The following is a 72,089-nucleotide window of genomic DNA, read 5'->3' as shown; positions in this document are numbered from 1 at the left end:
GTTGCTTGCTAAAACTAGTAAGGAGATCGAAGGATAGATACTGTGTGTGTGAGAGAGACAGAGACAGAGGGAGAGAGAGAGGTCTCAGAACAAGTAGAAACTTAGCTGTTTCCTCCGCATGGTTAGCATCACTCAGGACTTTAGAGAAGTAGAAGGTCATTACAACACATTTCATGTCAAGAAGATTCTGAGTCAGGTGTTACTACTCACTACTTACAAATATAACTCCATGCAGTCAAACCTAATATACACTTTCTGAGCTTCATTCATTAATACACTATTACTTTAGGAATTACTTACTGCACATCTATATGTACTCCCTAGGGATGTGGAGGTATATGGAGCTAATAGGTTGGTGACCAGTGGCATTGGCCTTGGACTCCGATACTGTAAAAGGATTCTGCAGGCATGGTGGCCTAGGGACTACAGACAGGCAGAGAATAGGCTCCAAAACCTCAATCTGTCCCATCATCCCCCCAATCTGAGGCATAGGCTGCAAGTGGGAGGGAAAGAGGAAGAGGCGTTAGGGAAATGGTAGCATGTTTACTCCAGCCTTGAAATGTCCTCAGCCCGAGAAGCTGTGAATGGGTAAGTGGCCGTCTCTTCCAGAGTAGGTCCCTGGGGGGAGTTGACTGGCATGATCATCAGCCTACGCACCTACAGACGCCACCTTCAAGGCGATGTGAGCTCACGGAGGCATAGTAGCCACTGTGAGGTTTCTTTCCAGAGCAGGACTAGCTCGGGCAATCCTTGCCCCTTACTGACCCTGCCTGCTGGGAAAGACAAGCCTTCGTCTCACCATCCTCCTCTTCAAAATATTCGCTCTTACCTGCCTAGACTTCCTCGGGGTCTGTGAGTCTCCAATAGGCACAAAGGATTCTTGGAGCCTCTTCTGACTAAATGTGAGACCAGAGTCTAGCTGGTCACTCAGTTTACAAGCAGAACGAAGGGAGCTTGAATTCCGGTTCTACTGCTTGCTGGCAATTGGAAGGCTCCTTCACTAGTCTGGGCTTTGGTTTTGGCTTTGGTTTTCCATCATCTGCAAAATTGCTTGGCGGGGTTTGGGGGTGGAGGAGGATAATAGCCGTCCTGTATTGTGAGGATCAAGTGGGAGAAAGATCTAGCTGCAAACGAAAGGCTGAATTCAGATTAAATTGTCACTTATCAGACAAAGGGTACTGTGCTGGAAACATTTCCACCTACATTATCCTAATAATCAGTTGACATCACAGTCGCCTTCTGTGCATTTGAAGAAATGGAGCTCATAGAGATGATTTTGCTTGCTGGAGGCTGCCCAGCTATTAAGCCTATGCTGGTTTCAGATGTCTAGTTTTGCAGAGATTAGAGACTGCCTGGGCCTTAGATGGGACAAGATAGTGCTTACCTAGCAGGTAGTGAGACTAGACGCTGTCTTAACTCCCTGCTGACACCGAGGTTCTGTGATGTGACGTGGTGAGGACCCCTGCTGGCCAAATTTTGCGGGGCTGGTGTGAACTCACTGAGGCTGGAGGTCGGGAGGAAGACAGAAGATCTGAGTGTCACTATTTGTTTAGTCTCTCATCGGGTGTACTGGGTGCTCCTGGGTTCATGCCACTACTTTGCTAATGTCCTTTGCTCAAAGATCATGATGCTGTCAGATGGCGCCTGGCGTGTCTCTCCCGCCTGCTATAGCCTCAACTCGCCCAGGCCCTGCTCCCTTGGGCTTTCACACCAGCAGCTCCCTCTGGCTTTTGCGAGTGCTGCTTCTTCTGCCTGGAGCTCTCTCCGTGTGGATCATGTGTCACCTCTTCATTCTTTAGCTCTCAGCCAAGCATCTTTTTCTCAAGGCTGGCTCTTCTGCTGCCCTGGGACCAGCTCAGCGTCTTTCGTGAATCACTAATACAGTCCTGTCTTCCTTTCCTTTAGAGCACCTCACTCGCTCTGCCGCTATACATTTTCTAATGGATTAACTTATTAATATTTGTCTTTCCTTCTAGTCTGCAAGTTCCATAAGCAGGGACAGTCTGACATGGCTGGTGCAGACGTTTCTAATCACAGACCACCTGCTGTAAATATTCTCTAAGTCCCAGTCTCCACAAACTCTGAAGCTAGTGTATGGTAGGTGTTAAATAAATATTTGTGGTTCATTCTCAAAATACTGTCTTCCACTCCTTCGGAACACTAACTCAGTTCATAGCTAATCATTCTTTAATGGCTCAAACGACGAGTAACGAAGGAATGGGGGAAGGAAGGAAGAATGGGTGTCACTGGTACCTGTGTGCAAGGCTTGCGGCATCAGTGAGTACCTGTCATTATTTTGTGGGGTTTCAACCTCTGGAGGAGAAGTTGAGGTCTGGTCTGCCTCTCTAACCAGGAGCTAAGGCTCATAGTAAAAGCAAGTCTTTATGTAATGTGGGGCGGGGACAGAGACTTTGGAACCAGACTGCCTGGATCTAAAGCCTGACTCCACCACTAATTAGCTCCATGAATTTAAGTGAGTTACTTAACCTGCCTTCGACTCAGTTTTGCTACCTATAAAGTGGGGGTAATAATAGTTCTTATGTTGTGGGGTTGTCATGAGGACCGAGTACTTTAAGATTAGTTTTGTGAAGTTTTTAGGGCCGCACCTGAAATAAAGTACATGCTATGTATGTGCTTGCTATTGTTTTATCTGTTTAGGAGGTAGGTCGTGTTCTGCCTCCGCGGATGACAGCATCTCTAATTGGTTCGTTCCTACTTCTTCCTCCCTTCTGACCAGAAGTGCTAAAATCTGACCATTTCCTGAGCCTGATTGATTATGACAATCTTTTCTTTTCCTTGTGATTTCCATTGAAAAGGAAAATTTCCTTTCAATTTTGATCTCAATTTCAAAATCAGAATTTCAATTTCAAATTCAATTTCAATCTCGGTGTGATTTTCATTGAGATTTCTCCACTGGTAGAAAATAGACCTGTTGTCTCACTCCAACCTGAGCTCTGCCCCAAGAAAATTTGGTTCAACAGGTTTAATCAGCCATAAGGAGCAGTGTTGGGAGGTGAGAAGAAACGTGAGAAGAATGGCTTTGCCAACGTGGATGGATGTCATTCAGCCCATGATGCTAAGTGGGGCCGCGAAAGTGCCAGGGTTTAGTATTTATATGCTTTACTGCCCCTCTTTCTCACCTCTTACTGGACTCCTGGCCAGCCAGCAATGTTAAAAGGAACATTCATGAAATGCCTCTGTGAGACGGTCTGTGAGGGCAATTTAAATACAGAAGTAGTTATTCTGGTTCACTGAAGTTATAGAAGGTTGAAACTCTAAAGTCTGATTGGGCTAAGGCAGAAAACATGGTCTGTGGGGAGGACAAAACCAAGAGTCCAGAGATATGACTTGAACCCAGGCTCCACCACTTAATGGCTTTAGTGACCTTAGGCAAGTCCCTTCCTGCCTCTCGGCCTCCTCGTCTGTTAAATGACACACTTCAGTCCTCCGGTGTTTTAGAGCCTGTTGAACTAGATGAGCTTTTAGATGCTTTATAGCTGAACCATCAATCAAGTCCATCTTTGAAACCTCAAAAACGGTGAACTCAGGGGTGAGAGTGTGATGGACCGTGTTGTTGTTGTTTTTAAATATTTATTCATGTTTGAGAGACAGAGAGAGACAGAACGTGAGCAGGGGAGGGGCAGAGAGAGAAGGAGACACAGAATCTGAAGCAGGCTCCAGGCTCTCAGCTGTCAGCACAGAGCCTGATGCGGGGCTCAAACTCACAAACCATGAGATCATGACCTGAATCGAAGTCGGGCGCTTAACCAGCTGAGCCACCCAGGTGCCCCGTGTTGTTTTAATTAATACATAGCATCTGGGCAGCATGTAACAGTCACTTTGGTCATTTTTGGTGCTCTTTTTAAAGATTCACCTTGGGGCGCCTGGGTGGCTCAGTCGGTTAAGTGTCTGACTTCGGCTCAGGTCATAATCTTGTGGTTTGTGAGTTTGAGCCCTGGTCAGGCTCTGTACTAACAGCTCAGAGCCTGGAACCTGCTTCAGATCCTGTCTGCCTCTCCCCCGCTCATGCTCTGTCTCTCGATAATAAACAACTGTTAAAAAAAGAAGAAAAAGATCCACCTTTCGGCTTTCTTACTCCCTGTGATGTTTGCTTACTATTTCACTGATTTAGATTTCATATATCCTAACTCCTTCCCTCTATTTACTTTGGGTTTATTTTGCTGTTCCTCTAGCCTTTTATAGTGGAAACATGAGTCACTCATTTTTACCTCTTTTTTGGGGAGGGTCTGCATCTAAGTATTTAAAGTTGTAAGGTTTCCTCTATCACAGCCTTCGATGCTTCCTAAAATTATTGACACGGTGCTTCTTCATTATGATTGTTAGAAATAGTTCAGTGTCCTTTGTGACTTCAAATGTTTGCATGTTTTTGTTGTATTTTTTAGTTGTTGAATTGCTAATTTATTTCCTTTGTACTCACTCAGAGACAGTCTAGAAGCACTGTGGTATTTCCTTTCCGCTATAGAAGAAACTCTCCCTACATATATATGATCCAGCCCTGGGCCAGGAATCCATTTCCCCATTCAGCATTCTGGAAACTCCTGTCTGCACAGTGCCCTTCTCTTTGGGTCACTGCCCTGCAAATTCCAGTGGCTTTAGGAGCCCTCGACCCTGATCGCTGCCTCCTCAGCTTAGCAAGAGGACCATTCTCTCCTTGGGCTCTTTTTCCTGGTGACATTTGGGAACCTTGAAAGTCTCCAAAGCAGAAAGTTGAGAAAACATTGAGCTTACCACATGTATCTGCTTTTTTGCTAGCACGAAGCTGTGCACTGACACCACTCCCTTCCTCTCCCATTTCTCCTTCAGAAATGCTTCACTTATTTTGTCCACTTTTATATTGTTTACAGTAGTGGGGATGGGGGCAGTCTAGAACCCATACTCTGTCATGGCCACATCCAAAGTATTCCTTTTGAATTGAATCCTATTTAAGTTATTAAGAGTAAAACTAAGGAAAGTGGTTTTGGAAATTTAGGTTCTAGAATGCATGCTTTTAAATTTTAAAACAATGTACGTATTTTTTTTTAATGCTTTTTATTTATTTTTAGAGAGAGAGAATGAGAGAGAAAATCCCAAGCAGGCTCTGCGCTGTCAGTACAGAGCCTGATGCAGGGCTCAATCTCATAAGATCATGACTTGAGCCGAGATCAAGAGTCAGATGCTTAACCAACTGAGCCACCCAGGCGCCCACACAATGTACTTGTTTTTATCAGCAGTTTCAACCTAATCTTTGTTTGTATTTCTAATAGCAATTTCTGTTTATGAGCTTCAAAGAGAAAATTTACAGAGTCATTTTTATCTCTATCTCTGAGCTTCCATCACTCAGTAACTCAATTGAGCCTCAAACGGCTGTATAAAACCAGTTTCTAACAATACCTAAACAGGGCTTTTTATTTGATGCTTTTAAAAGATAGCACAAAGAGTGAGTCAAGAATGACTAATATAATACACAAGATCAACGGTGGCTCACTGAAGCAGAGCGTTAACTGTCTCACAGCACAGATGACATCCTGATGTAGTGATAACATAACTGGCTGACACCACCGTCTCCTGCCTTAGGTGATGGTGAGTCCTTTAGTCACATGTTAAGTCATGTTGCTCTCACGCTCCTGTCTGGGTGTTCATACTGATTCATGTCGAATTCTATCTGTTTTGCAGACTCTCTTCTGTGTTTCATACTTATCTGTGCCAGATTCGCCAAATTATTCTGTTTCATAAAAGTCATTACTTTATGCCTGGATGAAAAGTCTAGCTCCAGGGGTGCCTGGGTGGCTCAGCTGGTTAAGCTTCCGACTTCAGCCCAGGTCATGATTTTATGGTTCGTGAGTTCGAGCCCCCCGTTGGGCTCTGTGCTGACAACTCAGTTTCTGCATATCTCTCTCACTCTGCTCTTCTGCTGCTCGGGCTCTGTCTCTCTCTGTCTCTCAAAAATAAATAAGAAAAAAAAATTAAAACAAAGAAAAGTCTGGCTCCAGAGAATTTAAGTGCTTTATCTGTAATTCCCTGTAGTATACCCATTATGGACAGAATCTTCATTTATTGCATTTCTTTTAGCCATTCTTGTTCCTACTGCCTCCTGCACATATCCATGAAAATGAGGAAAAATAGGTTTTGGGTTTGTTTTTTTTTTTTCCGTCCAGAGTACATTTGGCAAAATTGCGGTACTAAAACTCCTTGTCATCCGGGAATAGTGTCTCCTCAGTATAGCAAGGAGAGACATTCAGGCTGGTTGGCTTTTGATGAAGAGGAACAAAAAATTCCAATGTCATGCCATCTGGAAAAAAAATCTGAGTCAAAGGTTATTTACCCTATTCTAATTCCTGTGTCATATTGTGAAAATAATTCCTAGCTATAACAATCTGAGGATTTTCCCCTTTGTTACTTTATGCTCGTTTAGGATGGTACAAATGAACTTAATAATACCCATTTTGGATGTTTGAAAGCTTTTCTTTTTCTTATGGTTCTTTCACATGCTTCAAAAAGATAAGACTATGGGAGCAGTGAGTTCTGGGTAGATGAGATATTATTCTGTCCTCCACTCATTTGTATGGAGTCATTAAGCAGTTACAGTTTAAAATCACAAATACCACAAGTTTGGGGAAAAGAATTATGCTTTATACTCTGGAGAACACAAAATAAGCTAACTCCCTGTCTTCAAGTTATTCAAAGCATATATGGAAAGCCCAGGCACAGTTACATGCAAAATTAAATGACAAGTCAAAATTTGAGAAATGCAAAAAATACAGGAACATGTGTGAAAAGCAAATGGTTGGGAAGGTAATATGGATGGGAATGGGCTGAGAAATCTTTTCTGGAAACATTGTAGAGCCAAGGAAAGTTTGTCCAATGTCCAGTTATTGTAGTCTTAAAAACTCTCCATACTTAAAATTTGTGTTTTTATGAGAGGTTTGTTTGTTTGTTTGTTTGTTTGTTTAACATTTGTTCACTTTTAAGAGAAGAGTGCAAGCAGGGGTAGAGAAAGAGGGAGACAGGGAATCCAAAGCACACTCCAAGTTCCAGGCTGTCAGCACAGAGCCCAACATAGGGCTCAAATTCAGGAACTATGAGATCACGACCTGAGCTGGAGTTGGACGCTTAACCTCCTGAGCCACCCAGGCGCCCCTCCATGCAGAGGTTTAGAAAATATTTTGCTCTTTAAAGTGCAATAGGCTGTGCTGTCTAATTTGATATCCAGTCTCCTTATTTATTTATTTTTTTTTAAATGTTTATTTATTTCTAGGAGACAGAGAGACAGCGTGAGCAGGGGAGGGTCAGAGAGAGAGGGAGTCACAGACTGAAACAGGCTCCAGGCTCTGAGCTGGCAGTCAGCACAGAGCCCGACGCGGGGCTCGAACCCACGAACCGTGAGATCATGACCTAAGTGAAAGTCGGACGCTTAACCGACTAAGCCACCCAGGCACCCCTCCAGTCTCCTTATTTAAAATGTAACTCACCTTCCTCGCGCTTGGCTCTTTTTTTCTCTGTAAAGAGCCTCATCTGCTTTCTAGAACCCTGATTGTCCACTTGCATTATTGCTTCCTCACCTGGGATGCAAGCAGTAATGGGACTCGCTTCCCGTTCTGATTCTGAGCAGGGTTATAGGCCCATATGGACTTCTCTGCCCAGATTGTAAGTGAATGAGGAGCAATGGACGGGGGAGAGTATCTCTAAACACACCCGAAACTGTCATTGGATTATACATGGGCTCCTGGAAGAAAATAGTTGCAGACACAGCTCTGCATGTTATTGGCTTGAGACCAGACCAGAGCATCTTTCCTCCAGCCATGCCCGCAGGGACAGCTGTATGGAGATTTTAAAGAAAAACAACAGTGGAAGACTTGCAGCCATATTGAAGAAGTTGTCCTCGTCTTTAGCTGGAGGCAGCATGTTCTAATTGTATCCTTTTCCTGCCTTGTATATAATATATTCCCCTTTCTCTTGGAAAATGACACTGTAGCAATTGCAAGGGGAGCCAACCCATGTGGTTTTCAAGGAGGTAAATAAACCAGGCACAAGGGTTAAAATGTAATTATGTAATCGTGAGTCGGGGGACAATGTGTGTGTATCCCTGGGTGGCTGCTTCTCTAGACAGAAGCTGAGCACTGGAGCNATGAACTGAGCCGAAGTCAGACGCTCAACCGACTGAGCCACCCAGGCGCCCCATCTTTGGGAACACTCTTTACCCTTGTTTGAAAGCATGGACTGAGAAGTAAAACTTAAGCTCCTTTGACAAAATCCTATTTAATCAGGCCTCTTGCTTATCTGCAGGCATAAGCCAGCCTCCCCAGAGCTGAAACTTACTTTGTTTGTTGGGCAATAGAAATTTATTCCATCCTTCTTGCCAATTCCCAGGAACATGGTCCAGGAACTTAAGCTTGAACTGGACCTTCATGGGTGGATAGGATTAATGTCACTTTCAGAAATAGCTTGTTGGGGCACCTGGAGGGCATAGTCGGTGAAGTGTCCGACTTCAGTTCAGGTCATGATCTCATGGTTTGTGAGTCTGAGCCCTGTGTTGGGCTCTGTGCTGACAGCTCTGCCCCTCCCCTGCTTGTGCTCTGTCTCTCTCTCTCTCTTTCAAAAGTAAATAAACATTAAAAAAAAAAAAAGAAATAGCTTGTCTATCATAAGGTTAAATAACTATTCACCTTATATTTTTTCTTTTACTTCTGTTTACTTCTGTTTATAATTGAATCTTTTTGTATAAAATACAAATGGATCCCTTGCGATCCATTAGTCAACTGGTCCACTCACATTTATTGAATACTTTAGCAAATGAGAGAGACATTTTTATTATATGTCATGCTTTTATGTAGAGTCGAGACAGTACTTGGACTTTCCGGCCTCTTCCATTATCTGTCGATTATACCTCATACTGGCACCACATACTTCAAGCCTAGTTTCTTAACCTTAGCACTATCGGCCTATTGGGCCGGATGACCCTGTATTATGGAGTGAGGTCCTGTGCATTGTGGGATGTTGGGCATCACCTGAGTCTTTGCCCTACCAAATGCCAGTGGCAATCTGTGCTCCTGCCCCAACTCAGCTGCAGCAAGAAAACTGTCTCAAAACCATTAACAAATATCCTCTGGGACCCAAGATTGCCCACGGTTGTGAATTACTATTTTAGCCTAATGATGCCTTTTATATATTAGATAAGGCAAACCAACTCCTTAGCAATGCTTGGGTGAAATTCTGAAGTATTGACATCTCATTCATTGTAATCGGGCTCTGGGACTTTATTTACAGGAGCAGCAGTGTGTAATAACAAGATGACTGAGGTGCTCACAAGCTGAAACTCATTATGATCATAGGATCATTTTTTTCTCCCTCTTTCTCTCTCTGTCTAGAACCTAGGAGTGGAGGAATCACTGGGAATGTGAAATCATGTGCCTGGAGATCATTTTGACAAAAGTTCACTTCATTGATGCATGATCACTAGGAAGAAACATTTCTTTTTCTTTTGCCTCAGGATGTGTCTGTGAGGAATTTAAGTCGCTTGTGTAGGATGTGAAAGACTAAGAGGTGTCAGAAGCAGCCGTGTGCCTGCCCAGTGAGGCCAATCAAGCTCGGGTGGCCAGATCAGCTGGGCAAGAGGAAAGACCATCAAGATCAAAGAGCAATACAGTATCTGAGAACACGTAATAGAACATGGCAATGTAAGTTAGCAGGGGTATGCTACAAGAAAATGATTGAAAATCCAGTGACTAACAGCACCAGAGAAAACAGTTCACAGATAACCAGGCTCCAGTTTCGGAGCTAAGTTCAAGAGCAGAGAGGGAAAGAAATCAGGGAAGACTAAGAAAAATATGACGATACTAATAAGAATTTTACAGAAACCACATGATGGAAACGAGAAGCTAGCTCAAGCAACATGTCAGAGACTCAATTATCTGGGGTAGAGACTAAGATCCTAGAAGATCAGTAGCGAATATTTCTTTATTCTGTATCTTTGTGCATTAGATGGATATGCTTTCATCACATCACATGTGAGACTTTATCCTCTAAATTGACAAATACTTTTTGAGCACCTGAAACATTTGTGCTGGGTGATAGAAATTTAGTAGCCAAAATAGAAAAGCATCCTGCTGTCATACAGTTTATGTTCTGATGGAAGAGGAGAGGACATAAATATCATAGAGAGATAAATATATAGTATGTTTGAAGGGAATAAGTGATAAGAAAAAGTGGTGCAGGGTAAAAAAGGATTGAGAGTGCTAAGTGTCAACTTAAATTAAATACGGACTTTGATAAAGACAGACTTCATTTAAAAAAGCTATTCCAATAGGCAGAATGCTCTGATCCTAGAAATCTGCAAATATCTCAAAATTAAACAGAAATAAAAGGCCGTTTGGGTCCCTGGGTGTCTTAACCAGCTAGGTGTCTTACTTCAGCTCAGGTCATGGTCTCATGGTTCATGAATTCGAGCCCCACATTGGGCTCTCTGCAAAGCACAGAGCCCACTTTGGATCCTCTCTCCCCAACCTCTCTGCCCCTCCCTCACACATTATTTCACACTCAAATACTTAAAAATGTATTTTTAAGAAGAAATAAAAAGCTTTTATTTTATAGGGTGGGGTGGGAAGAGCTAGCAGGAAGTCTGTGGGGGAGGAGGGCAAGTGGGTGGGGTGGGCAGGTGGCACCTTTGGGCTGTTTTCACAGCAAAATGTTTTTCTTTATGGTTAGCAGATTCTCAGAATGAGGTGTGTTAGGGGCGGATGTTTTGCACCATAGTGGTTTAATGCTTGTCTAAACTTGAGGGCAAGCCAATATTTAGGGGCCCGTGTGGAGGCGAAGAGCCTGCCTAAAGTTTGGTCAAGCAGAGCTTAATGGGCGTGTCATGGGCGACTGTGTGCACTTGGTCCTGGGGAAGAGCATTTATTTGCAGTGTTACGTACGGCGGTCAAGGGTGGGCTCATTGGCATATTGTCAGAGTGAAGTAGGTGAATAAGCAAAGACTTCAGAGCAATAGGAGAATGAGAGGCTGATACTGAGAGAAAAGCACTGCTGGCAGAGGGAAGGCTAGCATGAGGCGTGGAGGTGGGAGTGTAGCTCTTGTGTTTGAAAAATAGCACAACGGAATTATATTTTCCAAAGATTGCCTCAATAATGTCTCCAGCCCCATATGCTTTCCCTGCAGAGCCATCTTGCCACCTTCCCATGAACAAGGACACTTTGTTCCTCCAAGTCCTTAGATCCTGCCAGGCTCTGTGACACCAATAAAATATAGCAGAAGTGTTGCTCGGCCAGTTGTACATGTGGCCCTCACTTAGCTGGCAGAAAACTTCTGCTTCCTGGTTGTTGGAATGGTTGTTCTTGGGGCGCTCTCTCCCAGAACACCAACTCCTCAGTCTACACTGTGAGAATCCCCAAGGGTGCACAGAGAGGTCACACGGAGGCGCTCTGGTCTGCAGCCTCAGCTGAGATCCAAGCATCAACTGTGAGTCATGTGAGTGAGACATCTTGGATGCCCAACTTTTTGAGTCAGTAGATGACTTCAGCTCTGGTTGACAGTGGTCTGCCACCACACAACAAACCAAACAAGAATGCCCAGCCAACATCAGTCAACCTTCTGAGCCACAGAGTGATAACAAATTGTATTAAGCCACTTAATGTGGGGGAAGTTTGTTATGGAGGAATAGATTACTGGGATAAATAGCAAGGAGGACATTGTAGGTAGAGGGGAGCGGGCCACAGGGAAACTAGTCTCCAGGCGCGTGAAGTCGGAAAGGTACACGGGAAGTCCGGTTGGATGTTGCCTCATAAAAACATTTTTTTTTTGCCTCATAAAAACTTTGGAGTTTTGCTCTGAGTAAAGTGGAGGTCTGGTGCAGGGTCATGGAAGCATAGTGACATGAACTGAGCTACATTCTGAAAGGATCTCCCTGGCTGCCATATGGTAAATCAACTGCGGCCACTGTTGTAACAACCCGATGAGCAATGATGGCAGCTCAGATCACATTATAGACAGATGGGAGGTGAGAAGTTGTTGGCGTCTGCATGTGTTTTGGCGTAGAGCCCAAAAGTGTTTCCTGATGGATTGTGATGTGAGAGAACGAGGTAGTCAAGAATGCCCGTGATGCTGGAAGAACAATGTTCCCATTCTTAACTGAGGTGAGGAACAGTGCTGGAGGACCAGGTGCAGGGAGGGAGGCTGAGGGCTCGGCTCAGGGTGCATTCCATCTGGAACATGGTTAGATGTCCCAGTGGGAATATCAAGCAAGTATCAGAACATTATAGGTTTGGAGTTGGTGATGGTGTCAGGGCTGGAGTTGTAAATATGGGAGTTCTCAGCACATGGGTGTTTTGAAGCCATGAATGAATGAGGTCACCTATGGAGTGAGGGTTAGAGAAAGGAAGATAAGGGAAGAGTAAAGGAGAGGGAAAGGCAGGGGAAGGGAGAGGAGAGGAAAGAATGGACCAGGGACTGAGCCCTGATCCATTGCAAGGGAAGAGTCTGGGAGAAGACAAAGGGACAGCAAGCCAGACTGAAAAGAAGCAGGCAGTGACCAAGGAGGGAGCTGAGAAAGTGGATGTCCTAAAATCTGCTGAAGGAGGTGTCTTCAGTAGGAAGGAGCCAGAAGCTGGGTCAGTGCCGCTGCTAAGTCAAGTAAGGAGAGAACTGAGAACTGACCTCTGTATGTGGTCTCAGCAAATGATCTCAGTCTCTGTTTCTCCCCAAACACAATACAATAGTTATTGAGCATTTTCTACATGTCAAGTACTTCCTAGGCCTTGGGGATAGTAAGATAAGTTAAATGTTCCCTTAAGGAGTTTACAACCATCCAATCGATTAAACAATATTTACTGCATAATTACTCTGTGGGAAGGCACGGTGCTAAATACTATGAAGGATATAAATGTTGTATGGGATACATGTTTAACCTAATTGGAAATTTAGATAGAAACACACAACTGATGTATTACAGTGCAGGTAAAGCCCACAAGAAATGTCACAACGAAGTGTAAGATTTCAGTAAGTGGAGGTGCATGTTATACGAAGAAAGGATAGGTTGCCTGAGTTGGAAAAAATCTGGAAAAGCTTTATGAAAGCAAACAAATAGAAAAATACAAGTGTGGGGAGCATGTGGTGTGGGCATTGGAGGTCAGTTAATAGGCCACTATGGAGAAGTCAGATAATGAATATAGAAACCAAGTGTGATACCATAGAGGATTCTAAGTGAAATAAGCCCGTCACATAAAGACAAATACTATGTGATTCCACTTAAAGGAGGAATCAGAAATAGTCAAACTCATAGAAGAATGGTGGCTGCCCGAGACTGGGGGAAAGGGGAAAATGGGGAGTTGCTATTTAATGGGCATCAAGTTTCCATTACACAAGATGAGTTAAGTTCTAGATGCCTGCTGCACAACATTGTGCCTACTGTTAACACTACTGAATTATTCACTTAAAAATTTGTTCAAAGAGTAAATTTCATGCTGAATGGTCTACAATTTAAAAAAATCTCAAAAAATAATTATAAAATGAAAAAAGTAAGCGAAGATACCTCAAGAATGGATGGGGCCATTGTTCATGACTTGGCTTTTGACCTTTTTCTGTGCTATGGCAGGATTGGGGTCTGGTGGATGAGGACATTTTGGACCAGTGGATGCATCATAAATTTCTGTTTTAGGATCATTGATCTGGTGGCGAAAGCTAAGAGGGGGTATAGTTGGGGAGATGGTAGGACTCAGAAATAATATCACTGAGATGGACTAGTAATTAACACAATACAGGTATTTTAAAGTCTTTTCAACCTTGTGGAGACTTTCTCTTCATCGATGTGTGTGTTCTTGTCCATTTAGGGTGGCGTGTGTGTGTGCGTGCGTGTGTGTGTGTGTGTGTGTGTGTGTGTTGGATGAACACCTATTTCTTAATGGATTCCTTCCTAAGTGCTCAGTTTTTGTTACCAGGAACAGGCTTCATTTATTTCTTATTCTAGCTACCACTAGTGCTTAAGAATTCAATTGTAATGCTTGATGTTTCCTTCCATCCTATAGCAAAAGGAGCTTAATTTGTCTTTTGGTTTTACTTTTCTCTTGTTTTCTTGTTGTGCAATCATTTCACCCACAGACATTGATATTTCAATGTCTTCTGTTTTGATTCTCACACCTCCCTTTTTTAAAATGTAAAGTCTGAGCCTGGTTCCTGGCATGTATTATCTCCTCCAAATTAATTGTGAGTTCATTTTCATCCTCCATTTTTCTTTCTTTCTTTTTTTTTTTTTCCAGATGTGTGGAAACATTGTCCAGTAAATTTGTCAGACTCAGGAGCTTTTCTTTTTAAGTTATTATTCACCTTTTATGTTGTTTTAAATCTCTTGGTCTTGTCCTGTGTCTTAAAAAAAAATCACTCTTTTCCCTATTTTTATTCACTTAAAAACATTTACCAGGGGCGCCTTGGTGGCTCAGTCGGTTAAGCATCCAACTTCCCCTCAGGTCATCATCTCATGGTTCATGGGTTCGAGCCCCATGTCGGGCTCTGTGTTGACAGCTAGCTCAAAGCCTGGAGCCTGCTTCACATTCTGTATCCCCCTCTCTCTCTGGCCCTCCCCTACTCATGCTGTCTCTCTGTCCCTCAGAAATAAATTTTAAAAAACATTTAAAAAATTTAAAGAAAAACAAAAATATTTACCAAACATTAGTTATAGGGAAACCAGAATCTGAACATAACCTACCAACCATTGTCATGAAGGTCTCAATCTGTAAGAGAGTCAGTCAGACAGACACTCAATTAAATCACTATAGACACAATAAAATAATTGATATTATATAGGTACAAGTAAATGACTACATTTCTCATTTCTTCTTCCAAATTTTGTTGTTATACTTTACAATTTTTAAAACAGTGCTTAAATTCATATATATAAACTCTGTGATTTTTTTTTCCCCAAGCATTATTAATATTGCTATCATATTCTCATATAAATTTTATTTTATCTTTTCATTGTTTGATTGATGATTTTGTGTTGTCCTACTTCTTTTCCCTTTTTGTGGCTTTTAAATATTTATTTGTTTAACACATATTTGAGGTAGGTCTTGTATTGGTTAGTGATAGTAATAACATGACTTACTACATTCTTGCTGGTTAATTACTCTTTTGGCACTACTACCTATAGTTTGAATGCATGTTTTCATTTTGTTATATTAAACATATCTTTGTAGGTTCATGAGCCAAGGGCAGTCCACCCAAAAATGTGCCATTTTGGAATATTGATTATTTTATGTACAAGTTAAGAGACAGCCTGTGCAGGAAGGACACTCTGCCCCCCCAAAGCAGGAGCTACATTTCCCCTGTGAAAGGTGTCCTACTGTACGAGGAAGTAAAGAGGCATCCTATCCCCAGAGATGAGATATTTAGAGCAGGGAAGGCTGTATAAACAACTTTGGTTACTTTTTTTATGAAGTTACCACCTCAGCCCAAATTCTGTTTGCAACTCCTCACTAATTGGAGTTCCTAAAGTTAGGTTTTCTTCATCCCATTAATTCCTTACAGATTTGTCTGTTTTCCTAAAAAGTATGAAAAATGCTGCCTCTGGTTATTTCTTTAGGTCTCAATTTCTATAATGGGTCTCTATGGATACCTAAGAAAACTTTTGGGTTCTTGCTCCCATTAATCTGTCTCGTGTCAATTTCATTTTTAGTCTGGCTGGAAGACCTTGAAGGACAGAGGAAGGAATTTTCTTCTCTACAAGGGCTACAACTAAGTATATTTTATTTTGAAAATTAGAAGAGGTGGTTTTTAATAGAAACCACCAGGATGTTCACAATAAAAGGTACGCTGGACACATTTTGGATCGCCTCTTTCATCCTACAAGTTTACTGTTCCCAGAGTTTTCTTTTCATGTATTTATATTGTGCAAGAGATGCATTTACATTCTTTCTTTCTCGGGGCTCCTGGGCGGCTCAGTCGGTTGAGCATCCGACTTCGGCTCAGGTCGTGATCTCACAGTTTGCGGGTTCGAGCCCCGTGCTGGGCTCTGTGCTGACAGCTCAGAGCCTGGAGCTACTTCAGATTCTGTGTCTCCCTCTCTCTCCACCCCTCCCCAGTTCGTGCTGTCTCTCTTTCTGTCAAAAATAAACATTAAAAAAATTAAACCCTTTCTCTTTTAAACCCATTTGGAAGATAACAGTAGCTCATCCTTCTATTTTAGAATATTAACACAAGTTTTTGGAACTCTTCTTTCCCTCGTATGTTTTACTGTCTTTAAATTCGCAGACAACTTCTCTACTGTCTGAGGCAGCCTTCTGGCCTAAACCTCTGTCAGTAGATGATGTCAATTTCAACACAACGGGCTACGGTGTCCTTGGGGGCTTCGAACTGTCACGATGGGATGGACGTGGGGTCTACAAATCACTGGCAGGTAGGGGTCAGCCAGTGAGCTTTGAAACTCTTATAGTTGTCCTATCTAACACCCGGAGGACACGCTAGGATCACTTCTCTTCCAAGAGTCCTCTTCAACATCAGCATCGTCTGCAGCATTGAACTCAACATTAGGGCGTACATTCCAGCTCCCGGACAGCAGGCACATGAAGGAATTTTGCAGAAAACACTGCCTGGCAACAGAGGGGGACTATATTGTGACACAAATCTCTTGTTGAAGGATATGGAGGTGAGAAAAGAAGAGGCTTTATTTGCTACCAGGAGGAGGGTCAATCGAGAAGTGAAATGGCCCTGACATCTGGCAATTAGCAGAGACCTGGTGTGTTATAGGTCCTGTGAGTCCTGAGACCAGCAGACCAGGCAGTAGGAATATGGGAGGGGGGAGGCAGATGCTCTCAAAGGCCAATGAACTGTTAGTAATTTTCCGAGAAGTGAACTTGAGAGTTAACCCTCATCTCTTCTCAAAAAATCTGACATAAAAGGAAACAAATCTGAGAAAGTACCTTTGGTACTTTTTTGTGGTTTGGAGCTAGGCAGCACATACAGGGGTGTGTGTGTAACCTTGAGGCTTATGGCTCCTGTCTTTGCAGAAAGATCTTAGCTCTGGGCACTTCCTGAGCTCTTCGAGTACATGCACAGGCCACTGGGAGTCCGCTCAGCCTTCCACAGACCGCAGACCACATCCATATAATACATGTCACCAAAACAAGGGAGTGAATCAGGGACTCCTCTTTAACCCCCTCAAAGCCAGACACTGTCCCCGTATATTCAATGCCCATTAGCCTAGGAGTTCAAAGGCGAGGTTATCTTGTGGTGTGATTGAATGAAGTCTAGGGCAGAGTTGTGAAGAACTATGTGTTGAGGCAAGAACAATAACTTTAGGACAATTGGTATAAACAGGCAAGCGGGGGGGTGCCTAGCGCCACCTGCAGAATTCACCTTGTTTACAATTCTAGCTGCCACTTTCCCTTTTCCCTCAGCCTACTCAGCTCCTCTCACCTCTCTTACAGTGCGAGGGAACAATTACAGTTCCTGCAAAGGTAAAAGCAGGGATTTGTACAGCCACAGTGAGAGGAATCCATAGCACCCCCTGATCAAATGTAACTTTATTACACGCTTCTCAAGCTACCCTTGGAAAAGGGACAGTTTTATATTTTACATTTCTAATCCATCACAGTCTGTTTCTTTTATAAAATATCAGCACCTGGGTGGCTCAGTCAGTTGAGAGTCTGACTCTGGCTCAGGTCATGATCTCACATTCGCTGAGTTCGAGCCCCACGTCGGGCTCTGTGTTGACAGCTTAGAGCCTGGAGCCTGCTTCAGATTCTATCTCCCTCTCTCTCTGCCCCTCCCCAACTCGCACTCTGCATCTCTCCCTCTCTCTCTCTCTCTCAAAAAAAAAATAATTTTTAAAAAATACCATAAAAATGAATTATTGGAACAATTAAAAGGCATAATTAGATTCAACCGGCATGAGCTTTCTCTGTTAGACTGATATAAGTTTCTGAAGACTTACTCTCAATATCAGTGCTCATCAGAGGTGGGTGATGAACAGTTTGCAGACTTGCTCTGGTCTGTGGACAGCCTGGGAGTATCAATTTCCAAAGTTAAGCATTCCGAGAGAATACCGTAACTAACCTTTTTAAACATACATTTATTGAAATCTCTCCACATCGTTCTTTTTCTTTTTTTTTAATTTTTTAATGTTTATTTTTGAAAGAGAGAGAGTGAGTGGGGGAGGGATAGAGAGACGGAGACACAGAATCTGAAGCAGGCTCCAGGATCCAAGCTGTCAGAACAGAGCCTGACGTGGGGCTCAAACCGTGAGATCATGACCTGAGCTGAAGTCGGATGCTTAACCAACTGAGCCACTCAGTTGCCCCTCTCTATTTCTTTCTCTATCTATCTATCTATCTATCTATCTATCTATCTATCTATCTATCATCTATCTATCATCTATCTTTACCTTATATATTATTGTTCCCATAGTTTCAAACTGTATGCTTGAATTTTGTTTCAGTTCTATTCCATTCCATTCCATCCTGTTATGTTCTATTCTGTTCTATTCTATTCTATTCTGCACTGCATTCACTCCATTTCATCCTATTCTGAATTTGTTTAACTTGTGGCCACAAGAGCATCTCTTCCTAGTGGATCTCAAAACAATGGCTGGAAGGCTGGGAAGGAGGGGTGTACATATGGTTTTGGTAATGCCGGTAACACTGAGCTGCAGTGTGTCAAGAATGTGTGGGGAAGGAGTCACTTGGAGGCTGGGTGAAATGTCCATTTTATATTTCCTGATGCAGATTTTTAAGTCAATGATAAAAGTCACCTTAAAAAGGGAATCTGCTTCTATATTAGGCTTGGACTCAGCTGTTTCTTTCTTTCTTTTTTTAATGTTTTATTTATTTCTGAGAGAGAGAGAGACAGAGAGACAGAGACAGCATGAGCAGGGGAGGGTCAGAGAGAGAGGGAGATACAGAATCTGAAGACAGACTCCAGGCTCTGAGCTGTCAGCACAGAGCCCGACACGGGGCTCAAACCGTGAGATCATGACCTGAACTGAAGTCAGACACTTAACCGACTGAGCCACCCAGGCGCCCCTGTTTCTTGATATAAATCTTTGGGGGGGGTGTTTTGACTGTCAGAAATTGTTGGGGAGATTCTTTGGTTATACTTTGAGATTTTCAGAATTAAATATCTAATTGACTTGTTTTCTTCAGATACTTTATTGCTTCCTTTAAAAAACAATGAACTGTTTTTTTTAAATGGGATTTCACTTAGGCTTATTCTTTGACCATTTATTACTTCTCTTTCTTTAGGGAATTAGCAATCATTTTTAACCCCCAATGAATTTTGTGTTTTCTGTGTCCTGCTAGGCAAAGTTAGCATATCTGAGACCTAATGCTGATGGTGATTGTTTCATTTATCTTAGATTAGTGTTAATTTTCCTTGAAACCCTGGATTTCTCATAGTCTGAGAGGCAAAATCTATAGTCATTCAGATTCTTGTAGCTCTTATGTTACTTACATTCCTCCTGGACCTGTGCGAGATTATGACTTTGCATTTGTAGGGGAGGAAGAAATTATTGATCTTTCTACCCTTCTAGGTTTTCAGCTGGGGCCTGAGGGGAGAAAAGGGAACAGAGACCAGACTTCGCTGTGGCTCATAGTGTCCAGGCAGGATTCTCGAGACGTGGGTTGTAACTAACACTCCTATTGTTACTTCAAGGACTTCCTGTCATGTTTTACCACCAGACCTTTGTTCTGGTTAGTGTTCCTTCCCTCTGATAACCATATACATCCCCTCCACCCCATGTATATTAGCAATCATCCTTCAAACATATGGCCCCCTGGTACACATCGGAAGGGTCTCATGACTAATGTTTTACTAGATGGTAGTAAATAACCTTATCTTGACAGCAGCTAGCCCCTCAGGTCCTGGAAACCTAGCTTCCAAGGAGACTGAATGCTATTCCTGACCCCCACTAACCAAAAAGTACATAATCAGTTACTCCTCACAGTCCCAGTTATGGTCTTTCTGCCCATGGGTGCTTTTTACAACAGAGAAGGCTAAGGAATTCTTTCTTGGCTGTTCAGTCTCCACCCCCCCATCAGGGTTCTGTAACAAAAGGCAGATCCACAAGAGGAAAACAAAGAGAAGTTTTATGAACATGTTTATGTTATGCATACATAGGAGAAACCCGGGATGAGTAACTGAAAGTTTTGGTTAGAACCTGGTTTTAGCAAGGAAAGGGATTTTTAGGGAAGAGACAAGATAAAGGGAAAGGACTGTGGGTCCCCAGGCCAGCAAATTGTGTGAAAAACAACTCGAAGGGAAACTAATGGCAGACATACAGGCTAGCCACCAAATGGTTCAGTATGTGGATTTTTCTTGTACCACCTCCAGGCTGAGAAGGGACTAAAATTGTCTTTGGTGATTAACTTCTGTCCTTTTTGGTAGAGAGGGAAAGGGAGACACTTTTATAATTTTATGTCTTGCTTTTAGGCAAAGAGAAGAAAAGAAGAGAGCAGGGTATGTGGATCTGTTTGTTTGTTTGTTTATTTTTTGGAGGGCTGGTCCTTAACTGGCTTCAGTCTGAAATAATCCATAGGCGGAAGTGGCATATTTTGGGTTGACCAAATTTTGCTACCCTTCACAGCTAAGGCTATAAAGCTTGGAAATTAGACAAAGACCTTTTTTCTTTCAATGTTGCTCTTAAGAAGGATCAGTGAGAAACTACTATTAATGCATATATGAGATTTAATATCTGTGATTTGTATTTTTTTAATTAAAAAATTTTTAAAGTGTATTTATTTATTTTGAGAGAGAGAGAGCGAGCGAGCAGGGGAGGGGCAGAGAGAGAGAGGGAGAGAGAGAGAATCCCAGGCAGGTTCCACACCATCAGCAAGGAGCCCGACATGAGACTCGAACCCACGAAACATGAGATTAGGACCTGAGCCGAAACCAAGAATTGGGCGTTTAGCCGACTGAGCCACCCAGATGCTCCAACATCTGAGATTTTTCAGAGTGCAATGAAAATCACATCTCTGATTACACAAAAGTAAAACCAGATCACAGAGTAAAAACAAGAGTGAAAGAGTCAAGAGAAAGGGGAGATGAAAACAGTTTAAAAACCTACTCAGAACTAGGCATGAATTTAAAAAGAAAAGTAAACTACTTTCTTGTATACCATAGTAATTAAGAGCATGAGTTCTAAGCCAGACGATTCATCTGACATCATTTCATCCGACATTTTTACGATAAGCATCTTTGGGGTCCACTAACCTTCTTTAAAAAATTGTTTTTAATGTTTATTTATTTTTGAGAGAGAGAGAGAGACAGAATACGATCAGGGGAGGGGCAGAGAGAGAGGGAGACACAGAATCCAAAGCAGGTTCCAGGCTCTGAGCTGTCAGCACAGAGTCTGATGTGGGGCTCAAACTCAAGAAACACAAGATCACGACCTGAGCTGAAGTCAGACACTTAACAGACTGAGCCACCCAGGCTTCCCCAGGGTCCAGTAACCTTCTTAAGTGTGAAATAAGTAGGAATAAAAATAAAACCTTCCTTATAGTATTTTAAGGATTAAATGAGTCAATTTAAGTATATTTAATAGTGGCCTAGGAACTATACACATGAATATGAGCATCACATACTTTCTGCTCTTTGAGAGCACCCAGTGACTCAGGAAAGAAATATAAAGCAGTGAAAGTTAAATGTTCTAAGGCAGACAAATGGGTGGGTGGATAGATGTGAATAACAGTCCAGGGTTCTAGTCAGTAAGTGAAGAAACAGAAGCCTAAAGTGTTTGTGGTTTACTTTTGGTCCCTTGATTAGCAAGACTGGGACTCAGAATATACCTCAGTGAGTCCTCTCCAAGTCAAGTACTGGGGCTCTTTGTCTTCTGCAGTGTTATTTCAGCCTCTATACTTACTAGCTGTGTGAGTTTTGGGAAGTGACTCAGCCTCTCTGAGCCTTGATTTCTGTATCTATAAAACAGAGCTAATCACAGTACCTGTCTCTGGAACTTGCTGTGAGTATTGACTGAGATTATGTGTAGAATGTGCTTTACAGAGTGTCTGGCCCACAGCAAGCATTCGATATACCTGACCTTTTATTACTTGTCATATAAGTATTTTATTTCATTCCAGTACTGCTTGTGGAGAGTAGATGATACACTTGGAGCCACAAAGTCAAGGTTTGTTCTATTTTTGTATACATTTTCTGTTTCTGGGTAGAGTATACAAGACAGAAACAATTAGAAATAATAAATATAGAGAGATAAATATTGCAATTTACAAGGCAGAGCCTTCCCAGAAGAAGTAATTAATTGCAAAATGACGTGACTTGTGTTTTTACCTCTCTCTTTGAGCTTCCACGAGAGGCTATGCCATGCTTCAAAACACTGCAACATATCAGCTTCAGAAAGGAGAAGAGGGAAAAAAGAAAACAAGATTTCTGGACAATCTGGTCTATATAAAATACCTAAGGCAATTCCTGGCACCAAAGAGGTGTTCAGTGTTAAGTTAAATGGATCTTTCATGTGATTATTGAAAATGTCTTCTATGCCTTCCTCACAAATACTCACTTTCCCCAAACAAACTGGGTTTGTCAACACCAAGGTCGAAACAATGCCACAAGAGAGGAAATTTCTCTGTGTGGGGGAAATTTATGCTCCGTCTGTGTGTCATTTGTAATAAAATGTCTAAAAATATATGCCTTGAAATGTGCAAGAGTTACATTTATCAAAACAATCTTTCTTTGTTCTTGTTTGAAAGATGATTGTGGACTGAGTGGCAGTGTCGCTAAAAACCAAATAAATTAAGGAACTCTGGGAAGGAAGACTTCCGATGAGAAAATCATGATCCTGGAGCGCCTGGATGGTTCAGTCAGTTAAGCGTCCGACTTCGGCTCAGCTCATGATCCCATGGTTCATGGGTTCGAGCCCCTCGTCGGAGTCTGTGCTGACAGCTCAGAGCCTGGAGCCTGCTTGGGATCCTGTGTCTCTCTCTCTGCCCCTCCCCTGCTCACATTCTGTCTCTTTCTTTCTCAAGAGTAAGTAAACATTAAACAATATTTTTTTAAAAAGAGAGAAAAATCACGATCCAGTCTGAGAGTACTGAGGTAGCATCTGGTGAGGTGTTCCGCTGCTGACTCAGCATGTGTTCACTAAGCCCTTCGGATGCACGCAGCCTGTTCGGGGCCCTCGAGGTAGCCAGTAAACACTGTTCAGGTTCCCACTGGAAAGACAAGGCATGCACTCAGCAGTCAGCCAAATGATACTGTCCAAAGTCAGTAAGACTCCTGTAATGAAGAATCACAGTGTAGCATATGATTCAGGCCAAATTGAGACCTGAGGTAAGTTCTGTGAGTTCTGAGAAGAAGAAAGCTCTGAGGTCTGCAAGCATCTGGAAGGCTTCATGGAAGAGGTGAGATCTTGGGCTGAAACTTGGCAGGAGAGGTGTGAAAGAAAGAAGTTGCAGGGGCATAATCAGAGGTTGCTGGTGTATAGGGGGGTCAGGCAGGGTTGTGTCGGGCACTCAGGAAACCCAGTGGGGCATCTCGAGATACTCCTGTGCTCTGGTCTCAAAACATGACAGCCGGGGGCCCAGACTCCTCAGAGATGAGGCAAGAAGCACCCACCGAAGCTTAAGGGGACTCTACAAGAGAGACTGAGAAAGGAGAGGGTAGGGACCACCCGTGGCCTTAGGACCAAAGGCCTTAGCAGGAGATCAGTTTATTCCACTAACGCTCTTGTAAATTTCCCCCGGAAACTGACTGTCCAGGAAATGCAAGAATCTGACAGAGAAGTGAACTTAAGGTGCCCCCGCCAGAGCACCTCCGATCCCTTTCACTGGCTCCTGGCCTCTTCCTGTTCGCTGGAGAGGACCGTGCCTGGGCCCTGGGGCCTCACGCTCCTTCAGGGCAGCCTGTTGCTAATCCGGGGTGACCGTAACACTCCTTTTTTGTCTTAAGACAAAACCACCACCAGTGTGCGCCTTATACTTATATCTCGCTCTCTGCGAGATCTGGCAGGAGACTGGGGCTTCAGGGAGGCCCGCCCCTGGCTTGGATTCCTCCTCTTCCCTCCTCTGCCTCCTTTCCTCCCCTCCTGGCTTCTTGTGGGAGTCCTTCCTTAATACATCCCTTGCACTGGACTGCTCACTGCAGGGTCTGCTTCCGAAAGGGTGGATTGGATCAGGGTTTCGAGGCGTGGATAAGCAGGCTTAATTGGCCTGTGGGAACTGGACTCTCTTGGGTGCGAAAGGAGGGCATAAGAATTTGGAGACGAGTATCGAAATCCAGGTCCTGCATGGCACCTTGCAGAAATTTAGTGAAGCTAAAGAAACTCATGATTCCTCTTTGCTGTGTATCAGCCGAGACAGCCTGTTACAGGCGCAGTTGGCCACGTTCAGCTGAAACACGACGGAGTCTAAGTTCTGTGAATGCATCTTGCAATTCAGAACCTGACCGTACCAAGTGTAGGTTACGGACACTGCCCGCGTTCCTCACCCATGTCTCCTGAGGACTCAGTGATGTGGGGAACTGCTTCGGGTTGCGAGAACTTGTGGTGTCCTAAGGGCTTCCTCCGGCCAGCTAACATGCTTGGCCTGATGTCGACTGGGCCGTAAATGCTGCGGCATTAATATCCTCAGAGCAGTTCCCGTGAGAATTGGTGCATGAAATATCCCAGATTTCTCAGTTCTCCCAGTCTTTGACAAGTGTGCTACACTGCCCCCTGGAGGCTGAGGTCCGGGTTAGGATCTGCTTCTGGGGGAACCCAAATTAAGATAGGCAGTTTCAACCTCAGAACATTCATATCCCCGTGAATATCTTCTGTTGGCATGCAGTTTCTTTAAAAAGGCAATTGACCTGTGGTGCCGCGCTGCAGTTTTGGAGCCCTCTCCTTTGGAAAACGTTTCAGACTCTGCAACTCATGTTTGTGAATATGGTTAGTCAGGATAAAGATTTCTTTTTCCCTTTTGACTCTGGTCTGAATAATCATGAGTGGTATTGCAAGCAGAATGTTTCAGCGGAAGAAAATCAAGGAAATTAAGAAAATCACAATCATTCCCGAAGTGGTGGGGAGCTTTTCTGCCAGTCACTGAATCAGCAAGTAGTTATCAAGTTGTGTTTATGTGCAGGGCACTGTGTGGTGCCAAGATCGTTGTACTTGTAAATTTGATTTGGGGGAATGTATCCCATAGTCATGAAAGCCAGGAGGATATTCATGTCGCTTAACTAAAAAGGAACGAAATGGATTTCGGAATGCAGCTTGCTCAGATACTGTTTCTGGAATCAGTATCTAAGGAGGAATCCCTTCCTGTCTTTGAGTGAAGAAAGGCAGTTCCCAAATACGTCCATATCCAGACTCCTAAGGTGGCTGGTTGCTGGGCACGAGCATTGATTAGGTTTTGTGAAATGGGACACATTTTTTATTTTGTTTTACTTTATTTTATTTTTTAATGTTCATTTATTTTGAGAGAGAGAGGAAGAGTGTACACGAGTAGAGGAGGGGCAGAGAGAGGGAGACACAGAATCAGAAGCAGGCTCCAGGCTTCTGGGCTGTCAGCACTGAGCCTGATGTGAGGCTCCAACTCATGAACTGCGAGATCATGACCTGAGCTGAAGTTGGACGCTCATCAACCGACTGAGCCACCCAGGCACCCCAATGTGACACATTTTTTAAAAATTAAATCATTCTATTTCATGTTCTGTCTCAGATATTCTTCAGCTTTTTAAAACTTGCTTTACATAAGCTTGTTTCATTTCCACAACACGATTGTGAGACGCGTTGTGTCATCCCACCATCTTGTACAATTATAATGGTGCATGGTCAGTTCACCCCCTTAATAATTTCACAAGTGTTCACTGCATGTTTGTGGTGCGCCACAAACTGCCTTCTGGGAACTGGTGCCCGCTCAGTACCGCAGCTCCCCTATCTGCCCTCGCCATTAAAAATCAATAAAGAACATAGTCTCAACTTTCAGGGAGTTTCTTGTTTATTTGCAGGGACGGGCAAAGAGGAATTTTCCAAATGGTACAGTAAGTGCTATGAAAGAAGAGAGTATGGAATGGAGGGATTCCATCCCATTCAGATTTGGGGAGGCTGAGAGAACAGGTAGGGCCAGGGTGAACCCAGAGTATGTGTCATCTAAACTTTGTGTATACACGCATTAAGGACTTTGCTAGATGGAGAGAGGGCATTAGGTGCAGAAAGAAAAACACACACAAGCATGTGGGCATGGAGAAGAGCATGGGGTGTTTGGGAACTTCAAATGTTCAGTAGAGCCAGGGAGTAGAGTATGCTCAAGGCCGGCAAAAAGAAGGAGGGGAGTCAGAACGTGAAGGGCTGGCACATTCTGCTATGCAGTGTAGACCATTTGGAAAGATAAAAGGGAGAGATTGAAAACTTTTGAACAGAGTAGTAAAAAAATCAATTTTCACTTTAGTTCGCTTTGACTGCTTGGTGGAAACTGAATTGTGGGAGAAAAGTAGGGAAGGCAGGAGACCACTTAGGGGGTAGTGCAGTAGTTTTGAAGCAGTCAGGTGATTCGGCTGGCATCAGTGGAAATGGAGAGATGTGGGTAGAATTGTTAAGAGGGGAAGAGAGGCTACATGTAAAGAGTGCATGTGTGGTGGGGTGGGGGGCATGGAGAGTAAGTATATTCCATGTAGAAGAGCCCACTGGGCTGAGGAAGGAGACATGACTTAGCCTAGCTGCAGGGGTGACTAGAAGTTTCATTTCCTTTGTCGTTACTTCCGCTTGAAACCCTTAGCTACAGGATCTTTGATCACGTGTTGTTACTTCCGCTTGAAACTCTTGGCTACAAGATCTTTGATCACGTGGGACAAAACCCAGCACACTTCCTCGCCTTGGTCTGAATGTGCTGACAAGGCAAAACAGACACTTTCACATCCTGTTCTTTAGCTCATGGTTGATTAACAGAGATTAAAGCTCTCTGCTCTCCGAAGGTAGCGAGCTGGCCATATTTGGGAAAAACATTTCTTGTTTTGAAACATAAGGCTCACTTCTGCAGCTTGCAAAGCCACGGTGTAAAACCACCTCATTTGCAAACGTCTATAAAAGTAGAGGTGCTCCAAAGATACTTAGACTGGGGTTGATGCTGCCATTGTGAGAGTCTCCATCCTATCAGTCTCCTAACTTGTCTGGTTTTTGTCTTTGACAGTCTGACCCAGGACGGCACCTTGCCTTCAGATTCCCATCTGCTCTAGCCAGGTAATCAGGCCATTTGGAGGCTTTTCTGCTCCATTCCTGGCTGGCAACCCAGGGATCTAAAGGTGAGTCCTGATCCTGGTCCTGTGTCCCAGACTTTTGTCTGTTGGAAGCATGGTAAGAATTTGACTTTGATTTTTTTTGAGTCTTTAGTTAATTTCTGGTGACAAATTTTTTTTTTTTTTTTTGGTTTTGTAGTTAGACGAATTGGCTATCTCTGTAAGTGAATTAAATGGTTTATAGGTATTTTGTCTCCATTGAATGAGAGATGACAGAAAATCATGTTTGTTACTCTTTTCTGTTTGTTTATCCATTTTCCCCAATTTTGAATCAAATTGACTAAGAATTTGTACCCAGTTGGAAGATAAGAGCTCTTTTTACATGAAAAATGAGTTTTGCATTTCTTGGTTTGCCCTTGATGTATGGGCTAAAATATTGGAATAGAAGCTATAAGTTTTCCAGATCTATATGCATGTTTATGTATCTATAGATATGTAGTATTTTCCTACGTCCAGATGGTATTACTAAATTACATTATAAAAAAAAGTTTTAAGGGTTTTATTCTAATCAACTTAGAGCTATCTAAGGGCATATGGGACTATTCTTGAAAATTCCAAGATACTGAAAAAATTAAATTTCTAATACTTTCAGTGTGCTCAAAATACATTCTTACAGGCAATAATTCAAATGTTCTAAGAATTTAAGTTTACATAATTTAGGTAACTTTAGCAAATGAGACTAATTTAATAGTATTGGTTTAATAAAAACAGCTAGATCTTCCGAGTTGTCAGCATTAAATATAATACAAACATATATTTTTATTTTATGCAGGCAGGTTTTTCCTCAATTTATGAAGTTTGGCTGATTTAATGTACTATCATTTCAGTTACTATATTTTAAGATTATAAAAAACGTACATTTGTATTAGTCAAATTAAATCATTATTTGGACAAACTTTACTTCAATGTAATTATATTTTGTAGTATGTCAGCTTGAAGACAGTGTCCAAAATCAATTGGTAGCTTAAGACCTTGGACCGATGCCCAATTGAGTTAATTCATGAATATTCATTAGATACCTAAATCATATCTAAGTGAGATAAAATATTGAAGCATTAATTGCTACGTACAATTTCATTTTATATACTTTTGGCCTTTTACTTTTATATAATACAGAGAGGCTATCTATTTGGGTCTGTTAATGGACATGTTCATTTTTGCCACATTGAGTAGTTACAGTATAAGGGACATTTATGACTATAAAAATTATGAGACGTTGAGATGTACATTTATAAACTCTGCTAGTCTGCTAGAAAATACTGGTATATGAAAGACAGTTTGTAGTTATTTGCTAGCAAATTCTCCTTCTTTGAGCAAACTTTAGTGAGGCTCCTGTGAGCCTTCTTCTAGACTAGGCTTGACCTTGGCCTGCTAAGCCCCATTTTAGCAATGAATCCTAAGCCAGTTAATTGACAAGTGCCCCTCCTTTATATCTGATCATCTTTGATATCCGATGATCTTTGATATCTGATCAAGCTCCTCGTGCCCTGCTAGATATCTAAGTCCTTGGCACCTGCTTTTAGTAAGAATCCTGTTAAGCCAATTTAGCAAGAACCCCCCTACTTTGGTATCTGACCAAGTTCCTCTCAGTAATTTTCTATCCACTCGCCCCCTCCCTCGGCTCTTGGCTGAGATCTCCAGCTGTCGGTACTGCATGGGAATAAGACTGAGGTCTATACCAAAGCCTCTCTTCTCTACGGCAGCAGTTCTAGTAAGATCTGCCTCGCTGTTTTAATACATTCCCTGGGAATAACTCTTCTCTTACTCCATCTCCTAGTTTTCTTTATGCAACAGAAGTGGCTGTAGTGAAAACTTAGAATCAATATACATGAATGAGACTCTAACAGGAGTAGTAGCAGCAGAAAACTTTGCATGCAAAGCATGCAGGGGGTATTTTGTTAAGGAAAACAAGAGTAGCTTTGTTTTCAAGTAAAATGACTAGTTCCAAAATGAGAGACAAGTGTATGACAAGACTTGTCTGGATAGAGAAAGTTACAGATGGTTCATGGAAAGGGAATTGTATTTCTTATAGTCAATGCCAGCTAAGGTTTATGAGCTTATTTATAAGATTTTTAATAAGATCGCTAGTACCAAATATGCTGTTTCAAAACTAGCATTTGGTTTTCTCTCTATTAAAATGACATTTCTTCCTGGATTCTGGTTTTCTCTTAATAAGTGCTTGTAAAATATATTTTTCTTTATCTTTAGAATAATCTGCCTAGAAACAACTATTCAGGGTCTTATTAGACTTGTTTCCTATACTTTGTATTGACTTTGTCATATCTTTAATTACTTGAGAGAACAAAGTCTTTTCACTTAAAAAGAACTGAAGTTCTTTATAGTCACGTAACTTCTAGATCTACTTTTAAATTTATATTGTCATTTTAGTGAACTAGATAACCAGCTATTATTTTTCAGTAATCCACGATCCTATTTAATCAAGTGTTTAAAACTTCTGACTACTTTTTGTATTTTACTTTCCAAAAATAAAATCCTAAATGATATCTTTTGCCAAAGAAACTGTCAAGGAAAAAAAAAAGAATTAAATCTGGACCCGAGTAAGAAAAGATATTATTGCAGAGAGACTATGGCAGAGAGAGCCTCAAAGCCTAAGCCAGAGCAGTGTCAGGCAAGGGGAAGGCAAGTGAAGCTTCTGGAAGCAGAGACTCTGGGATAGGTGCCCAGGGAAAGCAGAAGAAGGATGCCATTCTAACAGCTGGTGTGTGGAATTTGCCTCAAAACTTAATGAACTGCCTCAAATATGGTACTCATGGAAAAGTTGAGGCAGGAAAGTTGGTTTGTGCTCGGGCACAAAAACTTGGGATTCTGGGTCTCAGATGAAGTAAACAAGCAAAAGTGCAGAAAATTTGCAGAGCTGGGACCTAGCGGTTCTCAGCAAAGCAGCCTAAACTTGTGTGAGAAGCACAAAGTTTCCTCAGCCTTGTCAGTTCCTCTCTTTGTTCAAGGTGGGCTCTGAGAAACTCCCCATGAACAATTCAAGGAGAAGGAATAACCCAATCAGCAGATGTCTGAGTGAACTAGACCTCAGGGCCACCATATTCTCAGTGAAGTCCCTAGAAGACTAGTTGAATCATTTGTTTGGAGTGCAGGCAGAGGTCAGTTGTCTCAATGTTCTTAAATGGGATGCCTAAAATTAAAAACAAAAAGATAAATGTTAGCATAAATGAATGTATTAAAGAGACAGAAGTCAAACCCTAAGAGTATCCAACCTAGTCAAATTCAGGAGGTCAGTGGATGAAATAGTTTCATTGTGCAGCACTGCTCTCTGAGTCATATCATGGTCTCAACTGTGTTGCCCAGAGCCCGGTAATCTCTCTAGGAGGGCACGGATAACCTGAGCATTTCACCAGACTTTCTTAGTGACCCAGACATCAGCTTGTCTGGGAGCAGTCAGGTTCAAGCATGGACTGCTGCAGTGTTCCTTCAGATCCTGGGGGAAAAGCCCAGTGACAAAGGAACCTAGAGTCCAAATAGGGATCTGGGCAATCATGTTTTAGTTCTCAGTGACTTGAAGTCAGGAAGTAGGGAGAAAAGTTGTACAGATTAATTTGAAAGGTTGTAGCCAGATACTGAAGGAACCTGGAAGAATTGAAAATTTGGTAAGGGCTGACAATCTCTCTAAAGTAAAAGATCCAGATCTGATTTCTAAGCAGGTATCAATGCTAGTTTGCCCAAAGTGGGAAAGGAAGCTAATTAAGTGTCTATAAGACAAGATAGAGTTTGCATATCGATCAGCTACCTGCAATTTACAGAGGTGCAAAATAGCTCAAAGGCAATGAATAGGGTCAGAGTCGGAAAATCCAAAAGAGCATGCTACAGTTTCCCATTGAAACACAAAATGCTCTCTAGAGTCCCTTTCTCCCTCTCAATCAAAGACGATCTCAAAGGAAGATTCTTCTTCTTCACAAAATAAGGTCGGCCTCCTTGGCTGTGGCCTGGGTATTTACATAGATGCAGCAAGAATGCCATAGTACCACCTAGGTCTTATATTGGCTTCACTGGACGTTTTCATAAAGAGTCTCGGGTTGGACTTTCCAAGGCCTCTTGAGGCTAGGAAGCCAAGCCAAAACTTCACCATCATCTTCCACCTGCAGTACCTAGTGATTTGGTGAGCATTCCTCTCTTCCCTGAGGTCCTCCAAATATCCTAAGCCTCTTGAGTCTGCCAGCAAGTGACCTTCCTTGCTCACCTATCAGGCTGGGGACCCTAGAGAGCCGGTGGCCGGGCCAGCTTTCCCCAGAGGGACTTTGTAAGCATTGGCCCATAAAGGCAACCTTAACTCCTGAAAAGGGTCTGGTCACAAGCGATGAAATGAGCATCCTTCGCAACTGTGACATTACAGGCAGAGCCAGCCTTCATTAACCAATGCTTCCAGTTATGTCCTATGAACCAGGTGGCCAGGCTCTTACTGAATCTATGCAAATAACTACAGTGCCACAAAAACAGGAATACTCCATGAGAGTCCCCAGGATTTGGAAGGGTGAGTCAGGGCAGAGAAGAGAAATGTTTCCTTTCTGTTTTACAAGAGCACAGTCTACTAAATTGTTAGGAGTGATAGATAGCTTGAGAGGAAAGAGAAAGCGCTTCCTTACATCCAGAAAACAGAACCCGAGAGCACCAGCACTGTTGCAAACAAAGCCCGTAATCGTGAATTATCAGCGCAGTCGGTCCTGTGTAATTAATTCCTGTTCCACTTGATCTTGGGTTAGTAGTCTCATAAATCTGTATTCTCCCCTAGAGTTCTAGAAATCCTGACATAGTCTACCAGGGTGGCCCCAAAGTTATTTAAGCAGTGCCATCAAGAGCCTTACCCAAGAGTACCTGACATAGTAGGCCTCCATAGGTCTCTACGATAATCCTTTCTCATTGAAGACAGAGCACTCAGCCAGTGGGTGATTTGCAAGGGCTCTTCCAGAAGCATCGGACTAAAACATAAAACCACCTGGGGATGACAGAAAACAAAATAGCCATGGTTAGTGCATTTTTGATAGTTGTCAAAGGTGAAAGGTCTGAGCAGAGTTCACTATAAAAATAATACAATAGATAAGGAAATTTGATGGGACACTGAAAAAGTCAGTTCAATAAGTTTTAGACAAAACATGCTAATGTTTAATTAGCATGATTAATCCTGTTTTCAAAGAAGACTGGTTATTATATGTAATTTTTGAAAATGGATGAGCATAAGGATCATAAATAATGGATTTACAAAGGAAAAGATGACAGATACACTATCATAATTCTCAGACATGATATGCCATGAACATAGATCAAGCATGTTGTTAAAATATACCAACAGTCTATCTAGATTATCAAGCAAAAAGTAAACTTATCCTGAATGAGTTTAGGAAGCACACACCTGAGTAAAATAAAAATGTGTTCTGGCAAGGCTGATAACTCAAAAGGCATAACTGTAGTTATTAAACCAACAACATTTTAACTAGTCCCATTTGCCAGATTTACCTACGTCATGTGAGCCTGAATTTTAGAAGCATTTTGCTAAGTTTTTATGAGAATATTTTCCCCCTACATCGAACATATTAGAGATTTAATTGTCTTAATTTCTGGGAATTTCAGAAATATTTAAAATTATCAAACTCTTATTTTTATTTCTTAGCCATTCCATAAGGAGCTCCTTTAAGGGACTTTAGAATACGATGTGGTCATACCATTTGGAAGTAGGAAAATATTACACGTGCATAAAGCAACATACATACACACACATACCGATAGACACAAATAAAGAGCTTATAGCTTTAAATTTTAATTTCAACAGATAGAGTAGTTCAGATAGAAACATAAAGACTCAAAGCTCACTGGTTCATGTAAAAGAGCTGACTCTAATCCCTGCCTCACTTTTACATTTTTAAGGATTGTGTTTCTGGCAGATGGGGTAAATTAAAGTAACTTGCTCAGTTTAAGAGCTGAAGCAGTTTCCCCAGTATTTGTGGCAGAGCCCCTCAAGATGTACTTTGTCCTGATATGTATCGAATGGAGGCTGTGGACTACGTTTTGGGAGAGCGATGGGGGAGAAACCAGGTGGCCATCTGGTGTCTCCAAAGTCCATCTGAGTGGAGAAAACATGCAGCGTATTTCCAATTAGCTTTTTCAGCTGCAGGCTTTTGTTCTTGGGGTCGCTGAGCTCCTCACAGCCCCGACAGTGGTGAGGGACTTAAATATCAGATGTCTACAGGGAGCTGAGGAGCCCGAGTGAGAAAGGGAAGGGCTGGCAAGGTGGATAGCCAGAAGAGGAGGTAGCGGTGTTGAAGAGGGGAGGACAAAGGATTCTAGGGAGCCGAAGAGAAAGTTGAGGATGGAAGAAAGGAGGCAGAAGTTAGGGGAGGATGATGGGAAGGGATGCGTCTTAGAAAACACTGAGGAAGGGAAATGGCCTTTGAAGGAAGCAATGGTCTCTGAAAATGTTTGTGGAAGAGACATTGTTCTGTTTCTTTGTACCAAACAATAAAAGCAGTTCCATTGTTTGGATGAAATCTTGGTGTCATTGGATTCTAGAGCCCTGCTCAGAATAAGTCAGTTGAAAAGATCCTAAGTTACCCAAAGAGGCCACTGGAATTCTGAGGATCTTATTTTAGTGAAGTGTTGTCATTTTGAAGAAATTGGGTGAAGTCACTGTGTATAATGTCCGAATACATCCCCAGAGGGAAGGGGTCTGTGGAACAATGATTAGATTGACAATTTCCCATGATAATGAAAAGAATACCAGCAGGTAGAGTGCTAAGGACTCTACCCAAGGTGTGCTATCCCAGGAGAGAGTCAGGGGCTCTAACTATACTCAGAAAAACCGGAAGAAGGCAGAGAAATAGAAGGGAAAAAAAAGACAAAAGTGAAGAATAAAGCCAAGTCTTTACCATGCGACAACAGACACGTGTTTGAAACACTGCACCAGGATTTAGACTCACCGCTGTGGATCCCGACTTCCCCAGCCGGGAAAGGAGCCTGCACCTGATCAGATGGCCTTGACGCCTGGGTGAAGAAAGCAAAGTCCTGTCAGAGTTACAGCATCATCCTTGTGAAATAAAAAAATCCAATGGATGTTAGTATGAAGGCTTACATTGAGGGGGTTATTGCAATAGGAGAAGAGGAGTGTCATAGTAAGAAGAGGCTCAAAGACTAAGTCAGAAATGTCTCTGGGGAGGGGTGGGCGGGCAGAGCTTTTAAATGCAGAGATGCCTGGGATAGGTAGCTGTGGAGAGTAGGAGGTGGGGGGGGGATGAAAACTGGTATGGGAGGGGGTTCTTGAAACAGCCTTCATCAAATGTTGTACTAACAAGGAAGTTAAGGCAGGAAGCTTTGGTTTGTGGCTAAGCACATGGGGTTGCACTTGAGAGAAGCAAACAAATTTAAGTGCAGAAAATTTACATGGGGTTGAGGGCTTTGTGATCCTGAAGTTGTGTCAAGCTCAAAGTTTGATTAACCTTGTCAGCACCTAAAATTGTTTTTTGAGATTTTGCAAAAGGTTCCCCCCAAATCACAAAGATTTGTTCTTTCACCTTGTGAAAAGAGAAATGTTGGGAACAATTAGGGTTATTGATATGTTACTAATGATGTGTTAAATGGGAAATATTCTCAGATCAGAAGAAATGCTTAGACTTCCCTGGGTTAAATTTGTATGGGTAAAACATTACTAACGTAAATATTTAAACAATTGTATCCTGTGTGGGAAGGTTCTAGAAAATGATCAGTGTTTTTGCTGACCATGATATGTTTCTGTGTATCAGAGTGTTAGTGTTGCTTTGCCTATAAAACAAAAGCAGTATTATATTAGCATTCATAATTTTAGTTATTTTTAAAAACATAATTTGGTTGCAACTTTACTTCTTTAATGTGAATTTAGTGTATTTCCTGGCAGTAGTTTTCTACTGGGAATTCACATCATTTATCTATAAAGTTTTATTAATCTACTACTGATGTTTAGAGCCTACTTTAGATGTATTAAATCTATTTACTTGATGATCTTGACATATTCTTGGTATATTCTAACTTTGTGCTCGGTTTATACGGCATCTAATGTTTCAGGATTTTTATGTTATACCTGAAAATGTTTTCTCTGTGAAGATTATGTCTATCTGTTGTCATAAATTAGATGTAATCTTTTCTTCAAAAATAAGCATACATCTTTGTGTTTAAACCTAGTTTGTCAAAAACTTTTTTGGATTGACTTTATTTTGTTTTGTGTGCCATGGACACAACCAGATATGCTTGTCAATTGCATGATTCTTATAATGAACTCTTCAGATCGTTCTCTTTTGAAAATATCAGTAGGAAGTAACCACAAGACATTTCTAGTCTTTTGTCATTGACAGACAGTTTGTATGGTTTATTTTACTCCTGATGCTTCCATGAAGACCTGGAATCGGCTATAAGGCAGAATGTTCCATCTTCAACAAAGGATTGTCAAAGAGCCTGCTGAAGATTATGCCAGATACTCTTGGGTTCAGGCTTCTGATCGTATTGTTTAAATAACTATGAGATCATACCAGTGGACTGAGTCAGGAGTTCCAGACGTCCAGTCAAGAAGCAGACGTGTTCATGAGATCAAGTGGAACAGGAATTAATTACACAGGACCGACTGCGCTGATAATTCACGATTACGGGCTTTGTTTGCAACAGTGCTGGTGCTCTCGGGTTCTGTTTTCTGGATGTAAGGAAGCGCTTTCTCTTTCCTCTCAAGCTATCTATCACTCCTAACAATTTAGTAGACTGTGCTCTTGTAAAACAGAAAGGAAACATTTCTCTTCTCTGCCCTGACTCACCCTTCCAAATCCTGGGGACTCTCATGGAGTATTCCTGTTTTTGCGGCACGGTAGTTATTTGCATAGATTCAGTAAGAGCCTGGCCACCTGGTTCATAGGACATAACTGGAAGCATTGGTTAATGAAGGCTGGCTCTGCCTGTAATGTCACAGTTGCAAAGGATGCTCATTTCATCGCTTGTGACCAGACCCTTTTCAGGAGTTAAGGTTGCCTTTATGGGCCAATGCTTACAAAGTCCCTCTGGGGAAAGCTGGCCCGGCCACCGGCTCTCTAGGGTCCCCAGCCTGATAGGTGAGCAAGGAAGGTCACTTGCTGGCAGACTCAGGAGGCTTAGGATATTTGGAGGACCTCAGGGAAGAGAGGAATGCTCACCAAATCACTAGGTACTGCAGGTGGAAGATGATGGTGAAGTTTTGGCTTGGCTTCCTAGCCTCAAGAGGCCTTGAAAAGTCCAACCTGAGACTGTTTATGAAAACGTCCAGCGAAGCCAATATAAGACCTAGGTGGTACTATGGCATTCTTGCTGCATCTATGTAAATACCCAGGCCACAGCCAAGGAGGCCGACCTTATTTTGTGAAGAAGAAGAATCTTCCTTTGAGATCGTCTTTGATTGAGAGGGAGAAAGGGACTCTAGAGAGCATTTTGTGTTTCAATGGGAAACTGTAGCATGCTCTTTTGGATTTTCCTGACTCTGACCCTATTCATTGCCTTTGAGCTATTTTGCACCTCTGTAAATTGCAGGTAGCTGATCGATATGCAAACTTTGTTTTGTCTGGTACCAAGCTTTCTGGTTCCCTGTGCAAAAACCAGTTTGATGTTTACTTGTATCTTGGACCACATTATCTCACCTTGCACAACTTGTCAACCCTTAACCAAATTTTCAATTCTTCCAGTTTCCTTCAATATTTGGCTATGAACTAATCTTAGCCTCTAAACAAACCTTCCCATTTTTATGCCTCCTTCTTTACTTGGAGTCACTGAGAACTACAGATTGCCAAGTTTTTACTGGGACTCTAAAATTGCCTTCCCTGATCTTTGCCTCCAAGATCTGAAGAGTCACTGCAAGCTCAAGCCTAAGGACTTTTTATAAGATTAGAAGGATTCATCATCCCATCTGACCATTCATAGTCCACATCTTTCCCTGCATAAGCTGCTGTTTGGACTACCAAGCAAGTGTGGTGACATTCCCAGGTCATTCATCCTTACTGGAGAACAACCAATGCTGTGGACACCACCAGCAATATAACTGACCTCTCATCTTCAAAAGCTTAATGAGAGGTAAGAGACTGAAAATATAAACAATGACCAGACCATATACAAAAATAGAGCTCTGACCCACAGCCTTTATAGCAATTAGTCTAAGAAGTCAAATGCAAATTATTCAAGAGCAGTCCCAATCCAGAACCTGGTCAGTAATTAACAGCTTCTCTCATTTTTGTCCTCTAACTTATATGTCGAATGAATATATTCTAATAAATCATATAGGATGGACCACTTCTAGTTAGTCCTCTAGCTTCTACAACACAACTGCCTCCACTTCGGGTTCACCTAAGCCTTCCCATTTTCCACTCCAGAGCTTTCCATGACTCTACCTGCATTTGAGTTCCTCCCCAACTCCAGTGATGGTAGTAACTCTGTTGCTATAGCAAGCTCTGAATGAACAGCATTTGTTTGTTTTCATCTGAGTGATCTTCATTTCTTACCACAGTGTTCTTGGAAGTTGTAACAAGATACAGTTGGTACTGATCATCACCATGGCTTCCGGTCTTAGACCAGAACCTGTTGTGTCTCACTGCTCACTGCTTGTCAAGTCTACAAGGAGGTGGTAAGTCAGCCACAAGCCTGAACTCCACTCTTTGTGTTGAGTTACTTGGTCATTTCTTCTGAGTTTTGTACCCGGGTTTTGTTATTGGTGCCCATTGGTTTGGCATCATTGGTGGAATCAAGCCATTTTTTTCATCCCTTTTTGTTTGCATTTGTGTTACTGCTCTGTGGGGTGCTGTCTAAAGGTGCTATATGTCATAAGGAGAATCATATGCTAGAACACAGGCATATGCCTTCTGAGCCTAGTTTTCATGGCGGCCTCACACACTGATGAGTTTGCCATTCTTACCAGAACTGTCCCTTTGGACAAACTTTGTTGTAAGTCGCCCAGTAAAACTGGATGAAGTTCTTTCCATCTCAAGTTTTTGTCCTTAAGGCTTTTTTTTCCCATATGATTCAGAGAGAGCCTTCTCTCTGATATTCCGCATGCCAGAGAGTATATATTGTCGAGTCTGTGTTTGAAGGTGACCAATCATGAATTTGGGTTTTGAGATATGAGTTGCAGAAACATTTCATTTCTACCAGCATTGGCAGCTCTTATGGGAACATCTAAATCTGAATCGTCTTCTCTTCTGGGAAAACTCTTGTTTCGTATATCCACTCTCGTGACAGTCCTTACTCTTGTACTTATTTTTCCAAATGTCATAATATTCCCAAGTATGACTTAAGCCTTTAGTGAGTACTTGGGGTGCATTCAACTTCAACAAATTTGTTCATTTAAAAAGTTCCTTAGAAAAGAAAGAAATATGATTTCTCAGTACATATGGGCAGCATTTTCTGATTGGTAGGCAGAGGCCTCCAAACAAAGTTTAAATAAAAAATTACTTCACTGGAAGTTTCTTTGGCTGAAGCTATGAGGAAATTGACACACTTAAGTAACAACAAACAACAACAAACTTTCTCTAGTAAATCCTCTTCTTTCTTGTCCTTCCGCTGCTTCCCTGTATCCTGTTCTCTCTTCTCCCTCTTTTCCTTTCAATCTCTTTCTTTTTTCATCCTTTCCATCTGTTTCCCCTTGTCCAGGCCCTTTCCCCATCTCTCCTAAAACCACCAAAGCCAGTTGCCTCTAAAAATCCATGCTTCCCATGTGTTAGGTCTGCAGGGACCTATAGAATCTAACTTGGCATTCAAGCTCTAATTCTTTTTTTTTTTTAATTTTAATGTTTTATTTATTTCTGAGAGAGAGAGAGAGAGAGGACAGGGGAGAGTCAGAGAGAGAGGGAGACACAGAATCGGAAGCAGGCTCCAGGCTCTGGGCTGGCTGTCAGCACGGAGCCCGATGCGGGGCTCGAACCCACGAACAGTGAGATCATGACCTGAGCCAAAGTTGGACACTTAACCGACTGAGCCACCCAGGTGCCCCAAGCTCTAATTCTTAATTAGAGTTATAAAGATTTCTCTAAACTTAGATAAGACCAGAAAATACTCATAAAACCTTTTTATTTTTTATTTTTATTTTTTTTTACAAATAGTTTATTGTCAAATTAGTTTCCACATAACACCCAGTGCTCATCCCCACAAGTGCCCTCCTCCATGCCCATCCCTCCCCCCCTCCCCCCCACATCCATCAGTCCTCAGTTTGTTCTCAGCATTCCAAAAAATAGAAGTCGAAGGAAAACTCCCGGACTCATTTTATGAAGCCAGACACAAAGGAAGAGCTCAAACCTAGCTTTAAAAACCTTATATTCAAAGATATTCCGGGGCTCCTGGGTGGCTCAGTCAGTTGCGCAGCTGACTTTGGCTCAGGTCATGATCTCACGGCTCGTGAGTTTGAGCCCCATGTCAGGTTCTGTGCTGACAGCTCAGAGCCTGGAGCCTGCTTCAGATTCTGTGTCTCCCTTTCTCGTTGCCCCTCCCCCACTCATGCGCACGCTCTCTCTCTCTCTCTCTCTCTCTCTCTCTCTCTCTCTCTCAAAAATAAATTTAAAATTTAAGAAAAAGAAAAAGATCTTCTCATAGTCTATAGTAGCCCTTGTAACACTTTCATCCTGCCAAAAAAAGAAACCAAATGTATGAAGATATAAATTGTTCAAGACTTCAAGACCATCAACAAAACTGTTCTTTTGTTTCCGTGTAGTACACAGTTCTAATACCATCTAATCTGCCTACTGCCTTTGGCTTCACTGTAATGGATCTTTGCTTTGCCTTTTTCAGCATGCGTCCAGACCATGCCTTCCACTGAGGAGGACCACGATATCTCTGGGCAGTCATGCCTCAGGGGTGCACTGAAGCCATCTACTACTTTTACCCAGGTCTTTAATCAAGATTTCTAAGATCCAAATTTCCCTNTAATATAAATCTCTTACTTTGTTCAGAGAACAAGGAAGCCTGTGAAAAGGATCATTTACTTACTCTCAGCCTTAGCAGAAAAGGAACATGATGCTTCAAAAGAAAAATTACAAATGTTCTGCAATATAGTCCATTATTTAGGAAATGACCTCTCTAAGAAAGGGAAACACTCTCTTGATAAATTAAAGACTGTCCACTGTCCAAATTTATTCTAGACTTATTTCAAGGTAACAACTGGGAGGATTTCTAGATTTAGCTGGAAATTGCAGGCAGTAGATACCAAACTTTTCTGTGATTGCGACACTTTATGAATTGTCTAAATCGTCAGTGAGAGACTCTGATCTGGGAGCCCAAATACAAATAGGTCTTGTGTACCTAAAGAAGGCCCTTCAATAGCCTCCTTCTTTAGGTATTCCTAACTAGAAAGCTATTTCACTGAATTGTGCATGAACAATTTGAACAAGCCCTTAGAGCTCCAATTCAATTTCATGGGAGTCATAAAAAACCAGTTGCTTAATATTATCTCACCCTTGACCCTATTGTAAAGGCTTTTTCCCTCTTGACTTAAGGTAATCGGTGCCATCACAAAACTTGTCAGTGCTTCTGCTGAACTACTCCTAGGCTCTCTACTTAACCTTATGGTTCCTGGTGCACAGACATTGCTATTGGCTGAGAACACACAACACTTTTCAGCCCGCTGATTAACCTCTTAAGATACTCTGTTACTCTCTCCTCTTTACACATTACTCTTCACCCTTGAAACAAGCTGAATTCTGCCACTCTCCTGCTCCTGAAAGAATGGCAACAACATGATTATCTTACTTCAGTGAGGGAGCTATCTGTACCTTGCAGATGCGCAATGCATCAAAGATCCATTGAGAAATCTGACCTAGTGGTATTTGCTGAGGGATCATGCCTCAACTGAAACTGGAGACTATCAAACCTATTAAAATTCAGATAGATCATACCAAATTACCAGCAGTAATTTAAGAAGATGGTTCTTTAGAATAGAGTCCTCTACCTGAAGTAAAATCAGCACAGGTGGCAAAACTTACTGCCCTTCCTAGAGCTTTTCAACTAGCTATCAGTCTCACAGATAATTCTTGTGAGAAAATTCTGTAAGATGTTTCGTATATATAGATACCAACAGCAGAGCTGCTTTTGGAGTAGTACAAGACTCTGGGATGCCTTCCTCATAACAAAGGGGTTCTCAGCTCTCCTGGTATCCTCCAAAAAATGGACAAGAAGTTATGGAATTTTTAGATGCACTCCTACTTCCTAGAGGGATGCCCACTATAAAGATTGAGGCCCATATAAAAAGAGATAATACAGAAGTTAAAGAAAATGCTGTAGCAGATCATTATGCTAAAATTTCTGCCTTACCCAAAGTTGTGAGCCTACCTAAACCCTCAAAGGATATATCTCTGGAAGGAGTCAAAGAGGCCATTAAAAATATCAACATAGAGCATCCGATTTTGAAAAGGAAGGATCTGGTTGTATCTTTCACTCAGATAATACCTGGAATGCTCAAGATGGCTGAGTGGTTAAACCAGATAAATTCGAATGGATATTAACTAAATATCTTCATGAAACTACTCATCACAGAACAGACAAATTGATTATTATCTTAACCTTGGTGAGGAAATGTTGAAAGGACAGCTGAGGTTATTTTCAGGTCATGTGTCACCTGTCAACAGCTTAATCCTGGACAATCTATAAAGGGGAGACACAGCAAGGACCTCAATGGGACTTTGAACACCTTCAGATGGATTTTAACTGGCTTCAACTTCTATGAGATTTGGATATGTTTTAGTTACTGTACAATTATATTCAGGATGGACTTCGACATTTCTTTGCTGAAAAGCTACAGTCTTATGGTCACTAAAAAGCTGTTTGATTTTGTGTTTTCCACTTGAGGCATCTTGACTTTTATATCAAGTGATCAAGTGATCAAGTGATCAAGACGCACACTTAACAGACACTCTTGTGAGAAATTTCTGTAAGATGTTTCCCTTACTTATAAACTATACTGTTCTTATCACCCACAATCATCTGAAAGGGTTGAAAAGACTGATGGAAATCCTTAAATTTAAATTAACAAAACTTTCAGAAATCCTTGAGTTCTCTTGGCCAAGGGCACTCTCACTAGCTCTCATGGCTACACAGTTCACTTCCTCAAGGACACATCAATTATCCCCTATGAATTGGTAACTGCAAGATCCACACATTTGGGAATTTAATCTCTGATATTATACTCCACCCTACTGCATGATGTAATGGCAAAAAATTTACAAGGGGCTTTTGTATTACACCTAGTACTATCACCAGTGGTTCAGGGTACTTTCCCCCAAGCATTTTTTTGAATCACCTCTTTATGATCTTCAACTAGGATATTTGGTCTATTGGAAGAAACATCAGAGGAAATCTGCTGGCTTTGATCTCAATGGAAGGAACTTCATCAGGTACTATTAGCAACAAATACAACAGTGAAATGCCAGGGAGACACTGCTTGGTTTCATGTTTAACAACTAAGGAAGAAATTCAGAATTCCACACAATTACAAGGCTACTCTAATGGGGGAATTTAAATTGAGGATACTCAGAGATCTTGTAGACACAAATGATCTTTGGAAGGAAACAGCTCACCTAATACCTTTGGATCAAGCAGATGGTTTCAGACAATGAATAGTTTCTGCCCAGGGTATTGGACCAAGACCTCTGTCTGATTCCTGTTTTCTCTATCTGCTAGTAATAATTATGCTTATTTTCTATAGACCTTTGGTTGTTATTCACATATAAAGGCTTTTTGTCTCCTTCCCACCCTCCCCCATCCTTATATAATGATTAGGCCAGAGCATATTCATTCTAATGCCGTCATTAGACTATCTCAAACAATAGTTACCGCCTTCAGTCTTATTGACAGCTGGATATGCCATCTATCACTGTATCCCATTATAAAACCTCTGAGCAATTCCAGTCTCACCAAATGAGACTACAAGGAATGGTCTAATGAGACTATAAGGAAGGATGTTTCTATTTGCACTTGTGTGGAAAAATGACCTTAAACAAATAAACCTGTGACTTTATCAGTGTCCATGTATGCAAAAGAACCAATTATTACAATCTATCAGTCAGATCCTGTATAATTTTAAACTTTACCTCTCACAGCCTTCTCAGGGCAATGGTCCAAATGTATGCCATCTGGAAGAAATTAACAGGAATCCAAATATGTACCCCAACTGATATAAGGCCTTAGTTTTGACCTTATGCTACGTATAACTCATTATTTCCTAGATCTCATGTGTTCCTACCAAATACCACTTTCTTTGTAACCAGGATTCCTGATTCTGTTTGTTTCAGACTAATACCTTTAAGAACAGTAGTCCAATGCTTGTCGTGGGCAGAAACCCTAATTCTATAAATCACTGTGGCTAGAAATTCCCTAATTCTGTAAATCACCGTGGCTAGAAATTCCAACTCAGACATAAGTTCCAAAATGAGGCCACTCTTGATTATTCAGGACACTATCTGTAGGAATTACTGATTCATTGTTCATGATAATATTCCCATCAGTGGGAATCATACAAGTAGGAAAAGGTGTGAGAAGCTTCACTAATTTGCATAACTTACTAATGATACCATCGCTTGCTTAGATGGAATACAGATCGTTGTCAACTCATTGGCATGAGTGGCGTGTCCACTCATTGGTGGACTATTGCATTGCTGTGAAGTTCTTTTAGGATAGTCTTGGTGGCATTTGTGCTATTGCTAATAATTCTTACTGTACTTAGATTAACAACATAGTCAGGGTGGAACAGGCTATGCCTTGCTTTAAGGAGAAAGCTATTTGGCTTTCTAAAGTTAGCCCTCATGGCCTATGATATTTTTTCTCTTGACTTGGGTTGGGCATCTGGGATTTGTTTTGAAGAATTTTATAGGGACTGTTCATTGTTTTTGTTTTTTGTCATGTGGCCATTATGGTGAACTGATGCATTCTATCCAGAGTCTCAAATGTTCTCCCACAGGTGCTCTCTCATCAGATGATCCCAATGATGACAAAACGACTGAAAGATCAGGAAGATCTTGCATACAATTGACTATGGAGATGACTAACAATCTCTGAGCAGCGAAGATCTGGATCATTAGCTTTCTCTGTATTGGTCAGCTTCTTGCCAGTGAGTTAATGATGGAAATGAGGAACAGGGAGACTGACTATAACAGGGAATGACCAGACTATAAGACTATAAAAATAGAGTTCTGACCCACAACCTCAGTAGCAGTGAGCCTGGCAGGCCAAATCATCATTTCTGCAGGAACTGCCCCAAATGGTCAGGTTTTGGTTAATAACTGCCTGATTCCCTAAATTTTGTCCCTCACTTCCAATTTAAGACCAGCTATAAAAAGCCAAAATGTTCCCCTAATTATATAAGAGAACTAATAGCATGCCCTAACTCTGGTTAGTCTCATTCCAATTTCTTCATTGCCAACAGCGTCCTATCAGAGCATACCTAGTCTTTTCTTCCTTTGCATTTCACTATACAGCTGGCCCACTAAGCTCCCTGCCTTGAGTCTCTGCCAAATGTAAGTGATGGTGGCTGACTTCCTTATGGTAGCCAGCTCTGAATAAACAGTCTTTGCTTGTTCTCATTTGGGCAACCTTCGTTTATCTCCACAGGAGTGCTGTTTAATCAAGACTTTCTTCCACCAGCCTGTTGGAATCCACTAAACCTGTGACTCCCAAGGTTGACTCCTAGTTCTTTGCTTTAGTTTCATCTTTTTAAAAAAATATTTTATGTTTATTTATTTTTGAGAGTGAGAGAGACAGAGCACAAGTGGGGGAGGGGCAGAGAGAGAGGAAGACGCAGAATCTGAAGCAGCCTTCAGGTCTGAGCTGTCAACACAGAGCCTGGCATGGGGCTCAAACCCCAAGGACTACAAGATCATGACCTGAGCCAAAGTCGGAGGCCCAACCGACTGAGCCACCCAGGCACCTCATAATTCTATCTTAAAAAAAAAAAAAGTTTATTTATTTATTTTGAGAGAAAGAGAGTGTGTGCCCTGAAGGGGCAGAGAGAGAGGGAGAGAGAGAGAATCACTAGCAGTTTCCACACCATCAGTGTGGAACCTGATGTGGGGCTTGAACTCATGAACTGTGACATCATGACCTAAGCTGAAATTGAGAGTCAGACACTTACCGACTGAGCCACCCAGTTGCCCTCCATCTTTTTTTTAAATGTTTGGTTTTTTTGATGTTTCAACACATGATTTCTTTTTTTTTTGCATTTCCTTTTATTTTTTATTTATTTTTTAATAGTTTATTGTCAAGTTGGTTTCTATATAACACCCAGTGCTCATCCCCACAAGTGCCCTCCTCCATGGGGAGGCAAACCATGAGAGACTCTTGAATGCTGAGAACAAACTGAGGACTGTTGGGGGTGAGGGGAGGGGAAGGGGGTGATGTTTGCACGTATAGGAGAATTAGGAGGAACTTAACGAAGGACCATGGGGGAGAAAAAGGGGGGGGAATAAATGTTTATTTATTTTGAGAGAGAGGGAAAGAAAGAATGCTAAGCAGGCTCCGCGCTGGCAGCACAAAGACCAAGTTGGGGCTCGAACTCACAAACCAAGAGATCATGACCTGATCCAAAATCAAGAGTCAGACACCTAACTGACTGAGCCATCCAGGTGCCCCAATTCCATCTTTTATATTAATATTTTTTTTTATTTTTCATTTTGTTTCAGATGTCTGGACCTCAAGATTCTAAAACAACTGACCTTCGCTATACCTTCTCAACAGATGGTTCAGCTTATTTTACAGGAACTGCACCAACAAAAGTCCTAGACAGATCCTGCTAGGTTGATTCTGGCCTTTTAGTTGTTTAGTTTGGTTTATTATATCCATTCTTATTGAACAAAAGGAGGGGTTGACAATTTCGGACTTTATCTGAGCTCTGTATTCCTGGAAAACATTGATGGTTAATAAATCCCCTATCTTTTGTGTTCAGTTTCTTATTGAAAAGAGTCACCACCCTTCTTTACAGAAGACTCCTGCCCATTCTTTCTCATGACTCCAAGAAGAGTTGTGCGTCTAGCCGTCTACAGAAAATCGATTTTTGACAAAGATGCCGGCACATACAAAGGGAAAAGAATAATGCTTTCAACAAATGATTCTGAGACAACTGGATATAGTCACATGCAGGAGAATGAAGTTGGATTTTTACCTCACATTATATAAAAAAATAACTCAAAATGGATCAAAAATCTAAGTGTAAGAGCTAAAACTATGGAATTCTTAGAAGAGAACATAGAGGTAAATGTTCATGACATCAGACGTGGCAATGGATTTTTAGATATGACTCCAAACACAAGCAACAAGGCAAAAAACAGATAAACTGAGATTCATTAGAATAAAAATTTTGTGGAGTGCCTGTGTGGCTCAGTCAGTTAAGCATGAGATTTTGGTTCAAGTCGTGATCTCACATTTCATGGATTCGAGCACCATGTCGGGCTCTGCGCTGACAGCTTAGAACCTGCAGCCGGCTTCAGATTTTTCTCCACCTCTCTCTGCCCCTCCCCCACTCATGTTCTGTCTATCAAAAATGAGTAAAAACGTCGCCTGGGTGGCTTAGTCGGTTAAGCGTCCGACTTTCGCTTAGGTCATGATCTCGCAGTTCGTGGGTTCGAGCCCCACGTCGGGCTCTGTGCTGACTGTCAGCTCGGAGCCTGGAGCCTATTTCAGAGTCTGTGTCTCCCTCTCTCTCTGACCCTCCCCTGCTCACACTGTCTCTCTCTCTCTCCTAGAAATAAATAAAAATATTTTTAAAAAATGAGTAAAAACGTTAAATAATTAAAAAGTATTAAAAATGTTGTGCTTCAAAAAATACTATCAAGAAAGCCATAAGACCACCTGGAGACTATAGATATATTTGAAAATTGTATATCTGATAAGGAACTTGTATCTAGAATATATAGAATTCTTACATTTCAGTAATAAAAATGACAAATAACCTAATTTAAAAAGGCAAAGGATTTCTCCAAGGAAGACATACAAATGACCGATAAGCATATGAAAATATGCCATAAATCATTAGTCATCAAGTAAATGCAAGTCAAGACCACAATGAAATACTACTTCAAACCCATTAGGCTAAATCAAAATGTTAAGTTAATATCAAGTGTTGACAAGGATGTGGAGAAACCGAAACCCCTCTAGATTGCTAGTGGGAAGGCAAAGTCACTACTACTTCAGAAAACAATCTCACACTTTCTTCAAATGATTAAATGTAGATTTACCACATGATCCAGACATTTCATTCCTAGAGATATAGCCAACAGAAATGAAAACATATGTCTGCACAAAATCTTGTACACAAATGTTTACAGCAGCCATATTCATAGTATCCAAAAGGTAGAATCAACCCAATGTCCACCAATTGGATATGGATAAACAAAATATGATATATCCATACAATGAAATATTATTTGGCCATGAAAAGGAAAGAAGTACTGACATATGTTATAACATGGGCAAATCTTGAGCACATTATGCTAAGTAAAAGATTCCAGTGACAAAAGACCACATATTGTATTATCTGTTTATATGAAATGTCCAGAATAATAAAATGTAAATAGATAGAAAATAGGTTAATTGTTGCTTAGGGCTGGAAAGGTTGGTGGTGGGGAAGGGATGGGAGATGATAGCTAAATCCTATGTGTTTTTTTTTTACTTGAGATGACAAAAATATTCTAAAATTGATTATAGCCATGGTTTCAAATCTATAAATAAAAATAATTGTATTGTACCTTTTAAATGAATGAATTTTATGGTATGTGAATTAAGTCTCAAGAGAGCTGTTAAAACACAAGAAGATAAATGGTCCGTGTTTGCAGAGGTTTAGTAGCCTGTTTCCTGAATATAGGAAGTTGGGAGCCCATTTTGAACTACCTTTGTCCCTTCGGATTCACAGAGCCAGGATTTTCACTAATACAATTCTCTTAAAAATTCTGTGGGTTTTTACGGGGTTGAGGAGAAGTTCACTCTATGCCATGAAATGGCATCCATAATTATATTTGAGTCAGGTCTTCTAATTCTGACTGCCTAAGAGAATGCAGAGGGTCAGCACTTTTATCTTTCTGAGAGCATCTACTAGGCCCACCCTCAGTACTTAAAGACCTTAACAAAGGTGTTCCAGTCACTCATTGCTATACAGAAAACCATCCCAAAACCTAGTGAATTAACACGATCATGATTTTTAATATGTCTGATCATTTTGTGGGTCAGCCTGGAGATTCCCAAGCTGATTCTGCCTGCATTCACATATGTGTTGTTTCAGCTCAAGATGTGGCTCGACTGGAAGGTGCAAAATGACCTCAGTCACGCGTTTGACCATTGGTTCTGGCTTTTGGCTGAGAATCTTCAGTTTTTTCTCTACGTGGCCTCTCATCTGCCAGGAGGCTAGTTCAACAGCCTTAACAGAAGCAGAAGGTGCAAGGCCTTTTAAAACTCCACCCCAGAAGTTGCATTTAATCATTTCCACTACATTCCATTGGTCAGAGTAAGTTGTAGGCAGGTCTAGACTCAAGAGGATGAAGAAACAGCTTCCGTAATGAGATGGGGGGCAAAGGGAAAGTCACACTGCAACATATCTGTGTGTTACTGAGTTAGGAACATTAAAAAATTTCTGCAGTCCTTACAAGGATTTTGGACTTGATCTTTTCGTCCTTGGAGCATCTCTGAAATGTACAAGTAACAAAATCATATGATCAGTTTGTGTTTTAGAAATATGGCTCTGAGAGCAGTGTGCAAGATGAACTGAAGAGAGGAAAGACGGAAGTTAGGCACGGTATATTTAGAAAAATAATGAAATTGTCCACTTGGAGATGAGAAGGGCCTGAAGAGAGATGGAATGAGGAGATAGTTTATGGAAGTTTAAATCTGACTCACTGTTAGGCAAGTGTAAAGATTTTATATAGCATGACAACTCACTGTACTATGACTACATGTATATGTGATAAATATATAACCTCTCTAATAATATGTGTGTGTGTGTGTGTGTGTGTGTGTGTGTGTGTTATAAAACTACATCACATGAAAGGAAGGGAATAATGAGCACAGAGTTTGGGATGATGACTATCTTAAATGAAGGATGTAAACTATTATAAAAGTTTGGATTTGTGATTGGGTAGTAGGCTCATATGTGCTTATTATAGTGCTACAAAAAGAGAAAGCAAAGGGAAATAGATTGTTGTAGACCAAAGGTGTAAGCATAGTGTGAGGCAAGGATTGTTCTTTATATATCTGACCTATGAATGAAAATGACAATGCTAATCTGCTTTGTGGATCGCCAGTAAAATGGATTAGAATGTATTATGTAGCATTCCCCCAACTTGTTTGTTCTGGAATCATTTGTCCACAGATGAAGTGTGGGAGGTGCCAAAGCACTTATTTCACAGATGAGGAAATTGAGTTTATGAGATGTAAAACAAGCCTGCTCTTCTTTCTTATTCTGTTTTCTTTCTCTCTCCATTTCTTCTTCCTTCCTTCCTTCCTTCCTTCCTTCCTTCCCCTCCTCCCTCCCTCCTTCCTTTCTTCTCTCCCTCCTTCCCTCCCTCCATCTCTTTTCTTTCTTTCTTTCTTTCTTTCTTTCTTTCTTTCTTTCTTTCTTTCTTTCTTTCATTTACTTATTTTAATTAGCTAATAGCTAGACAATGGCATTCAGCAAATTTGAATATTTTAAAAGGTCCTGAGAATACCATAAAAGAGTACAAGCCATATTCTAGTCTCCAGAGATGTGCTGTTTAGTACGATGGCTATAAGCTACCTGTGGCTTTAAGCACTTGAAATGTGGATGGTATAACAAGTAACTAAATTTCCAATTTTATGTAATTTTAACAATTTTGTTTAACAGTTAAAATATTTTTCCAAAATATAACCATTGTTTCAGTATGACTACATTTCACTTAGTCTTGAAAAGTTCGCATCCAAAGTGATATGTGTTATAAGCATAAAACATACACTGAACCTGGAATATGGTTGGACAAACAGATTTTAGAAGCAGAATAAATTCGTGTCCATTCTGTTTTGGACATGTGGAAAAGAGGATTTATTATAAAGAAAGAGTGTAAAATATTGCGTTAATAATCTTTGTATTTATTTACCCGAGAAAATGATAATTTTTAACATGTTAGAATAATTAAAATTTATGATTAAAACTAATCTCACCTTTCTTACTATTTTTAATATGGCTGCCAGGAAAATTAAAATTCCATATATTGCTCTTATTTACTTGTATTTGGCAGCACTCCCCCGGAATCTTTTTATTTCTCAGGCAAAAATACAAAGCACAAACTTTGGGGATTTAAGGTGTTTTTTTTTTTTTAAGGTTTATTTATTTTTGAGAGAACGAGCATGGGTGGGGGAGGAGCAGAGAGAGAGAGGGAGACACAGAATCCGAAGCAGGCTCGAGGCTCTGAGCTGTCAGCACAGAGCCCAATGCAGGGCTTGAACCCACAAGCCACGAGATCCTGACCTGAGCCAAAATCAGAAGCTTAAACGACTGAGCCACCCAGGCATCCTACAAAGCACAAACTTTGAAAAACAGTACCTACCTGTGACTTCATGAACATCAAAAGAGAAAAATATCCTTCTCTGGCATTCTGACTTTTAAGTTCTTAGCTGTCACTGACTCTCCCTAATGTGGGTGGTCACAGCTCAGGGTCAGCGAGGTCTATTCCCAGCACTGAAGAGAGGCTGTGGAGTAGGAAGTCAGAGGGGTCTGTTTCTCTGTGGCAGTATCATCCAGAAAGACAGCACTCATGACTGATGAGAGGCCGCTGCTTGGCTTCTCTGTTTAATCAATCTTGGCAGCCCTTTATTGCTTGCTTGAGTAAAACATGGCGGACATTATTGCTTTTAAGAACCTTTCTCTGTCAGCTCTTTACAGGGCAGAGAATTCTCAGGGCCACACAAATTACCTGTGGATATGCCAATGATGAAAATGGCAAGAGTGATGGGGAGGTAGAATAAAACAGAAATGTAAGAGCTCACAAACAACCCAAGCCTTCTCATCATGGGGTCAGGATGTCAGAGTACCGGGTGTGTCTTTAGAGTGTGAATTTGATCCTTTCAGAGAGAAGATGCATGGGGATAGCAGAAGAAGCAGTCCAGAAAGGGTGTGTGTACACACACACACACACACACACACACACACAAACATATATAACTTAAAAACTTTTGCCCTTTCAAATAAAGACCCACACCATAAATGTCTGATTTTTTCATTTAATAAACATTTACCCAATGTCAATGGTTTGGTTTCAGATGGAAGGGAGAGAGAGGAATCAAGGATAGATACTAGGTTCCTTGGCCTGAGCACCTTGGTTGTGCCATTTACATATTGAGATGGATCCAAGGTCGAGGAGATAGAAATGAGAGCCACTGTGTACCTGTAAATTATATAAAAATCTCTTGAGTGGTAGTCTTGTTTTGCTGGGGATTTCATGGGATCTGGAATATGGTGGGACAAATAGGTTTCAGAAGCAAAAATGATCCATTCCATTTCAGATATATGAAAAAGAAGAAATGAGTCAGATGCAGGGATCCGAATCGTAGCCTCAGCCCTGTAATCTTGCAGAGGTGCTGCCCCATTTTGCTTCTGTTTGCTCAGCTGTGAAATGAGGAGGTTGGACCGGAGACGCAATCTCTTAGCTGCTCCCTAGATGACCAGAGATCTCAGTCTTTGCCAATATACTCTGAGCAGTACAAGATACAGCACAGTAGTTAAAAACATGGAATTGGACCCTAGCACTCCCGTTCCCCAATTCTGTGATCCCAGACACATCAACCTCTCTAATGATGGATTTCCTTGGCTGAAGAAAAAAAAAAAAGGCTCGCAATACCTAACACCCCAAGTCATTACATAGGCTAAACAAATTGATACCCATGAAGTACTTAGCACGATGACTCTCATCTCAAAGCTGGTCATTGGATGTAGCTCATAATTGTTATGCCCTTTTATGTTCTTGTTATTTATCTTGCCTGATTTAGTTGATTTTACATATTTGGCTAATCTCTCTACAGATTCACAAGGACATATTTTCCCCCATGCTTGAACTAAAACATGAGATTACAAAACCCTCCACAATGAGCGGAGCTAATTATCATTCGTTCTCCGCCCTCAGAATCTGTAAGACTGTACTTGAATAGTGGAATTATCCCTGGGAGCTTTCCAAAGCATTTTCAGTACAAGATCTTTACTTATAAAAAGAGAAAATAAGTCTCCCATAAGAATACATTACTTCATTTGGAAAGCACAACAGTAATAATTGCTTTATTCACTTTATAACAATTTCACCGTCCCAAACTTCCCCACAAACACGTATCTTTTGGTCTGGAAGTCTCACTGCCAGAGAGCTTATTTATACATTTTGCAAAGAGGGGGAGAGGAGTAGACGTTCATTGTGTTAAACCTTGTGCTATGCTTTTTAATTACATTTTTAACAGCCAGGCAACGTTTTGAATGCATAGACTCTTCTGACCCTTAAAAATATATATATATATATTTTAGGTGTATGTAATTATTTACCTCTTAAAGTGGGTGCTGAGTGCACAGATTTCTGTTCCGTTTTTCTACACTTTTCCCTACAACTGAAATGGTTCATTAGGTTTTTGTTTTGGCAAAGGCTTCTGTTGCGTGACCTCTGCCTCACAAAGGACCATGTTGCTTCTCGGTGCTACATTCAGACCTCTTGTGCCTTATTTTGTTTTTTTCCACATATATGTATGTTTGGGGGTTAAATGCTAAATGAAGGTTTAGTGTCTACCCAGGAGGCATTTCTGGCCTGCTGGGAAGTTTCTGAGGCAACATCAGTAGTCACTCCTTCCATTAAAAACACAGAGGGAAGTTGCATGACCCAGACTGCCATTCTCCATGCTGGATCCTGGTTGGACTAAATCCTTTTGGATTCAGGAGGACCGTTTCCCATCAGGAAGGCTGGAATTAACTAGCCACAGCCAGCATGTCCCCACAGAAGACAAATGCCTCTCCAGTAACAGCCCTTTCAGCCGGTAAATAGACCTGACATTTAGGCATCTATTGCTCCTTTTGCACTAATAAGTCTGACTGGAGGCCCAGAAATCATTACAGAAGTGAGAGCTTTTAATGAGCTCTAGGAGAAGAATATGGTTGAAAAAACACATTACCTGCAGTTAAGCAGCACCAAGGATGTTAATGTTAAAATTTATGAGAAAAGTGCTTGAGGAAGGCCTGAGCCATTATAAAAGCTAGGCATAATTTCTGTTTTAGAAAAAAAAATCAGATCATTCTTTTAAAAAAGGTCTACCCTAGAGTTTACTAAAACCTCATATTAGGTTTTATTCTCTATTTTTTTCCACCCTTTCCTTCCCACAATGGTTAAAGCTTAGGCTGAAGAATGAGCAGTGGGACCATGTTGTGAACTGATAAATGTATTCACTGGCTTATTTTTCTGCAAAAAAAAAAAAAGTGAACGATGGTCTCCACAACCATTTCACCAACTGACTAAGGGCCATGGATTCTCATCAATTCTTTAACCCATTTGTTGTTTTTAATGATTCACTTAACAAACATTTTTTAATTCAATACTTGCAGAGTGCCTGGTAATCTGATGTGTGAAAACATCTCATTTTCCCCAGGGAATTTGAACGCACACACCATTTACTCTCTTACAGAGTGAACTTGCAGTTCAAAGCACAGATAGACCTGGGTTTGAGGTCTGGCTGTCCTGGTTGTTTAAAATTTCCTAAATGCAGGTCAACCATGCAGTGTATGGTCCACAGCAGAACACTTTTTTTTTTTAAGCAGAACACTTCTAAGAGACAAAAGAAGTACCATTAAGAATTGCTTTCATTATCTGTTGCTGCAGATACTACCTTAAAACTTAGTGTCTTACAGCAGGTACTCTTACCATCTCTCATGATTCTCATGTTGACCAAGCTGGGCAAGGTGGTCCTCACTTGTAGTCTTTCATATGTTTTTTGGCTGAAGATGATGTCATCTGAAGGCTCAACTGGGCTGGATGTCCAAGATGACCTCCCCCCTACCCCCACATGACTGGCAGTTGCTGCTGGCTATTGACTAGGAACTCCACTGAGTTATCGACCTGAGCATCTCAGGCCTTTTCATGTGGCATGGGTTTCTCACAGTATGGTGGCTGGGTTCTGAGAAGGGGCAGCTGCACAAACAATTGTTCTAAGAGACACAGGCGACTACTGCAAGTCTACACAAAAGTGATGCCTGTCGTGGCAGGATGCCACATCCACAACATTCCGTGACCAAAGGAGTCATAGCACAGCCTGGAGTTAAGGGGCTGAATGCATAGACTCTGTCTCTTAATGAGGAAATGACACTTTCAGTCAGGAGGAAATGAATGACAGTGGGTAGCCCTCTTGGAGAGAAGCTGTCTCAATGATTACACTAAGGAAAGAGATAGAGCTCAGGACTGTTCCAACAATTGGCATTCAACCTCAATCTCCTTATCTGCAAAGGAGGGTAATGATAATCTAACTCTTATTGGCTTGTAATGAGGATTAAACAAAATAATTCAGGTAAAGCTGGAAGACTGTATCTGGCACAGAATGAGCAGGTCAGGAGTTCCATCTGTTATGTAGCCTCAGGGTCATCACACTGTTCTCCATTTCCATGGCCACAACCTGGCCTAGGCTCTGTCACCTCTTATGTGGTAACACAGTTTTTAGACCAGTCTTGCTGTTTCCGTGTTCAATTCTCATCTATCTGTCTGTCCTTCAGACACTCAGTAGTTCATTTTTGCAAGTATCATTCTATCACCCTCCTCCGCTCTGACACCTTCATCAGGTCCTCACACTGTCGGAAAAGTCTAAATTTCTGGCCTGTGCCCACACACGCTGACCGCACGTCCCTATAGTTGCTGTGAATGTGTGCTTCCCAGCTCCTCACCTGGCTCCGGGCTGCTCTTTCCACCAGGAATGCCCTTTCCTAAGTCCTGCATAGCCAACTCCCTTTCCTTCAAGGTTTTTCTGGAAGCTGACAGTGTTCTCTCCTTCATCTGCATCCGCATTTCATCTGTGCCTGCCATAAGGCTCTGGAGACTTCCTACTTTGCATTATGATCATGGGAATATGTGGATGTTTCAGAACTGGAGAGAGGGAAGGGGGAAAGAGGGATTGAGGTGGAATGCTTTTGAAACAGCTAACTTTGTTTCCAGCTCTGTCATCATGTGGTTCTCTTTAAGCTAGGCTGTTCATTGAGTGCCTTGAATAAAGGATGTGGCAGCAGAAAGAGGGTTTTGAGATTCAAAATCCTAAAATGTGATCAATAGAAATAACTCAAGGTGTACACAGTAACTCTGGAATATATGGGAGAGGAGGGAGGCTTCTATCCATGACATGAGAAAATAATTTCTCCAGGCTTTGTCAAATGGAGGGGTGCACAGACAATGTGCAAAGAGGGAGGGAACTGTGTGGCCCCAGATGAAGGCATCAGAACTGGAAGGACAGTATAGGAGGAGGAGACTCAGCAGTTGGGGAAGGCTCGGGTTCTCTTGAGTGAGCGCTGTCCTGTCCAGCTGAGGGCTACGCTCATGATGTTGTCATCAGCGTCCAAAGCACAGCCAGGACAGCCGGTGGACAGATACCCAGGTCTGCCTTACCCTTTGTTTCGTTCTTGACTGAACAATTACCCTCACTGTCCTTGAGTTCTCCTTCATGCACGAGAAAGGGTCAGCCCTGGTCACCGATGGGTGGTGGATGCATGGAAAGAAATATGTATGCAACTGTATTGGTGCAAGCAGGTTCAGTGTAAGCATTTGGCTGAGACAGGGACCGATCCATCCTAACATCGCACAATTATTGTCATGAATAATAATACATAAATACTTACGGAATGAAAGCCTATTCCTGAAAGCACAATGACATTATTTAGATTCTGCACAGGAGACTTGCCTCTCTTCTCCCATTCATTTATATAACCAATCTTTTATTTATGTTCATATACATGTATTGACATTTATTTTATGCCTGGGGTTATAATCCAATATTTCCTTGTTTTTGTTTTCTGTTTTCTTCTTTTTGCCCAAATTGTTTTAGCTTTGGCTGTTGGGAGCTTCTTCAATTCTCTTTTGTGTCCCTTTGATACATCCCCATTGTTGTTTTGAGCACTTCCTTACTTTTTTGGCATAAGATTCTTTAACCTCATCTTGTATTCTTTCTGCTCAATCCTAGAATGAGCCATTTCTCCTAGGAGCTCTGGTCTCTTTTATTGAGGAATGGCATTAGAAACCAAGATCTGGGCACTAAGTGGGCTTTGGTTTTTAATTAAGGAAGGGAAGTTCTTTCCAGAAGACTCCTATTTCAATCTCAATACTGGGCTCGGAAAATAAAGTATTTGTCCCCTTACCTTCTACACTGGAGGAAGGTATAGCTTAGAATACTATTAAGGAATACTGTTAAGGAAACCAATCCAAAAGATTTGCTACCATGAGATAGCCAACCACTGCACATCCAAATTTTCAAACCAGACTACAATAAACACCTCCCTGGCTTACTTGGAACTTTGGGACACCTCATTCTTGCAAAATTTTATATTCCTGTTTCAGCCCTAAGTGCAGACTAGTAATAAACATAAATACATGTATTTGGATTTCAGCCACTTATACTAATGATGATGATAATAACCAATGTTTGTGAAGTGCTTAGATAAACCAGGGACTACAGAAAGTATTTTGCACTCATTATCAGCTTTGATCCTCAAAAAATCCCTAGGTACCATTATCATCCTGGGGGGGCGCAACTGACTTGGGAACATTAGTGATTTGGCTTGGGAACATTTGTGACTTGTCAAAGCTAACAACTAACATAGTGGAGCTGAAATTTGAACCTGAACAGCCTTTAACAAGGACCTCGGCCTCAATTACTCTGTGAATGCCTTGGCCATTTATAAGGAAAGACATCGTACATGGGGGTAGGGCATCTGCAGAGTCCGTTGCAACACTCATTGCCGGATAGCCACATAGAGCACATAAAAGCTGTTATGTGCTCTAGAGGGCATGTGATATCCATATGCTTAGACTTCTCACGCCACAAATGACTTCACCCCATCAGAACTCAGCCAGGCTCTGCTCATGTGTGAGTCACACATGTAGAGTGGTTTGTTTATGAAAGGTATGAGAACTCAGACTCCAGTCCAAGATGATACAGCAATTCATAAGCAACATAAACTGGTTGCAAAAGAAAGGGCCCATTTTTTTAATGACTACTAAGATGAGGTTATACCTACCGTAAAACTGTCTGCAAGTGACAAAGAATATGACCAGAGCAGGGTACTGGGATTAGGCTATGCAGAAAATTGGCAAGTACAGGGAGAGGAAAACAAGTTATTTCATGTATGGCTTTCACTTAGGACTTCTCTCATCCAGGTAGAGCCACCCCTGACTTTATACCCTGGGGTTCAGTCCTCACTAAACCCCAAATCTGTGAAGCACCCACATCATGTATGTCTTGGTAGTCCCTTATTAATTACATGGTAATGCACTGGTATAAATGAGCACAATCGTGATTTAACAGCCCGAGTTTGAATCCTGGCCTGACCTGGTGTGTCACCTTGGGCAAGATATGTAACCTCTCCATACCTCAGATTCCCCATCTATAAAATGGAGGTGATAATGGTTGGTCCTTATCTTAGAGGATTACTGTATTATGAGAGATAATATTTTTTAAATGTATTTAGAACACTAGTCAATTCATTTTGATATAAATTTGATTAACAAAATAGATGAATTATTTCTGTACACTTTATTTATCCTAAGGATTTATTAAAATTACTTCTTGGATAAGTAACACTGTACTTTTTAAGTGAATCTCTTCCATCAGAATATGCCAAACATAACTTCATTTAGCCTTTGCTTGAAGATATCATCATCATCATGAATGTCATCAATCTTCAGTTTTTACATATGCAGTTCCACCACTCTGGACCCTCCGGGGCCCCTGATCACATTCTAATCTCATCTGTTTCCTCTACTCACACTCAGTGTTTCAGAGAGTGTGGCCCCTCCTCTATTTACCCAACCCTGTTTCATCTCCATGAGATTTTATGGAAATGCTCCTCTGTGCTTCAAATATTCTACCTTCTGTCCTTTATTCTTCCGATCAAACTCTGTATGTATCAGCCAAGACCCATCTCAGATGTCACCTTTCCTAATCTTCTTTCCTCCGGCTTTCAGGGTTAGATATATCTCCCCTGTGCTTCTATGGAAGTCTAGAAATATCCATATAATGACATTGATCACAAGTATCATAGTTCTCTGCTTTTCTTTTTTCTATACATATCCCCATTGGAGTTTTTAAAATTTACTTTTGAGAGATACAGAGACAGAGACAGAGAGAGAGACAGAGCACAAGCAGGGGAGGGGCAGAGAAAGAGGGTGACACAGAATCTGAAACAGACTCCAGGCTCTGAGCTGGCAGCACAGAGCCCAACACAGGGCTCAAACACGTGAACTGTGAGATCATGACTTGAGCTGAAGTCAGACACTTAACTGGTGGAACCACCCAGGTGCTCCCCTCATTGGATTCTGACCTCTATAAACTATTTTATGCTCATCTTTGGATATCCAGTGCCCATAAAAAAATGCAATTTAATAGTCTCTTTATATATGCTTAAATGAATAAACAGACATAAAAGCACATTGAGATTTCTCTTTTATCTAAACAAAAATGAGAAAACACTGGGTCCAATAAATTGCTAGCAGTAACATATTTTATGTGCATCATTTGAAGTGATTTTTGTATTTCCATAGGCACTTATTGAGTGCCCAACTGCATGCAAGGCACTGGTTCAATTTGGAGAGCAGAGGGGAAAAAAACATTGTTGTATTCTTTTCTATGGAAGGAAGATTCTACCTTTTATCAGTTAGTCCCTTGTTCCTCTCCAAGAATGAAGGAATTGCTTCTTCAATTGGAGTCTATAATTTGTCTGTCTTTCTATCCCATGACTCAAAGTAAGGAGGGAATCAGAAGGTCCCACCTAAATGTCAAATTTGATATATACACTTTAGTCTAATTTTTACTAGAACTTTGCTCTAGGAATGGCACTGTGTTATGCCACTAAATAAAGTAGTACTTTGTTTAGTAGTACTTTGATTAGCCATGTGACTATGGCTCTTTATATATAGCTCTCCAAGAAATTGGCTTTGATAGGGGTGGAGGTTTAGGGGCCTGGAGAGAGGGTGGAAGAAGTAGAGATAAATTATGCAGCAGGATTCAGGCTTTTCTGTGTTTCTAGCTGTACCATAAAAAAAAAAAACTACTAAAATTCATTCCTTCATAATAGAAAAGACACATGAAGCAACATAATCTCATCTTTGCCCTCTAAAGATTGCAATTTCATGACCTTATGAGATCTATGTGAGTGAGAAGAGCTGGTATATTAGTTTCCTAGAGCTGCCGTAATAAGTACCACAGCTTGGATAGCTTAAAACAACAGAAATGTATTGTCTCAGAATATAGGAGACCAGAAGTCTAAAATCAAGGTGTGAAAAGGTTTGGTTCCTTCAGAGGATGGTAATGGAGAATCTGTGCCATGCCTCTCTCTTAATTTCTGGTTATCTTCCATTGCTGGCATTCCTTGGTTGTAGATGCACCATCCTGGTCTTCACAGGGGTGTCACATGGCATTTTCCTTTGTGTGTGTGTCAGTGTCTTTCTGTGTATCTCTTCTAAGAACACCAGTCATTAGATTGAGGACCCAATCCAAACTCAGGATGATTTAATTTTGAGATTAATTACATCTGCAAAGACCCTATTTCTTTTTCTTTCTCAGTTTCAAGTTTTTATTTAAATTCCAGTTAGATAACGAACAGGGTAATATTAGTTTCAGGACTAGAATTTAGTGATTCATCACTTACATACAACACCCAATGCTCATCACAACAAATGCCCTCCTTAGTACTCAGTCATCACCCATCTAACCGCCCACTCTCACCCTGCACCTTCCCTCCATCAACCCTCAGTTTGTTCTCCATAGTTAAGAGTCTGTTTTATGGTTGCCTCTCTCTTTCTCTTCCATATTCATCTGTTTTGTTTCTTAAATTCCACATATGAGTGAAATCATATGATATTTGTCNCTAATTGATAAAAGTTGACACAGTCTATGATTCCAAAATGGACTCTCATTTCTCAGCTCAGGAATCATCTTCTTCCTGAACCCCAAGGCAAGGTCAAATACCCTTCTCAAGAGCTGCTCTAGCAGTGTTATAACACATATATGATGTGTTATATATATATACATATATATATATATATATATATACACCAACTTCTTTATCCATTTATCAGTGGATGGACATCATTTGAGCTCCTTGTATAGTTTGGCTGTTGTTAATAATGCTGCTATAAACTTTGAAGTACATATATCTCTTCAAATCAGTATTTTTGTATCCTTTGGGTAAATACCTAGTAATGCAATTGCTGGATCTATAGGGTAGTTCTATTTTTAACCTTTTGAGGAACTTCCATGTTGTTTTCCAGAGGGGCTGCACCAGTTTGTATTCCCACCAACAGTATAACAGGGTTCCCCTTTCTCTGCATCTTCACCAGCATCTGTTGTTTTCTGTGTTGTCAATTTTAACCATTCTGACAGGTGTAAGGCCATATCTCATCATGCCTTTGATGTGTACTTCTCTGATGATGAGTGACATTGAGCATCTTTTCATATGTCTTTTTTTTTCCTGTTTTTTTTTTTAATAGTTTATTGTCAAATTAGTTTCCACATAACACTCAGTGCTCATCCCCACAAGTGTCCTCCTCCATGCCCATCCCCCCCTCCCCCCACATCCATCAGTCCTCAGTTTTTGTCAGCATTCAAGAGTCTCTCATGGTTTGCTTCTCTCCCTTTCCCCCCCCCATTTCCGCCCTTCTTCTCCCCCTTGTTCCTCCGTCAAGTTCCTCCTAATCCTCCTCTACGTGCAAACATATGATATTTGTCCTTCTCTGCCTGACTTATTTCGCTCAGCATAACACCCTCAAGGTCCATCCATGTTGCTACACATGGCCAGATTTCATTGTTTCTCATTGCCATGCAGTATTCCATGGGATAGATAAACCACATCTTCTTGATCCATTCATCTGTTGATGGACACTTAGGCTCTTTCCATGTTTTAGCTATTGTGGAGAGTGCTGCTATGAACATTGGGGTACATGTGCTCCTATGCCTCAGCATTTCTGTATCCCTTGGGTGAATTCCTAGCAGTGCTATTGCTGGGTCATAGGGGAGTTCTATTGTTAGTTTCCTGAGGAACCTCCACACTGTTTTCCAGATGGGCTGCTTTTCATATGTCTATTAGCTATCTGTATATAAAGACCCTATTTCAAATAAGGTCACACTGTGAGGTTCTGGGTGAGCATGAACTTCTAGGGGACACTCATCAACCCACCACAGTTTCTTAAGACAAATGATAAAAAATGGTGTTACACCTATGTTGTCTGTGAAAGAGACATTGATCTGGAAATCAGTAGATGTGCCAAAAACAAGCTGTGCAACTGAATAATTAAATTAAACCCTCATTCTCTGGGTTTTGGTTACCCAATCAGTGAAATAGGATATATTCATTTACAATTTATTTTTAATGTTTATTTTATTTTATTTATTTTAATGTTTATTTTTGAGAGACAGAGAGAGACAGAGCATGAGCAAGGAAGGAGCAGAGAGAGAGAGAGGGCGACACAGGATCTGAAGCAGGCTCCAGGCTCTGAGCTGTTAGCACAGAGCCGGATGTGGGGTTGGAACCCACAGACCGCAAGACCATGACCTAAGCCAAAGTCGGACACTTAACCAACTGAGCCACCCAAGCGCCCCAATGTTTATTTTATTTTTGAAAGACTGAGAGAGTGTGAGCAGGGGAGGGGCAAAGAGAGAGGGACTTACAGAATCTGAAACAGACTCTAGGCTCTGTGCTGACCGATGGAACCACCCAGACACCCCAGTGAAATCGGATGTTTAAACCAGGATCTCAAGTTTGAGAGGCTCTAAAGACTCATGCAGGGTATCCTTTCCCACAATAATCTTCATATCACTCCACATTTGACTGTCCCTAAGGTCCCTTATCAAATCTTATTTTCTGTAACCTCTTATGTAGATTACCAACAAGAGTCTCAATCTAATGCCTCCTCATTCAGTTTCTCGCATTCTATTATTAAGGTAGCCATACAACATAGCCTTTTTATTGGACACATTTGAGAGTAAATGATATTAAAAATTACTGTGAAAAATTACATGTAAACTATAGGTCAAGATTGGAACTGTCTCAGGCAAACGGGGTCATGTTATTTATCTATCAAAACTGTTCTCAGATTCGTCACTCCAACTTAATTGTAAATTTCTATGCTTCATGATAGCTTAGATCAAGAATGGTGAGATTCATGCCATGACCAAAATTACCAGTTAACCATAGAGGGTTTTTTTGCCTGTTGTTAAATCTATAACTAACTTGAGAATCCTTCTCAACACAATGTTCCAGGTAAGCACTATCAAAGAATAGAACATAACAAACAACATGAAAGCTATTTTCTACATCTGACCGTGAGAATTACCAGTTTTTCTCTATGTAAGTGTGCTACTTACTAAACATTAAAACCTTAATTTTTAAGAGTGAAATTCTAAAAATTAAGATTCCACACGTTTAGTGGAATCATATGTTAGGAGGGAGTAGCCAACTAGAGGCTTTACAAAATATGTAAAAAAAAAAAAAAAAAAAAGATAAACTAAAGAAAAATATGTTCTATGTAGATAAAAATGATTCTCATAACTGCTCTATTTCTTTACTTTTTATTTGTGTTTTCAAGAGGATTTGAAGAAAGAATTTACAAAAAACAATAACAATTTAGTTTCTTTCTACACCTGCTGAATTAGAATGGAACACGACAGTGGCCCACATGAGATAAAATTGATTTCATGTTGACTGTTTGCTGGGAAGGGAAGAGATGAGCAGCAAGTCCCCAACCCATTTACTCCTCTTATGGAGGTAGTGGTGGAGGGGCAATTGGGAAGAGACATTCCTGAGAAAGAAGCCTTGTGTCACAGTCTAATCACCTCTTAACCTACTAATCTTAGACCTCCTTTCAATCAGACAATGACTTCTGCTAGCAGGAGAGTACTTATCTAAGGAATGCTTTTAGTAGAATGTGCCTGGTTGTCTAGGTTTGTTTATAGCAAACAAATCTGGGATGCATGGATTCATGAGAGATGCCTCCCTGAAAGAGGTTGAATAAGCTAGGTAACTCTCAAGAGCATAAAATGAAGAAGCTTCGAGAGTTAGTGACATTTACTTAGAAACCACATCGGTTAACCTGGGCCATAACCCATCTCATGTAGGTAGAAAGCCCCTGGGGAGCAGCACTGGGGAGGCTGGCTGTTCCCTGCTTTGCCTGTGTTTTGTGATGACTTGTATTTTGAACACATTAATAAGGCCTGGTAGTGGATAAAATCTCTGATTCTTGAGTCTCATTACACAGTTTGATCTTTTGTTGGGTTGTCTCAGCCTCCTACAATGGACAGTACCTACTCTCCTTTAAATTTAATTTTTTTTACTGAATATTTCTAAGGGGGAATTCTTATGAAAGTGAGAGACTATGGCCAGCTTCATTTTTGTTTCTCTTCTGGTAACAGATTGAGGAACCTGGAATAGACCTAAAGACAGACATGGTTTCAACTACCCAATTTGTTGAGGGCAAAGGCAAATAGTGGAAAAATTGTCAATGTTGGTGATGTTTGTGAATTCTTGAGCATATAGAGAGCATATTCAATTTTTTTTTTGTTTAACACAGCCATCGGATATAAATCATAGCTTCTTGCTTTTGCTCCCAGTGCAAAATGACAAAAAAGCTATATAAATAAACCAATCTGTAAACATGATGCTCACAAAAGATTCATTGATGTGCTAGGAACCATGAGAAAACTCTGAAAGACATAAAATAGCCAACGTAGAACTGAAAATGGAAGCCACAGTGGAAAACACCATAGGAAGTCTGATAACAGAATTGAGGTTGGCAGCAAAATGTTTGCACACTTGGGAGTGACCTCGACTCAGAGTGAGAAGCAACTCAATGGCAACCAGCAAAGTGATGCACTGGGTTTGCCCATAGGAATAGCTTGGCGCTCGACCGTACAGCCATATAACCTCAGCTGGATGTCTGCCTGCAGGTGCAAGAAAAGGGTGTGGGAGCTTGTGTCACACATAAGAGACAATACCCTGGATGACGCCACTCCAAAGGAATGGTTGGCTGTCACTCTCGGACATCTAACGTTCTTGGTGAAGGGAGCCTCAGACTTAACATTCTGTGGTTATTTCCAGCTGACACTGCACAGAGATGCATCAGACAGTCTGACAGGAAACTTCACTTACAAATATTAACATACAACTGGGAATCACGAAACATCTGGTGAAAAACAACACTCGAGGAAAAGAGAGAAGGAGCCTGGGCTTAGGAGATCCAACGACTTTGTGTGTTAGTCAGATGTGCTCTCTCAGAGCTACAATTATGAGGAAAGATCCCCAGTGGAGACTCCTAAAGGAGAAACAGTCTCCTTAGAATAATGTGGGACACATTCTGATCCTTTGGTTTGTCATTCATGCCCTTGGTTCACAGAGGCATGACTATCTCAGACTAGAGCCCAATAAGAAAAGAAGACAAAACAAAAGAAAACAAACTCCGTAGCAATTAGGCCACTACCCAGCCTGGCTAACATCATGAGTGAGAACATTTTGACAAGACTTTGATGTCATTAAGATCTTCCTTGGTTCTGGAGGGAAAATTGGGGCAATTGTTACAGAGGTCACAGAAAACTATGTTTTCTCAGTGGATGTAGTGGTCCCTAAATGGGTCAAAATTGTTTATGTGTCTGAAGAGTTCTTGAGATTAAAAAAAAAAAAAAAGTATGCAAAGAGATTTTCTTTTCCTTGACATTGAAAGGCAAGAAAATTTGTGAAGAAGGTTACCAACCTCAAAATGTCATGTATAAATAATGCTTCTGAACCTCCCAAGGAGAAAAACTGCAGGCAAGAAAATAATTACAAAGATTCAGGAACTACACTGCTCATCTGTATCATTCGGTGTTTTTTATTTTTCTGGCTAAGGCAGGAAATTCCTTTATTGGGGCACAGAGGAGAAAAAAAAAGTGTTCTTCAGTGTTTAGTTAAGCATCACCTTAATAAAAATATTTTTGAAAACATAAATTTCTTTATTGAAATTAATTAGGGAAGACAGATTAAAAACATTTTCTTTAACCTAAAGGCGAAGGAGAAACCAAAACAAAAATTACACATTTTAAAATTTTGTAATTTAAATTCTGCTTGGCTTTTCCTTATCCTGTTTTATTTTGAGAAATTTACTTAATTCCCTGAGGCTTTCTGTATTCATCAATAAAAGAGGGATCATATGGACCCAGTATGGTTTTGAAAAATAATTATAAACTAATACATATTTATTTTGTAAGATAAAATGGAATAATGAAAGTCTAAATCTATAGAATTGTATGTCCACCATCTTTTTCCATCAGAATCAAGTTTAATCACCTAATATTTAATGTAGTACCCTGCTCATGCTAGATGTTCTATCACTATTTGTTTTATGAATAAATAACTAGTCTTATGTCTCTGAATTGGAGCAGTAGATAGACACCAAACTGTGGATGGTTTTGAATCCCACACTGAAAAGTTCTTACTTTGATCTGAGAAATGTTTTTATCAGATTCAATACGATCATGTGGAATTTGGAGCTGAGTGTTGGAATTAGTGCTAGGTGATCTGAATGGAAACTAAGCAAACCAAGCTGGTGAAGCAAGTTAGGTGGATTCCACAATAGTTCAAAAGATATTATCTTCTTAACTGCATTTCTGTGTGCTTCATCGCCACTAATGATGTGTTGTAATGAAGGGGAAAAGGAGGAGGTAAGGGAATCAGAAAGAGAGCAAAGAATGGAATCTCAATTATTTGTTGAAATCTTAAGATGTGCATGATTCATTCTGGCTGATTCCAAGTATCTGGATAGTTTCTCATCTTACTGACAAAACAAGCCTATAATCTGGACACTGATGTCCAGTATCCTTCCTAGTGAGGGAATTGAGGCTATCAATGATTAAATACCTTTGCAACCTCCCCCAGCTACTGAGTATTACAGTGATTTTCAAATCAAAGTTTATATGACTCCAAAGTCTCCTTTTCATCTGTTAAACCATATCTCCATTCCAGGTAGGAAAAAAATAATGTCAAACTTCTTAGTATTACACTCAGGGCTTCCCACACTGTGCAGTACTGGGATGACAATGAAAAACCAACCATGACCTTCAAAGGACTTTTTTTTTAAATAAACCTGTCTCTGCTCCTTATCCCTTCCCTTTGCTGATGTCTACTTTCCTTTCTTTCTAACATCTTGTATGCATATAAATGTATTTTTATATTTGAGTATTATATACAAATATATTTAATTGTTACATAATTGACATATAATATTATATTAGTTTCAGGTGCACAACATGATGATTCAACCTTTGTATATATTGCAAGATGGTCACTGCATTAAATCTAGTTCACATTCATCACCACACATGGTTACACATTTCTTTTGTGTACTTTATATATTATCATCATAAAATCTTTGGTGCCTGGAAAAGAACCTGATGATTTTCAGCAGAATTATGTTGATTGACTTTTCTCCAGTAACCTGAGAGCATCCTTTCAATCTTCCTTGTCTGAAAGCCTGAGATTTTCAGGCAGCCATAGGTATGGAATCCCAGTCAGCAGTGAAGCAGGATTGAACAGATTTTTTTAATGTTTATTTAATTTAAAAAAGTTAATGTTTTTATTTATTTTGAGACAGAGAGAGAGAGAGAGAGAGCTGGGGAGGGAGAGAGAGACACACACACAGATCTGAAGCAGGTTCCAGGCTCTGAGCTGTCAGCACAGAACCTGATGCAGGGCTCGAACTCACAAACCATGAGATCATGACTTGAGCCAAAGTCAGACACCTAAATGACTGAGCCACCCAGATGCCACAATGTTTATTTATTTTTGAGAGAGGGAGAGCATGTGTGCACACGACAGAGCATGAGCGGAGAGGGGCAGGGAGAGAAGGAGACACAGAATCCGAAGCAAGCTCCAGGCTCTGAGCTGTCATCACACAACCTGATGCAGGGCTCAAACTCACAATCCAGGAGATCATGACCTGAGCCGAAGTCAGACGCTTAACCGACTGAGCCACTCAGAAGCCCCTGAACAGATAATTCTTGAGAGAACAACCCTGTTTCTTCTAACCTCAGGCTCCAAGGTCAACCATGGAACCAGTCTTCTAATTCCCTCCTTCACTTGCCTCCTCTTTCTCCAAAGAAGCTAGAGACCTCTTTAAGAGCATATAGAAGTGAATTGGTTCTTTCTGCAGATCAAATTATCTGGATAAGTTCATGGGGCAATATATGAATGGAAGTGACAGATAATAACCAAGAACACTGGATTATAATAAAAACAGAAGACATTAAATGAAAAGAGCACCTAATAACTAGAAATGTGGAATAACCTTCTATACGAGGTTGACAGCATCTTTTCTTCTGGAGTCAAAATAGAACAGAACAAATCACCAAAGAGCTTCCATGTAAAGCATCCCTGAGTGTCACACTGGCAAATATGTTGACCTCTTCAGTTCCCTAACTTTAATGGCTCCAAGAGCGAACATTCCCCATTGCCTCGCTGAAAAAGAGATGTCTCTTAATAATATTACTGAATGCTGACCTTTTCAAGAAAAAGAAGCCCAGACAGTTATTAATTTTTTAAAAAAAAGAAGAGTAACTGCAATGTCAGCTCAGATTTGAACCTGGAGATCAAACACCCAGTTTCAAGGCTGTGACAAAAATTCCCTCAGACATGTGCAAGTTCAGTGTATGCTTAACAGGAAAACAACTTCCTTCTGGTATCAGTGCTCAGATTTGTTACACTGGCAGGAATAGTCATGAAGATTTCAATTCCATAATTTGTGTTTGCTGTCATCTTCACTGACACCTGGTATACTAAAAATGTTATTAGATGTTGTGTTTTGAATTTAGAAAGAAAAACGCATGTAAAATTTCCATATGGTGTATTACACTTTGAAATATACTATGTACTACAAATGGATAAGGTATTCTTTTTATTTTTAAAAAAAATTTAAAGTGTTTTTACTTATTTTGAGAGAGAGAGAGAAAGTGAGCACAGGAGGGGCAGAGAGAGAGGGGGAGAGAGAGAATTCCAAGCAGGCTCCATGCTGCCAGCACAGAGCCCAGTGTGGACCTCAAAGTCACGAACTGTGAGATCATGACCTGAACCGAAACTGAGAGTTGGACACTTAACCAACTGAGCCACGCAGGCGCCCCTAAGCTATTATTTTTTAATGGAGGGAGGACTAAAGTATATAATGTGTGTTGTGTCTGCTCTGTAAAGACTGTCCTGGTCTGAGAGATGGGTGTTTTTAGTTTTGATCCATGCCCAGCCAAGGTTAGAGTTAGCTGTGTGATTTGAGGCAGATCAGTTCACTTTTTTTGATCTCAGATTCCTGATTTGTAAAATTAGGGCCCTCTCATCTAAGAGACTGTGGGAGGCTAAATAATGGTCCTCAAAAGAAGTCTGTATTCTAATTTCCAGAATCTTCATATGTTAGGCTCCATGGAAAGGGGGATTAGGGTTGCAGGCGAAACTAAGGTTGCTACTCTGCAGACCTTGAGACGGGAGAAGTAGCTTGGATTATTGGGGTGGGTCCAATGTAATCACAACAGCTCTTATGTGTGGAAGAAGGAAGCAGAAAAGAGAGAACCAGAGAAAAGGCAGTGTGAGAAGGACGCCCAACCTTGCTGGCTTCATAGTAGGAGGAAAGGGACAGAAATCAGGACTGTGGGTGGCTTGCAGTAGCTGGAAAAGGCAAGGACAAGGATTCTCCCCTAGAGCTTCCAGAAGGAACGTAGCTCTGAGGACACTTGATTAGTCTGCCTTCTCCTTTCATGCTTCTGCTCCCCAGAACTATAATGCAGGTGTGTTGTTTTAAGCTATTAAGTTTATAGTAATTTGTTACAGTAGCAATTTAGAGCCCTTTCAGGGCCAATTGTTAGGTAGCTGATATTAAGTTTTGTGGGTGAGCATCTGGGAATCCCAGCTTTCACCATTCATTTCCTTACACTGACTGGCAGGTCTACACTCACAAGGGCTAATTGGCAAGCTGTGCAATTAGGAGGATGTGTGATAGCCTTCAATTTAGGGGAAGCAAATTAACTTTGGGTAGGCAGTTAGGGCTTAAAAACAAAGTGGCATCCTGGCACTTTTCCACAGTCACTGCCAAGCCAAAGAGAAGTGGTTTGCTCTAAAGATCCAGGCCTCGTGTGGGTGTGCAGATGGCAGAAAGTACAAAAGAGAAAAGGAGAACTTTCTTGATTTTTAACTGTATCATTAGTAAATAATGATTGACTTGCATCTTATTTTCCAAACCCTATGCCACAAGTGTTTCCTTTTATCTCATTGTATTGGCTAATAATGCCTTCAATATTCTGTTAAATAATAGGGATGATGGTGGGCAATCTTGTAGTTTTCCTAACTTTAGTGGAAAAGATGATACAGCCTATAGTGTTTCCCATTAAATATGATGTCAGTTTGGGGGCCAAGGTACTTATTATTATGTTAAAGGTGTATCTATCAATCTGTATTTTATTTAATGTTTGAACATGAATGGGTGGTGAGTTTTGTCAAATATATTTATCATCAATGGAGGTGTTGCAAAATTTGTCTACATATATTTTAATATGATAGACTGCATTCATCAATTTCTAATGAGGTTTATCATTTAGAAGTGTGCTAGAAGACAAAGAAACAAATAAAATGTACTGTATATCACATGGTGATTGATTCTGGAAATGGAGGTGGATCATGGCTTGCAGGCAGGAAAAAGTAGAGATGCAAATACTTCATGTGCAATAAATGCTAAACTCATTCATTCCTTTATTTACTCAATAAATGTTTGAAGATCCACATTTTTTGAACATCCACATTCATTAAATTTATATTCAACAGACGTTTTGAGTACTCTGGAATACCTCGACTGTGCCAGGGATGTAATTTACAAACAGGAATAAGATAAAATGTCTGCCTTCAAGGGCTCACTGGGTTGTGAGGAAGGGCCCATTTGAAGGAACAACTATCTGGGATAGGTTTCAAAACCAATAGGAAAGAGATTCATACCACCTTTCCATGCAGGAATATTCCCAGACTGTCAAAATTCACTATCTTTTGTCACTCTGATTGGAGATAGGTTCAGGATAGCCAGAGAGGGGATTAACTGATCCAGAAGTTACATGCCTTTAAAGATAAGGAAAGATATGTTTGTTTGTTTGTTCACCAAAACATGTTAGTCACATATTAGTCCTGTCCTCTTTTTATTTTAAATCTTTTTCAATGTTTATTTTTGAGAGAGAGAGAGAGAGAGAGAGAGAGGACAGAGCACAAACAGGGAAGGGGCAAAGAGAGTGAGACAGAATCCAGGCTCTGAGCTGTCAGCACAGAGCCTGACATGGGGCTCGAACCTACGAAGCATGGGATCATGACCTGAGCCAAAGTCAGATACTTAACCGACTGAGCCACCCAGGCATCCCTAATCTTGTCTTCTTCACGTCCTCCAATGTCTGTTCTGGAGCTGTGCTAGACATATGCTTTGACTGCCCTGCTGTTTAGCTGTATACATTTCTTAGGGGAAGATGGAAAGAATTGTAATCCATTTTCTAAATCTATGGAACGTGTTTCCACAAATTCAGCCTCGAGGGAAGATTCATAGGCATCTACATTCAGTAATTTGTGACCTACTGGCACTGGTTTATAGGAACTAGGTGCTTTCTATGTTAAAGGAAAACAACACTAATGGTCTTCCTGGTCAGTTGACAGTATTCATTGTTTTTCCTTTCTAAACAGGTAGTGCAAATCTCTACATTCATTTAACACCTTTCCAAAAGATGAGCAAGTCATTTCTCTCCCATTTTTTAGGAAGACACCAAAATAATCTATTTTCTGTGTTGGACTCAAAGAAGGCTGCCTTTCATGGACATTCACACACTGACATCTGGCCAGTCACTTGTAGGGGTTACTTTGCCTTGTTATTGGCTCTCACTGCCTTTCTGACTCTTTTTTTTTTTTCAGCAGAATTGACTCAAAGTATGAGCTTTACCCCTCCCCAGCTTTACTATCCCTCTCATAGCTTAGACCTACCATGAGCAATATGTCCTTTCAGTTAAGGTTTCTCTTTTTCAATTTCTTTTTTAAAACGGCAAATAGCTAGCAGCCCCTCATAAAGGAGGTCCCAAGTTTCCATTGAAAAGATCAAGAAATAGAAGAAAAAGATGAGAAAACCAAGGTTAGGTGACCTAGATGGAAGAACATTAACCATTGTAGGTCATTCTGTCTCGTGGACCTTCTGCTGATCTCCTCTTATAAACGAGCACCTGCTTAAAAATGTAGGGGTTAACTCATTGCACTATACCTATCAACCAGCATTGTGCATAGCTACTCCTATACTACATTTATTAACTCCTCCTTCCTTAAAGCATCAACTATGTGCTATGTAATCTAGGTGGTGCAGATAAAGCAGGTAGTAAGACGAAAGAAATAAACCATGCCTTTGTGGTGGTTGCATTCTAATTCTGGGATAACACAACAAATAAAAAATAAAAGATAATGTCAGCGCTGTGAGGAAAAATAAAGATGATAAGGGGGGAAAGGAAATGCTGAGAGTTAGTCTTTTTATTTAAGGCTATCAGGGGATTTCTGAGGGTGTGAGTATGGGGATGTTTCTCGAAGATGGTGCAGCAAATCATAGATCCTTGAGGTGGCGGTTTGGTTGAGACATTTGCAAAACAGCAATAAAGAAAGGATAAGGTTGGTAGGATTGAGATCAAAGAGGCACAGACAGCTGGGTTGTAG

The 72,089-nt window shown here is 41.0% G+C and overlaps 2 long non-coding RNA genes across 3 annotated transcripts; one reads left to right on the top strand and one right to left on the bottom strand.

Annotated features, from left to right (window-relative positions):
* Positions 1 to 25,887: 25,887 nt before the first annotated feature.
* On the bottom strand, positions 25,888 to 34,364 carry LOC144231661 (uncharacterized). 2 transcript variants are annotated; one of them, XR_013335137.1, is made up of 4 exons: positions 34,290 to 34,364; positions 34,138 to 34,201; positions 32,032 to 32,162; positions 25,888 to 30,347 (listed from the first exon to the last, which is right to left on the bottom strand). It is a non-coding gene; the product is annotated as an uncharacterized LOC144231661 (long non-coding RNA). The 2 variants fall into 2 exon arrangements; XR_013335136.1 differs by having other exon boundaries at positions 32,042 to 32,162.
* A 2,467-nt stretch (positions 34,365 to 36,831) lies between these two features.
* Positions 36,832 to 46,098, top strand: LOC144231919 (uncharacterized). Its single transcript, XR_013335241.1, has 7 exons — positions 36,832 to 37,270; positions 37,701 to 37,817; positions 39,971 to 40,068; positions 42,495 to 42,567; positions 44,130 to 44,279; positions 44,780 to 44,846; positions 45,847 to 46,098. It is a non-coding gene; the product is annotated as an uncharacterized LOC144231919 (long non-coding RNA).
* Positions 46,099 to 72,089: the final 25,991 nt, after the last annotated feature.

This window comes from Crocuta crocuta, unplaced genomic scaffold (genome assembly GCF_008692635.1).
Source record: "Crocuta crocuta isolate KB4526 unplaced genomic scaffold, BGI_CrCroc_1.0 scaffold260, whole genome shotgun sequence".
Taxonomy (NCBI): Eukaryota; Metazoa; Chordata; class Mammalia; order Carnivora; family Hyaenidae; genus Crocuta; species Crocuta crocuta.
The sequence above is the reverse complement of the archived record's forward strand: the minus strand, read 5'-3'. Positions and strand labels throughout refer to the sequence as shown.